We start from the raw sequence: 72,089 nt of genomic DNA on the forward strand, positions 1-72,089 counted from the left end.
TTACTATGATCTAACAGCCAATCAGAATCGCGCTCGCGCACGGCACCGTACGCGTACCGTAAGCTTACCGTAAGCTTACCGTAAGCGCACGGTAAGCGCACCGTAAGCTGCCACAGATATATATATTGATTTAAAGGCTATTTTCTCAGGATCTACTGAACAGATTTACACCAAACTTACAAAAGGCACTTCCTTGACCTGAGGACTACCTCTCTGCCAAATTTCTAGTAATTCTGTTCAGCCGTTCGGGCTGTAGCCCTGTCTAAAGGTCCTATGGAAAAATGCATGGGAAAAACGCGTTTTGGGACCCCCCTTTTATCTCAGCCTCCGCTTGACGAATCCCCCCGAGACTTTCAGGGTAGGAGCGGAGCGTAGCGCCCCACCTATTTTGAGAAATTCGCGAGGATTCGTCGACCGGCGCCAAAGTTATTCAAAATAGAATGTTGAGGTTTTCCTATGGAAAAGGGGTCCTAACTATAACTACCTACTGGCGACCGCCAGTAGGTAATTCACAGAAAAAAACATAGGTTTAAGGGGTGTTATAGTTAGCTGGCCATTTCACTCGTACAAAACCATAGAAATTCTTCCGTTATAGTTAGTTCTGCTAACTATAACTCGCACGCCCGCAATGCACTGCTGATGATGTCACATATTGCATCATTCATGACATGGTCAGTGACATCACTGATAACATCACTGATGACATCTCAAATGACATCACTGATGACATCACTGATGACATCATCCAGTGAATGTGGTTTAGTTTGAAATTTAAATATGTATTATATATATATACCAATCTGTATTGAAGATTTAGTGGATATATAACTGTCTGGAAGGAGGATTTAGTAGCTGTCTGACTGTCCGTTTAAGTGAGTAATTAAAAGTGTGTCACTTAATACATGGATTAGTAACTAAACTATGTGAATGTGTGCATCACTGTCTCTGATGTTGTATAACATGCTGCATCAGTTGGTCACTAACTACATGAGTGTGTATATGAGTTATTAATTAGTTGGGTGAGTATTTGTATGGGACACTGAGTTTGTGTGTGGTTGGATGGGGTGTGTGTAACTCTATGCATAGATGTGTGAATGGTTGATTGACTAGGTGTATAGGTTTAAGAGTGCATGTGGAAACTTCTGTTTGGGTGACTGAGTGTATTTTGTTGTGTGTTGATGAGCGAATATATGTTTTAGTTGTACATCTTCAACAAAGTAAAAAAATAAAAGGCATTGTATGTGAGAATTGGTGTATATAAATAAGTATGTGTAAGAGTCAGTGATTGTGAGAGTAACTATATGAATGAGTGTATAATTGTAATGGTGATTTTTTAACATATTAACTATGAGTTACTATGTGTTTGAATAAATGAGGTGTTGTTGGATAATTCTGTAAGTGAGTAAATGTAAGTGTGATAAAAAAAATTCATCAGTGAGTAGGATGACTGCATAACCGACTAAGATGACTGCTGATGTGTCAATGTCTATATATGTGTATAAGTGCATTTGATAGTGTTCTAATAATTAGTGACTGCATGTATAAATGATTCTGTTGTTGAATGGGTAGTTGTGTGTGTAGACTTAGGAATCAGTGAGTGGGTATGTAATAACTGGTATTGGTGTGTCAATGGTTTCAAATATGATACTCTGTATTTTACAGTGAGTGATGAAAGCTTATACAAATGTATGATGAGGTGTATCAGATTGTCACGTGGATGATGTCATCAGTGATGTCATCAGTGATGTCATTTGAGATGTCATCAGTGATGTCACTGACCATGTCATGAATGATGCAATATGTGACATCATCAGCAGTGCATTGCGGGCGCGCGAGTTATAGTTAGCAGAACTAACTATAACGGAGGAATTTCTATGGTTTTGTACGAGTGAAATGGCCAGCTAACTATAACACCCCTGAAACCTATGTTTTTTTCTGTGAATTTCTAAGGTTTTTTAAATGCTAATTTCTAACTATAACGTCTCTGAAACCTATGGTTTTTTCAGTGAATTTCAAACCTTTTTTAAATGCTAATTTCTATCTATAACGTCTCTGAAACCTATGTTTTTTTTCAGTGAATTTCAAAGGTTTTTGAAATGCTAATTTTTAAGTGTCATAGTAGTTATACCTTTTTTTTGTACTGATTTTCTACAGTTTTTTAACTGTTCATTTATAAATATTGTATTCATTAAATAACATTATATATTTTTCTGAAAATTGCAAAAAAAAAAAAAAAATTCAAACTGAAATATTGATTAATTTTTTTGTTTTAATTTTTTATTTTAATATATTTATATTATTTTCTTTAGGAAAATGTTTTTTCCTTGAGTCGCGCACTCAAAGCGTACACATCACGGTGGGTGCGCGGATTCTAGCCGCTATTTTAGAAAAGTCGTGAAGGATCCGCATATGGCTGCGTGTTTTTCAGTTACATCATATACATTTAATATTACGTGATGTGCGCGATTGGTATGTGACCAGTCCGCGACTCCTACTCCCGCGCATTCGCGACACATGCGCATTACGGTACAAGATGTTTGCGCGGTGGTGGGTCCCGTGTGATGTCATATACGTGCTGGGGCGCGCTGGGTGCGCAACTCCCGCAAAAAAAAATTATGTTCCAAAATGATATGTATGTGTCTTTAATATACATATTAGGGCAAGAGATTATCTAAGATAGTCATAAAAATACCATATTTGTACTTATAATAAACTTATATTATTTTTAAATATATTTTCGCAAAGTCGGGTGCGTGCATCGTGAGTGCAGAGAACCAGGTCAGCAGAGGTGCTGTAGAGCCAGAGAAACCAGGTCAGCAGAGCCGTTGTAGAGCCAGAGAACCAGGTCAGCAGAGCTGCTCTAGAGCCTAAGAAGCAGGTCAGCAGAGCTGCTCTAGAACCAGAGACCCAGGTCAGCAAAGCTGCTCTAGAGCCAGAGACCCAGGTCAGCAGAGCTGCTCTAGAGGCCGAGAATCAGGTCAGCAGAGTTGCTTTAGAGTCATAGAACCAGGTCAGCAGAGCTGCTCTAGAGGCAGAGAACCAGGTCAGCAGAACTGCTTTAGAGCCAGAGAACCAGGTCAGCAGAGCTGCTTTAGAGCTAGAGAACCAGGTCAGCAGAGCTGCTTTAGAGGGAGAGAACCAGGTCAGCAGAGCTGCTTTAGAGCCAGAGAACTAGGCCAGCAGAGCTGCTTTAGAGCCAGAGAACCAGGTCAGCAGAGCTGCTTTAGAGCCATAGAACCAGGTCAGCAGAGCTGCTTTAGAGCCAGAGAACCAGGTCAGCAGAGCTGGTCTAGAGCCTAAGAACCAGGTCAGCAGAGCTGCTCTAGAGCGAGAGAACCAGGTCAGTAGAGCCACTGTAGAGCCAGAGAAACCAGGTCAGTAGAGCTGCTTTAGAGAGAGAGAACCAAGTCAGCAGAGCTGCTCTAGAGCCAGAGAACCATGTCAGCAGAACTGCTTTAGAGCCATAGAACCGGGTCAGTAGAGCTGCTTTAGAGCCAGAGAACCAGGTCAGCAGAGCTGTTGTAGAGCCAGAGAACCAGATCAGCAGAGCTGCTCTGTAGCCTAAGAACTAGGTCAGCTGAGCAGCTCTAGAGCCAGAGAACCAGGTCAGCAGACCTGCTGTAGAGCCAGAGAAACCAGGTCAGCAGAGCTGCTTTAGAGGGAGAGAACAAGGTCAGCAGAACTGCTTTAGAGCCAGAGAACCAGGTCAGCAGAGCTGCTCTAGCTGACACTGACTGACTGACACTGACAGACTGACACTGACTGACTGACACTGACAGATTGACACTGACAGATTGACACTGACTGACACTGATTGACTAACACTGACACTGACTGACACTGACTGACACTGATTGACTGACACTGACTGACTGTCAATGACTGACACTGATTGACTGACACTGACTAACTGACACTGACTGACTGACACTGACCGACACTGATTGACTGACACTGACTGACTGACACTGACTGACACTGACACTGATTGACTGACACTGACTGACTGACTGACACTGACTGACACTGACTGACTGACACTGACTGACTACTCTCTACTACTCTATTACTCACTCTCTACTACTCTCTCTCTACTACTCACTCTCTACTACTCAGTCTCTACTACTCTCTGCTACTCACTCTCTACTACTGTACTACTCTACTACTCACTCTCTACTACTCTCTGCTACTCACTCTCTACTACTCTCTACTACTCACTCTACACTATTCACTCTCTACTACTCACTCGCGACTACTCTCGACTACTCACTTTCTACTACTCACTCTCTACTACTCTCTACTACTCACTACTACTCTCTTCTATTACTCTCTTCTACTCACGCTCTACTACTCACTCTCTAATAATCCCTACTACTCACTCTACTACTCTCTACCACTCACTCTCTACTACTCTACTACTCACTCTCTTCTACTCTCTACTACTCTCTCTCTACTACTCACTTTTTACTACTCATTCTACTACTCTCTACTACTCACTCTCTACTACTCACTCTCTACTACTCACTCTCTACTACTCTCTCTCTACTACTCTCTCTCTACTACTCACTCTCTACTGCTCACTCTACTACTCTCTACTACTCACTCTACTACACTCTCTACTATTCACTCTCTACTACTCACTTTCTACTACTCGCTCTCTACTACTCTCTACTACTCACTCTCTACTACTCGCTCTCTACTACTCTCTACTACTCACTCTCTACTACTCACTCTCTACTACCCTCTACTACTCACTCTCTATTACTCACTCTCTACTACTCTACTACTCTCTACTACTCTCTCTATTACTCACTCTCTACTACTCACTCAACTACTCTCTATTACTCTTTACCACTCACTCTCTACTACTCTTCTACTCACTCTCTACTACTGTCTCTCTACTACTCACTCTCTACTACTCACTCTACTACTCTCTACTACTCACTCTCTACTACTCTCTCTCTACTACTCACTCTCCACTACTCTCTACTACTCACTCTCTACTACTCACTCTCTACTTCTCACTCTCCACTACTCACTCTCTACTACTCGCTCTCAACTACTCTCTACTACTCACTCTATTACTCCCTCTCTACTACTCTACTACTCTTGACTACTCTCTCTACTTCTCACTCTTTACTACTCTCTCTACTACGCACTCTCTACTACTCTCTCCTACTCATTATCTACTACACACTCTCTACTACTTGCTCTCTGCTAATCGCTCTCTACTACTCTCTACTACTCACTCTACTACTCTCTAATACTCACTCTACTGCTCACTCTCTACTACTCACTCTCTACTACTCACTCTCTACTACTCCACTACTCTACTACTCTCTACTACCCTCTCTCTACTACTCACTCTCTACTACTCACTCTCTACTACTCTCTCTACTACTACTCTCTACTACTCCCTCTCTACTACTCACTCTACTACTCTCTACTACTCACTCTACTACTCACTCTACTACTCACTCTCTACTACTCACTCTCTACTACTCTCTACTACTCTCTCTCTGCTACTCACTCTCTACTACTCTCTACTACTCACTCTCTACTACTCTCTTCTTCTCACTCTACTACTCACTCTCTACTACTCTATACTACTCACTTTCTACTACTCACTCTCTACTACTCTCTACTACTCACTACTACTCTCTTCTATTACTCTCTGCTACTCACTCTCTACTACTCACTCTCTAATAATCCCTACTACTCACTCTACTACTCTCTACCACTCACTCTCTACTACTCTACTACTCACTCTCTTCTACTCTCTACTACTCTCTCTCTACTACTCACTTTTTACTACCCCTTCTACTACTCTCTACTACTCATTCTCTACTACTCACTCTCTACTACTCACTCTCTACTACTCACTCTCTACTGCTCACTCTACTACTCTCTACTACTCACTCTCTACTACACTTTCTACTATTCACTCTCTACTACTCACTTTCTACTACTCGCTCTCTACTACTCTCTACTACTCACTCTCTACTACTCGCTCTCTACTACTCTCTACTACTCACTCTCTACTACTCACTCTCTACTACCCTCTACTACTCACTCTCTACTACTCACTCTCTACTACTCTACTACTCTCTACTACTCTCTCTATTACTCACTCTCTACTACTCACTCTACTACTCTCTACTACTCACTCTCTACTACTCTCTCTCTACTACTCACTCTCCACTACTCTCTACTACTCACTCTCTACTACTCACTCTCTACTACTCTCTACTTCTCACTCTCCACTACTCACTCTCTACTGCTCGCTCTCAACTACTCTCTACTACTCACTCTATTACTCCCTCTCTACTACTCTACTACTCTTGACTACTCTCTCTACTTCTCACTCTTTACTACTCTCTCTACTACGCACTCTCTACTACTCTCTCCTACTCATTATCTACTACACACTCTCTACTACTTGCTCTCTGCTACTCGCTCTCTACTACTCTCTACTACTCACTCTACTACTCTCTAATACTCACTCTACTGCTCACTCTCTACTACTCACTCTCTACTACTCACTCTCTACTACTCCACTACTCTACTACTCTCTACTACTCTCTCTCTACTACTCACTCTCTACTACTCTCTACTACTCACTCTCTACTACTCTCTACTACTCACTTTCTACTACTCACTCTCTACTACTCACTCTCTACTACTCTCTCTACTACTACTCTCTACTACTCCCTCTCTACTACTCACTCTACTACTCTCTACTACTCACTCTAATACTCACTCTACTACTCACTCTACTACTCACTCTCTATTACTCTCTACTACTCTCTCTCTGCTACTCACTCTCTACTACTCTCTACTACTCACTCTCTACTACTCTCTTCTTTTCACTCTACTACTCACTCTCTACTACTCTATACTACTCACTTTCTACTACTCACTCTCTACTACTCTCTACTACTCACTACTACCCTCTTCTATTACTCTCTTCTACTCACTCTCTACTACTCACTCTCTAATAATCCCTACTACTCACTCTACTACTCTCTACCACTCACTCTCTACTACTCTACTACTCACTCTCTTCTACTCTCTACTACTCTCTCTCTACTACTCACTTTTTACTACTCATTCTACTACTCTCTACTACTCACTCTCTACTACTCACTCTCTACTACTCTCTCTCTACTACTCACTCTCTACTACTCACTCTCTACTGCTCACTCTACTACTCTCTACTACTCACTCTCTACTACACTCTCTACTATTCACTCTCTACTACTCACTTTCTACTACTCGCTCTCTACTACTCTCTACTACTCACTCTCTACTACTCGCTCTCTACTACTCTCTACTACTCACTCTCTACTACTCACTCTCTACTACCCTCTACTACTCACTCTCTACTACTCACTCTCTACTACTCTACTACTCTCTACTACTCTCTCTATTACTCACTCTCTATTACTCACTCTACTACTCTCTATTACTCTTTACCACTCACTCTCTACTACTCTACTACTCACTCTCTACTACTGTCTCTCTACTACTCACTCTCTACTACTCACTCTCTACTACTCTCTCTCTACTACTCACTCTCCACTACTCTCTACTACTCACTCTCTACTACTCACTCTCTACTACTCTCTACTTCTCACTCTCCACTACTCACTCTCTACTACTCGCTCTCAACTACTCTCTACTACTCACTCTATTACTCCCTCTCTACTACTCTACTACTCTTGACTACTCTCTCTACTTCTCACTCTTTACTACTCTCTCTACTACGCACTCTCTACTACTCTCTCCTACTCATTATCTACTACACACTCTCTACTACTTGCTCTCTGCTACTCGCTCTCTACTACTCTCTACTACTCACTCTACTGCTCACTCTCTACTACTCACTCTCTACTACTCACTCTCTACTACTCCACTACTCTACTACTCTCTACTACTCTCTCTCTACTACTCACTCTCTACTACTCTCTACTACTCACTCTCTACTACTCTCTACTACTCACTTTCTACTACTCTCTACTACTCACTCTATACTACTCACTCTCTACTACTCTCTCTACCAGACCCCCCAGGCTATAGCGGCATGGATTCGCAAATTTAGCGGCACAAATATGGAAATTTAGCGGCACAAATATGGAAATTTAGCGGCATTTTTGCGGCACTTTATTTTACTCATAATGATTCATTTTCAGCCTTAAATCATTGGAAACTCTTTTAGCAGAGTATTCCACTTTGAATAGGGAACCTGGAATATGGAACAGAGGAAGCAGCCCACAGGTGAAGGCTGTTATCCTTTGGAAATGCAATTCTCCATTTGCTTAGTATAGCAGTTATCACACCTTTTGACACATTGCGGGACCGGTGTTTTTCAATCTGCAGATTATGCAGATGGTGGATTTTGTGGCAAATTCATAACTATGCGAAATTCGCAGCGGCCGCACAGTCGCATAATTCCAGTGGCACTGACTATAAGTCCCAGAATTCAATTGTAAAAAAACCTGGAACTGGAGCATCACACATGGACCTGGGAAACCTGACAGGATTGATGGTGGCAAACTAGCTAATTTACTGTGCAAGCTATGTTTTTGTCAATAACTCTTGCTCTTTCTCATTGCCTTTGTTTCCTTCACCCTTTAATCTTTCTCACGTTTTGATGTGGTTTTCCCTTGTAGCTTACTATTGTAACCCTGACATTGTTTCCATTCGCTTTGTCTTCCACACGTGTTTATGATATGATTCAATATCCTACATCAAATAATTACGTTGCTTTCAACGTGTATATGCAATCAATTGTCTTTTATTGTACGTTTTAATATTTGCATCAAAAGCGCTTTTCTGCCCGTTTCTACTCGTGCAACAGTGATCCGCTGCAGTATTTAAGAAGTGTGTGGTAATTTATAGCCTGCTTTGAGTTTGGCATCCCCTTGAATCATGTATCCCGTAATTCAGCCCGAGAAGAGATCTGCTGCTTCTGTCTGCCGCTGCTCGTGCAAAGTTTCGTTTCGTTTCCGGAAAGACCAGAAGATACACGATTCCGAGGGGATACCCGATATGACATAACACCGGCAGACGTCAATGACCCCTTTGAAAACAGGACAGAGAAAACGTCTCCCAGTTTCACCTCGAGCTCACGACTAAAAAGTATACTTAGGCTCCGCCCTGCAAGCATCTTCCGAAGCGCGCGACTTTGCCGAGAATCACTCGGCCTTTGTTTGCATCACGAGTATGTCACCTCCTGCGACCCGCCCCCTCCTTCACCACCCCTTGCTGCTCCCTAGCACTAACCAAGGTTTCCAACAGGGGAGTAGGCCCTTTCTAAGAGCTAACATTAAAAATAGAAATACTTTTCGCAGGCACTTTTGTAAAAATTGCGGCATTTTTACAAAAGTGCCGATTTCGCGGGCACTTTTGTAAAAATCGCGGCATTTTTACAAAAGTGCCGATTTCGCGGCAAGCCGCGAAATCGCGAAATCCTGGAGGGTCTGCTCTACTACTACTCTCTACTACTCCCTCTCTACTACTCACTCTACTACTCTCTACTACTCACTCTCTACTACTCTCTACTACTCACTTTCTACTACTCTCTACTACTCACTCTCTACTACTCACTCTCTACTACTCTCTGTACTACTACTCTCTACTACTCCCTCTCTACTACTCACTCTACTACTCTCTACTACTCACTCTACTACTCACTCTACTACTCACTCTCTACTACTCTCTACTACTCTCTCTCTGCTACTCACTCTCTACTACTCTCTACTACTCACTCTCTACTACTCTCTACTACTCACTCTACTACTCACTCTCTACTACTCTATACTACTCACTCTCTACTACTCACTCTCTACTACTCTCTACTACTCACTCTCTGCTACTCTCTCTACTCTCTACTACTCTCTACTACTCCCTCTCTATTCTTTATCACTCACTCTCCACTCTCTACCTCTCTACCTCACTCTACCTCTCTCTCTACTACTCTCTACCTCTCCCTCTCTACCTCTACCTCTCTACCTCTCTACTTCTACACCTCTACCTCTACACCTCTACCTCTCTACCTCTCTCTACCTCTCTCTACACGCACACATATGCACACATATATGCATATATATGCATATACATTTATATATATATTCACTGAAAAAACCATGGGTTTCACACACGTTATAGTTAGGAATTAGCATTTAAAAAACCTTAGAAATTCAGTGAAAAAACCATAGGTTTCACACATGTTATAGTTAGCTGGACATTTTACTCGTAAAAAACCAATGAAATTGCCCCGTTATAGTTAGTTCAGCTAACTATAACTCGCGCGCCCGCAATGCACTGCTGATGACGTCACATATTACATCACTCATGACATGGTCAGTGACATCACTCATGACATCACTGATGACATCTCAAATGACATCACTGATGACATCATCCAGTGAATGTGTGTTTTTCTGAAAATTAAATATGTTTTATATATGTATATCTCAAGGTCGATGGAAGAATAAATGGGTATATAAGTGTCTAAATGGATGATTTGTTTTTGAAAAATTGATTGTTTAACTGACTGATTAAGTGTATCTTAGTGAATACATGGCTTAGTGAGTAATGTTTAAATATGTATATATCTGTATCAGTCTCTCACTTTGTGTATAAGTGGCTGCATGGGTGACTATATAGGTTATTAGTTGGTTTTTTGAGTATCAGTCTGAGTGTCTGCATGGTTCGGTGGGGGGTATTACGTAGTGCATAGGTGCATGAATGAGTGACTCACTGTTTGTGTGTGTTGAAGACAGCATGTGTGCAGGACTGCATGGGTGGATGAGTGTGTGTATGGGTGTGTTAGTGAGTGAATGACTGTCTCAATAGTGTCTTTATGAGTAACTACATATGTTTAAAACTAGTATATGTGACTATTGGTGTATATATGTGAGTATATGCAAGGGTGAGAGATTGGAAGAGTTCCTGTATGAATAAGTATGTGTTTCTATAAGTGATTGTTTAAAAGACTAAGTATGTGTAAGTTTCCGCAGAAGTAAGTATGGTGGTGTGTGTATAACTGTATATGCAAGTAAATGTATGTTTGATTCTTTATTAGCACGAGTGACTATGTGTGTGAGTAACTCTATGCATGAGTGGCATTGTGTAACAGGATGTATAGGTGTATGAGTACATATGATGAGTGAGTACATGTATGAGTGACTGTATTGGACTGTTGGTGAATGAGTGGATGTGTATGTGGATCTTAGAATTACTGAAGAGGTTGTTGTAACTGGTATTGGTATGTCCATTGTTTTGAAAATTTTAGTCTCTATTTTTGAATGTGTGTGTCAAAGGTTATATTAGGGTGAGAGGAGGTCTACCACTCTATCACAAGGATGATGTCATCAGTGATGTCATCAGTGATGTCATTTGAGATGTCATCAGTGATGTCATGAGTGATGTCACTGACCATGTCATGAGTGATGTAATATGTGACGTCATCAGCAGTGCATTGCGGGCGCGCGAGTTATAGTTAGCTGAACTAACTATAACGGGGCAATTTCATTGGTTTTTTACGAGTAAAATGTCCAGCTAACTATAACATGTGTGAAACCTATGGTTTTTTCACTGAATTTCTAAGGTTTTTTAAATGCTAATTCCTAACTATAACGTGTGTGAAACCCATGGTTTTTTCAGTGAATTTGCAAGGTTTTTTAAATGCTAATTTTTTTTTTTTTTTTTTTTTTAGTACGCGTACCGTAAGCTCACGGTAAGCGTACGGTTTACGCAACGTCCGTAATTTTCCTACGCTGCTTGCGTATAGTTACGCAATTTGCGTAGCCGCGCGTACTCCGCGTGGGACGCGTACGCGTGTACGCTACACGCGCACGTTACGCGGAAGTGCCGGGAGTGACTGTTATGCGCATGCGCGCAAGCGCGTGTCTTTTTTACGCGCATGCGCACTTTTGCCGTAAGCGTACCGTAAGCGTACCGTAAGCGTACGGTAGGTCATGTGATCATGAAACACAACTTTTGATTGGTTGAAACTACTTTCAGTTCTAGAACTCTCCTACACCACACCCATTCCCCTCATTTCTGCTTGTGATCCCTTGGGAGAAGGAGCTGGTTTGTCTTTGGGATACGATGGCAGAACAGCAGAGCTCTTCTGAGAGTGAGGCTAGCACTAGCAGCACTGTCTTGAGGCAGAGATCGAGGAAACAAAAGCCCTCTTATGTATGGGATTATTTTACTTTTCCTGAAGGCCAGCAAAAGGTAAATGCACCCTTAGTGACTTGTAAGCTGTGTAAGCGTGTACTTTCTAGAGGTAATCCTAACAGGAAGTATTCCTTTGGGAATCACACCATGAAGAGACACCTCCAGGATGTACACAGAAGGACACATGGTCATCTTTTTGGAGGTAACTCTTCAGAAAGACGAGCCAGTACATCCACAGTAGCTCAGCCTGAACCATCATCTGCAGGGCTGACTCCTTCTTCTGCAGGTCAGGTGAGCCCTTCATCTGTGGGGGGAGAATCTCCTTTTGCTGGCCCTCTGGAAATGAACCCACGATTTCGGAAGGTTGATATTCATTGCACATTTTGTAAAGATCTAATTTGCCATAGGGAGACCAGTGTTTCCCTAGTGAACAACAAAATAGATCAGCACATTTGTCGCTTTGAATAATTTTCCCATGCTTCCTTTCCTCTGTCCCTGCATGAACACAACGGTTCTTTTAAGAGCCAACCTTATCTTTCATCTTTTTTTTACATATGTTTTTAAAAACTTTTTTTTATTTTTTTTTTACCGTACGCGTACGGTGCGCGTACTTCTTTTTTTTTTTTTTTTAAAAACACTAAAAATCATTTATCACATTACATTGTCCTTGAGAGACTACAATTATTATTATTGACTTACCATACTTACTGAAAAAATATTTATTCATTTGTTTTTTTAAAAAATAGTTTTAAAAATGTTTGTAGTTTTCGAAAATTTTCTATATCTATCTGGAAAAAAAGAAAAAAGTATTAATATTTTTAAAACATTTTATAATACAGTACACATATTTACATTTTTCAGACCAGCACCATTTGTAACCTGGGTGACTGCCTACACTCCAGCAAGGGCAACCAGCCTTAGTGATGCTGAATGTATTTGCATTACTGACTGAAACCTCAAACCCCACTCGCTTGTGAATACTGTCCATGATTCCACATGGTAAGCAGCTGGGTGTGTGCTAAGAGTCTGCTTCTGCACCAAAAAATGGCTCCCCCTTTCCATCTAATGCAACTGTGAAATCACCAGAGCAATACGCAATAAATCTCTGCCTATAATTCCTCTCTGCACACAGAGTAATGTTTTCACATTAGTCCCAAAACGAAATTTCTTTGCCAATTTGAAAGCACACTTACTGCTCTTTTTTTTTTCGGGGCAAGTGAAAATCACTTTTTACAAGTGAAAATCACTTTTACAGACTGACACATTATGAAACCACTTTTTTTCATTTTTTTAAATGCACATGTCCAAACTGTTTTTTCAGACCACCACCATGTGTATTCTCGGTGACTGCCTACACTCCAGCAAGGGCAACCAGCCTTAGTGATGCTGAATGTATTTGCATTACAGACTGAAACCTGAAAACCCCACTCGCTTGTAAATACTGTGCATGACTATACATGGCAAGCACATGGGTGTGTGCTAAGACTCTGCTTCTTCCCCCAAAAATTCGCTCCCCCTTTCCATCTAATGCAACTGTGAAATCACCAGAGCAATACGCAATAAATCTCTGCCTATAATTCCTCTCTGCACACAGAGTCATGTTTTCACATTAGTCCCAAAACGAAATTTCTTTGCCAATTTGAAAGCACACTTACTGCTCTTTTTTTTTTCGGGGCAAGTGAAAATCACTTTTACAGACTGACACATTATGAAACCACCATGTGTAACTACAACAAAAACAATTTCCATTTCTATTATTCTTTTCTTAAGTTACCACATACATCCCCTCTCAAACTGTAAACTCACCTTTAAAATTAGTTAGTTGTGAAAGAAATGTGACACTCAAACAGCAGATTATCAGAGCCAGGATCTCTGTTGTGTTCACCTCTCTCCTCTCAGCAGAACCAGATAATGGCAAACTTTCCCTCTATTTTTCCACACATATACTTGTAAGTTTCAAATCTCAGTGCTTCCCCCTTTTTTTCAAATGAAATCACACATTTCTATTGGTTGAAAACCAACCCTTTTCCAAAAGTACCCTTCCCCCAACTTGACTTCTGCCTAGTACCCTTCCCCCAACTTGACTTCTGCCTGCTACCATAGCAACAGCTCATGGAACACTGCTGTGTTGAGTTAGGTCAGAAGTTCGCCAAACAATGTTTCAATTCCACAGAGCAAGAGTGCTTGACTTTTCAAACCTAACAGCAAATCCATAGTACTGTTCTTTGGTTACACATTTTTTTTTACCAATACAAAACATGCTTCTATTAATTTACACATACAGCCTAGTTTTTATTCTATAATGGTATGAAACAGCCAATCAGTTCTTTTTGTTTTGAAAAAAATATGTATGCCTCCATTTCCAAACTGTCTTTCTTTTCATATTGCCATTCTACTGAAAGACACCTCCTGAGTGCATCCAGTTCTCCTTTGAAGATGTTCACAGTGTGGATTGTAGGGCACAGCAATGTCTTCTGGAGTGAAAAGTTTGCAGAGAAAACAGGTATGGTGAGAGACCTTGCTTTGCCAAATGTAGACATTAAATGGATTGGTCAGAGAGGGTTAAAGTGGCACCAATTGATGCCATTGGTAAAATCCTTCATTCAAATCCAACACCCTGACCTCATAATAGTGCACTGTGGTGGCAATGACCTAGGCACTTTGACTGGGGTAGGTCTGGAAATGCTTATGAAGGACACCTTTGCACAACTGTTTACACTTTTCCCTAAAACTGCCTTTGTGTTTTCCAACATATGCCAAAGGCAAAAATGGAACTGGTCCAATCATTTCTGTCCACAGATTGACAAAGCAAGAAAGCACGTCAACAAATCTGTTTCTGCTTTCCTCCGTGACTATGGTATGGGTGCCATTTTCCACAACAACTTGCGTTATGACATGCAAGACATTTATAGAGGAGATGGTGTGCACTTCAATGATGAAGGGAACAGAGTCTTCCTCTTGAATCTTAGACTCTGCATCGGTACTTACTTGTAGGTACCACTTAAAAAATGACTTCATAAACACAACAGCTCTTTTTAGAGCTCCCTAATATCTAAACTCTTAAATCTGCTTTTCATTTATTTATTTTTATTTTTTTTTTACCGTACGCTTACCGTAAGCTTACCGTACGCGTACCCCGTGATTTTTTTTAAAATCAATAAATGTTTTTTTTGTACTTTTCTGTCCTTCTTTGACCCCCTTACAAATGTTTGGGGGTCTGTAACTCTCCTCATTGCCCCCTTTCCTTGTTTTCACTCTTTTTTTTCAGAGTGAAATACACAAAATGGCGGCCGCCGCTTCCTGGTTTGGACCGATTCGAATGTTTACTAAGATCTAAGAGCCAATCAGAATCGCGCTCGCGCACGCCACCGTACGCTTACCGTAAGCGTACGGTAAGCGTACCGTAAGCGGGCTCAGATATATATATTGATTTAAAGGCTATTTTCTCAGAATCTACTGAACAGATTTACACCAAACCTACAAAAGGCACTTCCTTGACCTAGGGACTACCTCTCTGCCAAATTTTGAGTAATTCTGTTCAGCCGTTCGGGCTGTAGCTCGTTCTAAAGGTCCTATGGAAAAATGCATGGGAAAAACGCGTTTTGGGACCCCCCTTTTATCTCAGCCCCCGCTTGACGGATCCCCCCGAGACTTTCAGGGTAGGAGCGGAGCGTAGCGCCCCACCTATTTTGAGAAATTCGCGAGGATTCGTCAACCGGCGCCAAAGTTATTCAAAATAGAATGTTGAGGTTTTCCTATGGAAACGTGGTCCTAACTATAACTACCTACTGGCGACCGCCAGTAGGTAATGTATGTATTACCTACTGGCGGTCGCCAGTAGGTAGTTATAGTTAGGACCCTGTTTCGATAGGAAATCCACAACATTCTATTTTGAATAACTTTGGCGCCGGTCGACGAATCCTCGCAAATTTCTCAAAATAGGTGGGGCGCTACGCTCCGCTCCTACCCTGAAAGTCTCGGGGGGATTCGTCAAGCGGGGGCTGAGATAAAAGGGGGGTCCCAAAACGCGTTTTTCCCATGCATTTTTCCATAGGACCTTTAGACAGGGCTACAGCCCGAACGGCTGAACAGAATTACTAGAAATTTGGCAGAGAGGTAGTCCTCAGGTCAAGGAAGTGCCTTTTGTAGGTTTGGTGTAAATCTGTTCAGTAGATTCTGAGAAAATAGCCTTTAAATCAATATATATATCTGAGCCAGCTTACGGTACGCTTACCGTAAGCTTACCGTACGCGTACGGTGGCGTGCGCGAGCGCGATTCTGATTGGCTGTTACATCTAAGTAAACATTCGAATCGGTCGAAACCAGGAAGCGGCGGCCGCCATTTTCTCTCTCGCACTCTGAGGGGGGGGCTGTAAACAAAGGCAAAAAACATATAAAGGGGCTGTTTAGACAGCGCCCATGCACATAGCCATGTTAGTTGAGTCCTCAAAGATCCCCCAAGGCCAAAAACGGTAAATTTTTATTTTTTGAAAATTTCGACAATTACGCTTACCGTACGCGTACGGTGCGCTTACGCTAAAAATTTTAATTAAAAAAAAAAAAACACTCTCTGTGCATGGCATATTATTGTCATCACTTACAAATTAAATTTAACAGATTACCTATCACAAGGAAGCGCATAATATGTCCTCCATGTGCGCACGGTGCGTAACGTGGGCACGCGGTGCGCGTAGCGCACTGCGTGCCCACCTTGCGTGTACGGCACTAACTGCGTAAAGTGGGCGCGCGGTGCGCAAAGCGCACCGCGTGCTCACTGTGTGCGCACGGTGCGCGAAACGCACTGTGCGCGCACGGTGCGCGAAACGCACCGTGCGCGCACGGAACGAACTGCGTTAAGTGGGCGTGCATGCCACGAATGGCGTAAAGTAACTTAGCATTTAAAAAACCGTACAAATTCACTGAAAAAACCATAGGTTTCACACATGTTATAGTTAGGAATTAGCATTTAAAAAACCTTGCAAATTCACTGAAAAAACCATAGGTTTCAGACATGTTATAGTTAGCGGAAATTTTACTGATAAAAAACCAATGAAATTCCCCCGTTATAGTTAGTGCAGGCAACTATAACTCACGCGACCGCAATCTTCTGCTGATGACATATGTGTCTTTATGAAAAAAAAATATTTGTAATATATGTATAGCTAAAAATTTATGGAAGAAGACATGGGCAAATAAGTGTCTAAATACAGTATTAGCATCAGCAGAAGATTGCGGTCGCGTGAGTTATAGTTGCCTGCACTAACTATAACAGGGGAATTTCATTGGTTTTTTATCAGTAAAATTTCTGCTAACTATAACATGTCTGAAACCTATGGTTTTTTCAGTGAATATATATATACATACATATATAAACATATATATAATCTGCATATCTATATAAATACAAATATAAATGCATGCATACATATACATATATGCATACATATGCATGTTATATACATGAAAGTTTGAAAAACACTAATACAAGCAAAGCTAAAAAGCCACCTAATTACAAACAGAATTGCTTTAACTTAAACGAGGGCGAGACCTATTGCATTTTCAATGCTTGTTTACTTTGTTCCATCAAGAAGGCATTCAGATGTATCTCACATTTGCCATAAATTCTGAATGTTAACACTCTAGTTGCTCATTAGATCACTGTAGTAAAACTACTGCTCACCAGGGAAGTCTGCTGCTGGTATTCAAAGTGCATGTTTCAGTCTGCATGTCAGAATTTGTTTATGAAATAGAAGAGGATTTGAGAAGTCAAAATGTGCCCTACTTTTTCTTTCTGCAGAACTAATCATAATTTCTATGGCAAAATGAATCCCCTCATTGTGTTACTTTGTAAATTAAATGTTTTAAGTGTTACCACTTTATTCCAATCAAGATGGCTTCAGGTGTGCCATACTTTTGTCATAAGTAAGACTGTTAGCGCTCTAGTTGTTCGTTAGAACACTCTGGGACATTCTGTCATTGGGCTATACTTGGGCTACATCTGGGTGATATTTGGGCTACATTTGGGCTCTTTTGTCTCTGGTGGCCATTTTGGGAGATTTATTTGTTATGATGTTTCCTAATTTCCTCATTTACTGCAGTCTCCTCAGTAGGAAATACTTTCAGTTTTTTACTTGGTTCCATCAAGAAGGCATTCAGATGTGTCACACATTTGCCATAAATTCTGAATGTTAGCACTCTAGTTGCTCATTAGATCACTGTAGTAAAGCTACTGCCCACCAGGGAAGTATGCTGCTGGTATTGAAAGTGCATGTTTCAGTCTGCATGTCAGAATTTTTTAATGAAATAGAAGAGGATTTGAGAAGTCACTCAAAATGCGCCCTAATTTTTCTTTCTGCAGCACTAATCATACTTTCTATGGCAAAATGAACCCCCTCATTTTGTTCCTTTTTAAATTAAATGTTTTAAAAATTACCACTTTATTCCAACCAAGATGGCTTCAGGTGTGCCATATGTTTGTCATAAGTAGGACTGTTAGCGCTCTAGTTGTTCTTTAGAACACTCTGGGAAGCTGCAGTAGAACACAAAGGAATCAATTGACAGAATCTGCCCTTGTTGGACGTACATGTTTTACTGAGAATGTCAGACTTCATTCTCACATGACTGAGAAAGATAATGTGAATTTACAGAAAATATGCTCTCAGTCAGCTTATAGATCACCTTCCAAACCTCTGTGGGAAAAGCATGAGAAAATAGTTTTCTCTCAAACATGATTCATGATATCACAGCAGAAGGCTTTTTCACGTGGTAAATCACCTTAGAACACACCACAATTCCTAAAATGAGTATGGTACCATCAACAAATGATTTATGATGTAACTAAAGTCTTAAAACCTTCTATTAACTGCAATGCTTTTTAATGAGGTGCTATCATGTATATTGGTCCCAAGATGGCTGCCAACACTTCTTGGATGAAGTGCTGACAGCCAATAAGATCTCACGATGAGATGTGTGGTTAGGCTCCGCCCAGATATATATGTGATTTTACTTTTGATTTTCTCAGGAACTACTGAACGGATTTACACCATTTAAGCAAAAGGCACATGCCTGACCTGAGGAGTACCTCTTTGCCAAATTTCAAGTAATTCTGTTCAGCCGTTCGGGCTGTACCTTCGACTAAAGGTCCTATGGGAAAATGCATGGGGAAAACGCGTTTTGGGACCCCCCTTTTTTCTCAGCCCCCCCTTGACGAATCATCCCGAGACTTTCAGGGTAGGAGCTGAGTGGAGCGCCCCATTAGTTTTGAAAATTTCACGAAGATAAGTCAACCGGCGCCAAAGTTATTCAAAATAGAATTTTCAGATTTCCTATGGGAACTCGGTCCTAACTATAACTATCTACCGCCAGTAGATAATATATATAGATATATGTGTGTGTGTGTGTTTATAGTTTGATATAAATTTAAAAGTAAAAAAGCAAAAATATATATTTTTTTAAGTTAATATCTATACATTTGTTGATTATGTATGTTTGTTTTACCTTATTTTTTTGGGGTATATTTCGTAAAAAGTGTATTTCATTTACTTTTTAGTCAAAAAATAATTTTATAATTATATATATATATATATTTTATTTATTTCACCCACACACACACACATATATATATATATAAATATCTATATAAATGTTAAATATGTATATATACATACATACATATCTAATTTGCATAACTATATTTTTAAATTCAATTAGTTTTTTTCTAAAATTTATCGAACTTACCTGTTTAGGTATAGGTAATTAATTTTTGGGCATTTTTCTTTTTCAAAGTTTCTTTTAACAATCTATATTTTGGAAATCAATTTTTTAAAGGTCATCCAAATAAGGAAATAAGCCCCCTACTGAATCATGCAAGAGGATTGGGATGCTGGATATACACAGTATCAGTTTGACCTAAAAAATGCATTATAATGTGTTAAGTGATTTTGTTGAATTCAATTGAAAAAATAATTTTTTCCCGTGGCCTTCACAGTTGCGTTCTTGTAAATTTAATTGTGCAATGTATTAAAACACTAGTTTTGTTGAAGAATGTTACTGCCCAGTTAAGGAGGCAAGTGCCTTGCTAAGAATTGCATATTTACCCAATTTGTCTTGCTTGCCAGTTACTGGCATATCACATGTGGATTTCATTGAGCCTGGTAAAACTGCACAGCAAATCACCATCCAGCCTTTATCCTCTATTTAAATGTCACAGCTTGAAGAAAAAAGGAATTTTCTCTTTTAACTCATAACTTAATAAGTGATTATATTGATCTTGGTGATTAGAAGTTCTAGATGTACTGAGGGGGTTGGTAAAGTGTTATGTGCCATACTCAGGCAAATGATCATGCCAGTCAACCACTTGCATTGTTTCAACCAACGTGGCTTTAAGGCTGTTGAGTTTCTCAACAAATTTCCTCTCACGGATTAATTTCTGTCTGTACAGAGTACCTGTGCAGAGCAAATTAATACAGCATTCTAATACCAAATAGAATCTCAGTTAGTGGCACAACCAATGCTTGTCCTCAGGGGCCTTGTACTGTATATTGGTCCTAATCCCGGGCTCCTGGTGGGGTTGCAGGAGACAGAGTTTAAGTTTGTTAGGGTTTGCCTTATAAATCGCGCTCAACTTCATGTAGAATCTTCATTGAATGAATACCGTTTATGCATATCAATATGAAAGTGTCTTTTATGTACATACCAGAAATCTTTGTTAAAATGGTTCTTTTGAAAGAAACTCACACCATTGATTGTAAAAAGAAGAAAGAGTCTTATGTGTTCTTATTTGTATTTCTGTATTAGTATTTGTGTTTTGCCAATGCTTATTTACAAGATCGAGGGTCTTTGCTAGGATGCAGCATACACAAATCACGTTGATGTTTCAGATCTCTTGTTTTTAGCAAGCACGTTTTAGAGCACACTCTGTATACAGCATGAACAAGTCACGTTGACATTTCAGTCAGTTGGTCCATGTGCTGCACGTGTTATTCCTCTCACAAGCCAAGCAACCCCACCCTCCTGAAAATCTATTTAAACCCCAAGCGAACTAAAGCGCACGCTTATGCTTGCCGTTGCTTCACTTACCTGGAGTCAGCAGCCCTTCATCGGTCGGAGTTCCCTCTTACGTCATCCTGATGTCTCCTACGCGCTGAGCAGCCTTTCCGGTCCTGCCTGATTGATCTTCCCCTCCTCGGCAAGGGAAACCTGTCCTCGTCGTTCCTTCTGTTAAAGGCGCCTCGACCTAAAACAAAAAGAAAAAGGAAAGTAAGTTTGCAGTCACAAAAAGGACGTGCAAAGAATTACCGTAAGTCCTTTATTTATTATTTTTGGGAAACAAAAGAGAAACGAATTTGAACAAATGAACAAAGGTCATATTTGAGGATTTTGACAGGCAAGCGAGGCACGTTTAAATACAAGCTGTTCTTATCTTGGATTAGACAATTCGTCTTTTGGGCAAAGATCAATCTATGGAACTTCATAAAGGACAGCAGAACATTCTTACATAATTTAAGCATTTTCATGAGGCAAAGCATAACTTCTTTTCAGTGAGTGTTAGATAGGCGCCAGATTATATAATCCTTTGGTTGAGTTATTCATGATAGAATGTTTGTGCTCAAGTGTGTTTGTTTCTTTTTACAGAAGAGTAAATCGTTCTAGTTTTAGGCATCACAAATGACAAATCTGGTGGAGACAAGACCAGAGAAAAGAGGTATCGCGATTCACTGTATAGCTTAAAGATAATTTGAGATGTTAAGTCCTAATATCCTATGCTAACGTTATGTTTCGTTGTTTATTTTGTCTGACATTAGAGATACAGTCCATAGACGTCTGGTCATGCACAGCACAAAAGAGCTGGAAACTGGAGTGTTTCTCTCTGTTTAATATTTTGTCCCAATTCCCCCTTCCCTTGGGATTTGGCTCCTGGAAATCTGTGTTTACGAATTAGGCTTTCCAGACGCAAGTTCTTAGGGGTAGCTGAGACCAATCCTCGCATCTCTCAAGTTGAACGTCCTGAATTTTCAGGTGAGTGAAGGTCTGACAGAAGCATAAGCCTTCACTACAAAAAAGGGGTTCTTCTTGAGAGATATGGATTTGGAAGACGTCAGCATTGATGGCCAAGCAATGGCGCAAGCACTTGAGGAAGATGTGGAAAGGAACAAATCTGTGACAGAAATGTTACAGAAAATGCAATTTGAGATAAATAAATTAAAACAAGAGAATTCAGCTTTTCGACAGAAGTAGTCCGTTACAAGCCTAGAGAGTCGGCATGGGGGGCTCCTTTTTCTTCAGATTCTTCAGAGTTTGGAACTAAACCAAAACATCTAATGTGTTTAAGGGTTCAGACACTAATTCAGCTCCAGTACAAGTTACTGTAGCGGTACCCAATGTCGTTCCATTGTCAGCTCCGGAACGCTTTTTTGGAGATAGTAATACGTTTCGTGTGTTTATTAGTCCATGTCAATTGCATTTTATTTGTAAACCCCATTTGTTTCCTACAGATGCAACAAAGGTGGCTTTTGTGCTCTCTTATTTGGGCGGCACAGCGGCAAATTGGTCTATACCATATATTGACAGAGACGATCCAATTTTGCATAATTGGCCCCAGTTTAAAGGAACAATGACAATGGGGCATATGTATCAAACGATTTTTTAATCGCAAACGCTGCGATTCGCAAAATAACAGCGTTTGCGATTAAAAAATCGGTAATCGGGATGTATGAGCCAAATCCCATCGCAAAATTAAGGAATTGCTAATTTAGCGATTTCTTAATTTTGCGTAAGCATTTAAGAAATCGCAAATTGCGATTTCTTAAATGATATGTAAAAAGCACCCAAGTTGTGCGAATTATCCTTAAGAAATCGCAAATTACCACCAACCTTCAGTTGGTGGTAATTTGCGATTTCCTTTCAAAATGCACTTTTTTGAATTTTACAAAGTGCCACGTGGCGCTCATACATGCCCTTAGGGCATGTATGTGCGCCATATGCACACACACGCTCATTTCAGGGGTGCATCAGGGTGTCATCATGACACCCTTGCACCTTTGAAATTATTCTCAAATTGCGATTAGCAAATTGCGATTCGCTATTTGAGAATTACTTCCCATTCATTCCTATGAGTCTCCTGGCCCATAGAAATGAATGGGCAGGTATCCCTTAATTGCGATTTCGCAATTTGCTAATCGCAATTAAGGAATTTTAAGAAATCGCTAAAAGTTTGCAATTTTTTTAATACATCCCGTTTTGCAATTCTCAAATAGCGATTCTTTAAAAATCGCTATTTGAGAATCGCAAATGGTGATGTTGATACATATGCCCCAATATTATTTGCAAAACATACTTACATTCAAGCTAGCGGCAATGAGTTGCTTAATTTAAAACAAGGAAAACAAGATTTGTTAACTTATGTCACCACGTTTAATAGACTTTTGTCCGAAACTCAGTGGCCTGAGGAAAAGCGCACATCTTTATTTTATAGAGGTTTGCGCGACGATTTAAAAGATGCCTTAGCGCACATCGTAGATCTTCCTGATGACTATTCAGAATTTGTGGATTTAGTTGTAAAACTAGATCATCACTTGGGAGAAAGAAAAGGAGATAAAATGCGATTTGAGGCTAGATTTTCAGTATTAAAACATGACAAAAAGGAACCTGATAATAAGATGGCAGAACCTGAACCTATGCAGATAGGAACCATCAAAGGACCTTTGTCAGCAGAAGAAAAAGATAGAAGAAGAAAATTAAATCTATGTTTATACTGTGCTCGTTCAGGACATTTTGCAAAAGAGTGTCCTATAAAACCTAAGGTACCAAAGAAGGCGAATTCCATCGTCATCAATCCCTTAGAGCAGGAAAACTAAGAAACTCGTCAAGAAGGGAGGTCTCTTGCGCGAGTAAAAATAAGTTGCAGACCTCCAAAATTTTAACAAATACTGTTCCAAGAATACCACAACACTTTGTGATACAGGTAGTCTTGATAATTAGTACTCATGTACGACACTCTGTCCCAGTCTTATTAGACTGTGGAGCCACGGGGAATTTTATGGACATTAAGCTGGCTCAAGAATTGCAGATAGTCACTGAATGGAAAACTCACCCTGAGTCTGTTTGTGCAGTAGATGGTTCTGAGTTATCTTCAGGAATGATAACAAAGAGAACTAGTCCTCTTGTCATGGTATGTCAAAATGGTCATACAGAAAAAATAAGTTTTGATTTAATTGATACGCCTACTTTTGGTCTTATTTTAGGGGTACCGTGGCTAACACTACATAACCCTAAAATCAACTGGGTTTCACGAACTGTAACCTTGGATTCCTCACACTGTCGAGAAGCTTGTTACCAAGAAGCACCTAATGACTCCATGATGATTTTACATTGCGCAAGTGCAGTAACGCTTACCTCTAATATTCCATCTGAATATCAAGACTTTAAGGATGTATTTGATCCTGTGAAAGCTGGTTCTTTACCACCGCATAGGACATACGATTGTCGTATAGACTTAATACCAGGAGCTATCTTGCCAAATAGTAGAGTATATGCTCTTACAGAGGAAGAAACGAAATATTTGAGAACTTATCTAGATGATTTATTGGCGTCAGGTTTTATAAGGCATTCCACGTCTCCTGTGTCCTCGCCTCTGTTTTTCATTCCAAAACCTGATGGAAGTCTCCGCGCATGCATAGATTATCGCGGTTTAAAAAAGGCAACTAGTAAAAACAAATACCCATTGCCTTTGATACCAGTCCTATTAGACCAATTGCGTCATTCAACTATTTACACAAAATTAGATTTAAGGGGGGCATATCACCTTGTCAGAGTAAAAGAAAATGATGAGTGGAAAACAGCATTCAAGACTAAATTTGGTTTGTTTGAGTACACAGTAATGCCCTTTAGTTTATGTAATGCTCCTGCAGCATTTCAATATTTTATCAATGAAGTGTTACATGAATTTCTTGATGTTTGTGTAATAGTTTATATTGATGATATACTTATCTATTCTAAAACAAAGGAAGAACATGTCCATCAAGTCAGAGCAGTATTAAACAGATTGTTAGAAAATCGTTTGTTTGCAACATTGGAGAAATGCATTTTTAATACTGATACAGTTGATTTTCTTGGATACTGTTTGTCTCCAGCAGGAATAATGATGGACTATAAGAAGGTGAGCGCAATCAAAGATTGGCCAGAACCCACAACTGTGAAAGAAGTGCAGAAAGTATTGGGTTTTGCCAACTTTTATAGGCGCTTTATTCCTCACTTTGCAGAGACAGTGGTACCCCTTACTAAATTATTACACAAGGGTCAGATATTTTCTTGGACAGACCAAGCAGCTCAAGCGTTTGAGCTGCTTAAACAAAAATTTACCTCAGCACCTCTGTTAAAACATACAGATCCAGATCTTCCCTTTTTTGTTGAGGCAGATGCTTCATAGGTGGCAGTAGGAGGGGTACTCTCTCAAAGGGATACCCAGGATGGTCAGCTACACCCTGTAGCTTTCTATTCTAAGAAATTGCTGCCTGCCGAACAGAATTATACAGTAGCTGAGAGGGAGCTCTTAGCTATTAAATTAGCATTCACAGTATGGAGACATCATTTAATGGGAACAAAATTTCTGGTTACCATCTTTAGTGATCATAAAAATCTACAGTTTTTTAGTTCTGTAAAGGCACTGACACCACGGCAAATGTGTTGGTTAAATTTCTTAAGTGCTTTTGATTTTGTTATTACTTATCGACCAGGAGCACAGCAGTTACAGTCAGATGTTTTATCTAGATATGGATATACAAATGAATCTAAAAAAGAATTGACAGGTCCTCCTATAATACCTCCACAAAAGATATTGGCACCAATCATTCAACACGACTGTTTGATAACTGTAAGGTCGGAACATTTAAAATTCAATTCAATTCAATTCAATATGACTTTATTTTGGATGTTTTTCAATCCATAAAAGTACATAACAATAGACAGTACATAATAAAAACATCACGTTAATTACAAAATCAATCACAATAACATACAACACATAAATTCCTTAAAAGAGTGCAAAGGCAGAAGAGTGCAAAAAAAGTGCATTAGTGCAATTTACTACTGATAATTCATGGTAAGTTACAGTTACTCATCTAAGCATTTTCTAAATCTCAATGTCAATTTTAAGAATTCTAGCACCTGGAGAACACTATCCGAGTGGAGCAGCTGTAAATACATAAAGGCAGGTCTAATTTGTTTAAAATTTAGTTTCTTTAAAAGAGTAACAAGGTATCTCCTCCGGGGATATTCATAAAATGTACATAAAAAGATAAAATGCAGCATATCCTGTGGAGACTTCCCGTCGCAGCCACAGGGAGCTGCAGGTTTCTTAAAAATATCTGTCGTGGGTCTAATTAAAAGATGATGAAAGATATTAAACCTAAAACGAGTCAGCAACCATTTCTCGTGGGAGGTAAAGGAGCATGTTAGATACTTTTCCATAGAGTCACAAGAATTCAACATAATATACTTTCTAACATTAGGTTTTAAAAGCTCAACTTCATCTCTTAGAGCAATACAATTCTGAGAAAAAGCTTTCTTAATTGCTGCAACATCACCCTTAACTATTTCCCTTGGTTTATCAAACAGATTCAGGCGGCCAAGCTTCAAAAATTGGGACTTCAAATATTTAAGCCAGGGTACACACATGGCATGATCAAGTGATATAAGGTCTTCCACTATTAAATGTGTTAGAGGAATTTCAGCACTTAACCATAGTTTTACCCAGCATAGCAATGGTTTTAAACCAACAATGTCGGATAGATACTGGCAACCAAGTTCTTCATGTGCAATTAAATTCGAGGTGCTACCTGGAACACATAACAAACGCTTTAAAAAATTATTTTCAACTATTTGTAGTTGATCATCATTTGTGTAGCCCCATATCTCACTACCATATACTACAGTGGCTATGGATTTAGAGTTATATAGTTTCATCATAGCCACATTTGGCTTATTCCCTAATTTTGAGGCAATATTGAAAATGGAGGCATTGACTCTGGTCATTTCCCCCTTTTTCTTGGCCAAATGTGGAGCCCAGCTGAGTTTCGTGTCAAATAAGACACCCAGATATGAAAATGTTTGGGTGATGGGAATCATGACATCATTCAATTTAAAATTGAACTTCTTTTTTGGTTGACGGCCAACATGCATTATATAGGATTTCTAATTGTTGACCATAAGGTCCCTATCAGACATAAAATTGTTAAAAGCATTCAGTAATGCCTGGAGACCTACTTCTGTTCGAGAAATTAAGACCGCATCGTCAGCATACAATAGTAAAGGAATACCCCTCGCACCAGCTCTAGGGCAATCTGATTTTACCTCTTGTAGTACAGCCTCTAGATCATTTATATAAAAATTAAAAAGGAAAGGGGCCAGAATACACCCCTGACGTACTCCTTTATTAATACTGAAACTTCCTGTAGTTTCCCCAGTCGATGAAAACCTCACATTAGCTCTTGTGTCATTATGCAGATCCGCAAGGAACTCCACAATCCCCTTATCAATACCTTTGTCCCTCATGGTCTGCCACAGCCTCCCCCTGTTGACACAGTCGAAGGCTGAAGACAGATCCATGAAGGCAAGGTGAATTGTTCCTTTATACACAATGGTATATTTATTCAATAAAAGAAACAGGTTAAGACATTGAGTTATAGTAGAACGCCCCTCACAAAATCCATATTGAGAGGTCGACAGGATCTTATTTTCATTCGTCCAACTTGTTAGGCGTTGAAGTATAACTCTCCCCATGATCTTCACCATCGAGTCAATTAAGGAAATTGGTCGATAACAAAGAGCACTTCCCCAGTCTCCCTTCTTAAAGACAGGAACTATTGTTGAGAGACCCCAAGACCCCGGGCAACCCAATAAGGCCGCGGCATTAAAAACAGCAGCCAGAATGGGAGCCCAGAAATCTGGATCAGATTTGTAAAGATCCGGCGGTATTCCGTCAGGGCCTGGCGCTTTATTGGCAGTAAGACCCATTATAGCAACCAAGACCTCATTTTTATCAAAAATAATGGCAGTACTGTCCCTATCAGAGGGGACAGTGACCATGGTTTCATCTGCGTCTGAATAATACAGACTTTTAAAATGACTCTCCCATTCCTCTTTGGTTATACAACAAACCAGTCCATCTCCCGGGTCCTCAGTCAGAAAAGGTTTCTTTACCAGGGCCCAAAATTTGGTACTGCTATTCAAAGTAGAAGGATCAAGCAGTTCCTCCCAGGCCTCTTTCCTCAAAAACTCCTTGCTGGCAACAATAGTAGCCTTATATTCCTTTCTACAGAGTTTTACACCCTCCCTATTCCTCGGGGATGCTGACAAGGCATCCCTTAGATTACGGGCAGCTAGAGTACAGTCATGACTAAACCATCTCGGGCCTATATTAGATCGGGGTTTATTAGGGACCGATAGAAACGCCGATACCTTTTCCGTAATATTTTGATAAGCTTCTAGGACCAACCTAGGTTTACCTCCCCCGTTCGTACAAACTTTGATATCCTCTGCACATCCTGCAGCAATATTCTTGTAGAGGACATTCGGAGAAACCATAGACCATTTTAACCGCCTCTTCCCATCTGTTGTACCCAAACTGCCATGGCTAACAATAGTATTACCTTTTTTAAACCAAGGACAGTTTAAACCGATTGTAAGAGGGTTATGGTCACTAAATTCACTAAAGACAATGCAAAAGGAATCCACAAAAATTTGCATCGTCCGCGAAACAAATATATGGTCTATGAAGGTACCCCTTCCATGCCCTTTGAAAGTGGGGGTATCAAAACGAAATCGTGGGTCTTTCAGTGACATAGCCAAAGAAAGGTCATGGTCATTCAAAAAGTCATTACACAATTCCCCCACCTTTGTGTGCTCCATATGGAGACAATCTGCACGATCACACACCATTTCTGGTAAACACTTGTACAATGGGTCTATACAAGGATGCAGATTAAAATCCCCCATAATCAAGAGGTTATGGCCCACATTTTCCATAAAATTAAAAACAAAACAATTTAAAAAATAAATATGATTCCTGCCTCCACTATCATAAACAGCATTATAGAAATTCACCAGCCCTACACTGACATTACCACCAGTTAGAGTTAAGCCCATTACACCTGTATGGTGTTCTCCAATTCTTCGAACTTCACAGGGTATTAATATAGATACAAAAATTACAAAACCCCCTTTGGACCTACCCCGCACAGATGGCAAGGCTGGCACAAAGAAGGCCTTATACCCTTCTAAGAAAAGGTCACAGCCCAGTTCCCAGGTCTCTTGTAAACAAATAATCGAAAATTGCTTGATGTAGGTCACCCAATTTACATCAGACATTTTAGCAGCAAGACCCGCAATGTTCCAGGAGACAACAAGACATCCTGGCTTTTTGCCTACCAGGTTGTCTAGATTAATAGGTTCACCTGAAGCCCTGATATCCTGAGCTGCAGGTGCCCCCCGTCAATCACACAGCTCAAGACCGGATAATACTACATACCTATTCTGTGTGTATATGTTCGACCCATATTGATAGTGTCCAGCACTGACGCTCCTATTAGATGCACCAATGGGTCCACCTACACCACAGAAGTTAGTAATATTATGTAAAGGTTGAGTCTCTTGCGCAGGAGTAAAAGGTTCAAGCCCCCGCCTGGTTAAACTCTGTTGCGGTCGTGATTTGCACAAATGTGCATAAAAGTAACTCAAGGGGCATACACAGATACTATTCGTGTTATATACCAGAGCAGAAGCTCTCAAAAGTACTGTTGCTACATGCTGGGGGTGTTTAAAATTTACGACTATACAGTCCCCAAGCCCAGGCTTTTTGGACGGCCCAACCCAATTTACACGTCTTACGGTCAATATCTGGTCAAAATAAGAAATCGGAAAGCCACAGTTTTTATTCAGCCAAGATACTGTCTTATTTTTCAGAGAGAAAGGAGATTCATCATAGGGAGATGCAGGGTGGGTGCCACAAGGGGGCACATTAGTCATTACTACTACAAACGGAGCACAGTCTGGTGGTAAATTAAGATGACAGTTGTGCCGCGCAGAGCTGGAACCTCTACTGCTATGGGGATTTATGGATAATTGTTGCTGCGAAACAGATTCCACAGGAATATCCAAATGAATAGATGTTACAGATCCAGGGACAGCTGCAACAGCAGAATCCCCCCTCCCCTTGTTCTGTATATCATTAGGTTCAGCAGTATCTCTCCTTTTCCCGCCCGAGTGTACAATTCCACTAGGCTGAGCAGCCTCCCGAGATAATAACAGACCACCCAGCCTTGTCACTTCCTTGGCTAATTTATCAATCTTAATGGTTAATGGTTTAATGAGCTCCTCCATTTTTACAATAAAAGAAGCTTCTAAGTTTTTTATAAGTGAGGCAATCAAATCCAAGTTTGGATTTACTCCATTGCCAATACCATTACCAATACCATTGGTAGCCGTGAATACAAAAGGGGTTGCTATAGCGGGACTGGTAATCGACTTACCAACCTTCTTTTTTGGCTGAAAATTATTAAGTTTCCCTTTCTCTCTTTGTGACCGTGATCTACATGATCTCATAAGTCTGATTTCAGGTTGGGTCTCATTCAGCACACCGGCGTCAGGACTTAACAGCACCCGAGAATCTGAATGAACCTCCACCTCTACTAAATTGGGGGCTGGAAGTTCAGTATGAATGACATCGCTCAGAATAATTTCAGAGTCTTGGGGCTGACTAATAGAAATATTTTCAGGTAGTGTATCTTCTATCACAGTGCCTTTCCCCAAAGATACACGTCTATCATTGTTAATCTGTGTTACTTTCCTGACCAAAAAATTATCTAGGGTAGCTGGACCCACCATCGCTTTATCGGTTTTTGATCTAACCATTTTATCCAATTATAAGGTTAAACTTCCACCCAGGTACCCTATATTCAACCAACGCACTCACAAACAGGTCAATAAGATTAAAATCATACGAATATATCAAATATCTTAAGTGGGCACTGCACAATAAGAGTCAATAAGAGTCCAAACACCACAGTGTAAAGTACCTGGCCCAGTCCAGTCTCTTCAGGCCTCTGAGGGCCACAGAGGGCCCGCCCTTTGCCTGGGCTTAGCCCGGCGCCGCGAAGGCAGTCTCGGACTTTTGAGCGCCTCCGGGCGTGAAAGGAACCGGAAGGTGGCCGCAAAGCAACCCGGGAGCTGTAGTCTCCCCCTGTCGCGGGCGCGATGGAACCAGGCGCCGACAGGGGAGACCCACAGCGTCAGCAGCCCAGGAGCAGCAAGAAGGCCAGAATACTTTTCGCAGGACCGCAGGTAAGTGGACCAAGCTCCGGCAGTCACCCCCCTCTGCCGCTTGAAGGAAGCGTTTGGCAGCTCCTGCCACAATGAATAAGCACTCGTGGCTGTAATGTTTAGCGACTCCGACTGCACAGTCACGGCTTCTGCCGCATGAAGAACAAAGATCAAAGGTGAAGCGGCTCCTGCCGCAGCAGTGAGGCACTCGCGGCTTTACCGCGAAAAGGAAATGCTCCGGCCGCAGCTGCTGAGCACTCGCGGCTTCTGCCACGGGAGGTTCAAAGATGGAGCGGCTCTGGCTGCAGCAGTGAGGCACTTGCGGCTTTACCGCGAAAAGGAAATGATTTTGCAGCTCCGGCCACAGCTGCTGAGCACTCGCAGCTTCTGCCACTAGTAGAACAAAGGTGAAGCGGTTCCGGCCGCAGCAGTGAAGCACTCGCGGCTTTACCGCCACTGAAAATGGTCTTGCGGCTCCTGCTTTGCTTACAGTAATCAGACGCCTAGTAGTCTTCCACTAAAATTAAATGCACAGATCTGGTTAAAAAATCCTCACAACTCAATACAGGATGGTTTGTTTTATCATAAATCATTATTGTTTGTGCCAACCAAGGATTTACAAGAAAAGGTAATGACATGGCATCATGATTCAATCTTAGCCGGTCATCCAGGTTATCAAAAGACTCTGGATAATTGTAAAAAACATTTTTGGTGGTCTTCAATGATCAATGACATTAAAGAATATGTAAGCACTTGTAAAGAAATAAATCTTTACACAAAATACCAATGGGTTTATTACAACCCTTATCCACTCCCCCATGTCCCTGGCATACAGTCAGTTTGGACTTTATAACCAATTTACCAGAATCAAATGGTTACACAACTATATTAGTGGTGGTGGATTATTTATCAAAAATGGCGCACATTATACCATTGATTAAACTCCCTACCGCTGCAGAATTGAGAAATATTTTTATGAAAGAAATAGTGAGGTTACATGGCTTGCCAACCAAGCTAATTTTGGACAGAGGAAGTAAATTCACCTCAAAATTTTGGACAAATCTATGTAAAAGTCTAAAAATGGAAATAGCTCTTTCCACAGCCTATCACCCTGAGACTGATGGTCAAACGGAAAGAGTGAATCAAACTTTATTACAAACCTTACGATGTTTAATGGCCGAATTTACTACTGAATGGGATAAAGTGTTAGCAATTGCTGAATTTATTTATAACAACAATGTACATTCAGCAACACAATGTACTCCGTTTTATTTTTTAAATGGGTACCATCCCAGAGTAATGCCTATAACAATAATTCCTTCGTCAACTCCAGGAGTCACAGAACGACTCTCTACTCTATTAAGTATTCAAGAAAAAGCAACAAAACATCTAGATAAATATAAAGAGGTGATGAAGAAACAAGCAGATAAACATAGAGTAGACGCTCAGGAATATCAATTAGGAAATAAAGTATGGCTCTCAACTAAGAATTTGAACCTAATGGGACCTAGAAAGTTGTTACCAAAATACATAGGACCATTTTCTGTAAACAAAATTATTAACCCAGTGACAGTGCAGTTAGACCTGCCTTCTGAATATGCAATACACCCTACTTTTCATGTTTCCTTGTTAAAACCCTATAATCCAGAAACCAGGTCGGAACCCCCACCTCCACCAATTCCCATAAATGGTCATTTAGAGTATGAAGTACAAAAGATATTAGATGCAAAAAGAATGCAAGGCAAGCTTTATTATCTAATAGCTTGGAAAGGATTTGATGCTACAGAAAACTCGTGGGAGCCAGCGTCATTTGTTCACGCCCCAAGATTAATGAGACAGTTTAATTTGCGATTCCCAAAAAAACCTTGCCCGGCGGGGCGGCCTTTGAGGGGAGCGACTGTTAGGGTTTGCCTTACAAATCGCGCTCAACTTCATGTGGAATCTTCATGAATGAATACCGTTTATGCATATCAATATGAAAGTGTCTTTTATGTACATTCCAGAAATCTTTGTTAAAATGGTTCTTTTAAAAGAAACTCACACCATTGATTGTAAAAAGTCTTATGTGTTCTTATTTGTATTTCTGTATTAGTATTTGTGTTTTGCCGATGCTTATTTACAAGATCGAGGGTCTTTGCTAGGATGCAGCATGCACAAATCACGTTGATGTTTCAGATCTCTTGTTTTTAGCAAGCACGTTTTAGAGCACACTCTGTATACAGCATGAACAAGTCACGTTGACATTTCAGTCAGTTGGTCCATGTGCTGCACGTGTTATTCCTCTCACAAGTCAAGCAACCCCACCATCCTGAAAATCTATTTAAACCCCAAGTGAACTAAAGCGCACGCTTATGCTCGTCGTTGCTTCACTTACCTGGAGTCAGCAGCCCTTCATCGGTCGGAGTTCCCTCTTCCGTCATCCTGATGTCTCCTATGTGCTGAGCAGCCTTTCCGGTCCTGCCTGATTGATCTTCCCCTCCTCGGCAAGGGAAACCTGTCCTCGTCGTTCCTTCTGTTAAAGGCGCCTCGACCTAAAACAAAAAGAAAAAGGAAAGTAAGTTTGCAGTCACAAAAAGGACGTGCAAAGAATTACCGTAAGTCCTTTATTTATTATTTTTGGGAAACAAAAGAGAAACGAATTTGAACAAATGAACAAAGGTCAAATTTGAGGATTTTGATAGTCAAGCGAGGCACGTTTAAATACAAGCTGTTCTTATCTTGGATTAGACAATTCGTCTTTTGGGCAAAGATCAATCTATGGAACTACATAAGGACAGCAGAACATTCTTACATAATTTAAGCATTTTCATGAGGCAAAGCATAACTTCTTTTCAGTGAGTGTTACATAGGCGCCAGATTATATAATCCTTTGGTTGAGTTATTCATGATAGAATGTTTGTGCTCAAGTGTGTTTGTTTCTTTTTACAGAAGAGTAAATCGTTCTAGTTTTAGCCATCACAAATGACAAATCTGGTGGAGACAAGACCAGAGAAAAGAGGTATCGCGATTCACTGTATAGCTTAAAGATAATTTGAGATGTTAAGTCCTAATATCCTATGCTAACGTTACATTTTGTTGTTTATTTTGTCTGACATTAGAGATACAGTCCATAGACGTCTGGTCATCCACAGGAGAAAAGAGCTGGAAACTGGAGTGTTTCTCTCTGTTTATTATTTTGTCCCAATTCCCCCTACCCGTGGGATTTTGCTCCTGGAAAGCTGTGTTTACAAATTAGGCTTTCCAGACGCAAGTTCTTAGGGGTAGCTGAGACCAATCCTCGCATCTCTCAAGTTGAACGTCCTGAATTTTCAGGTGAGTGAAGGTCTGACAAGTTACAGCAACATACAGTCTTTCTCAGATGTATGCTTCACTACAATCGAGGCATTCAATATATTTTGTTTTTGGGATAAAATATGTTACATAAAATACTGCAATGCTTAAACATCGAGTATGAAATATTGTCACATAGAAATTATTTGTGCAAGAATATCAGAATCAAAAATATTGATTTTGATGGAATTAATACAGTTGTTAGTATTATTGAAATAATTACTATACTTTACATAAATTTCAAATTTAAGAATATTAAAGATAATTTTTTTACATATGTTTTCTTACTTTATCTGTTATAAAATGTTTATTTTTTATTTTTATCTCTATTAGTGTTTTTAAAATGTAATTATTTTTTTTAATTACATTTTTTTATTTTTGTAAAGTTAAAATACGCAATGGTTGTGTGGTTCATAACCATTTAGGGTGGTTATTAAATAAATTATAATTCATCAGCAAGCAATTATTATCTATTATTTTCTAAATATAAATAATTAATTGTTGCTTCTATAATTACATGTTATTTCTGATTAAAGATTATGTAGCAGCATGTGTTTTTTAGGTGTAGAGATAGTGAAGGAATTTAATGAATTAGAATTAATTATTAGGTTTTGGTTAGTATTACTTATTTATTTTAGAAATATGTATGTCAATTGTATAATACAATTTCGCACAATGGGGATCATTAGGATGAAGGTCGGAAAATCACCCCGACTGCCATGATAGCGGGAAAAGACCACCCATAAGGACCGCGGCATAACCGACGGTCCAATTAGTATGCTCCGCAGTCCAAATCTGACCTTGGCGGTACAATCCTGGACTTTAACATTGCTGCGGTTGATGCTGCCAGCAGCACCGCCGCAATGTCAAAAGGAGCATGTCCTGATTTCCCTGCACTGTGTGGCAGGCACTGCACAGTACAGGGACATAGTAGCCCCCCAGTGCACCCACACACCCCCAACACATTGGGGGCCCTCAATAGGCCCCCGGAAACTGTCTCCGCCATCCTTTCAATGGAGGTTCCAATGCTGTGGAAAGGATGGCTTCCACTGGCATCATAATAGTGCCGGCAGAGCCTGCCCCTGCACATGCACCATTTTAGCGGTCCAGCTCTGCCCACCAGGCAAGCGTGAGGACTGCTAATGGTGGAAAAGTGGCCTGTGGAATTTATCACCGCCACGGTCATCACTGCAATGCTAATGTGACCATCCGTTTTCTGGGTTTCGCTCGCAGACGGATGGCCGTCGCTGGCTTGGCGGTTTCTACCGCCGGCCCTGAGGCGACCATCTTCCCGCCTTCCTAATAGACCCCTATCTTTTAGCTTAGTGTTTTGTGTTGTGCAGTGGCATACGATGTTTATTAAAATATTTCGAATGTAATTATTATTATTAGTTGATTTTTAATGTTAGCTTGAAAATGTATTGATTTTATTCTGTAATACGTACTCCAAGTGTTCCCCAAGGATCGTCCCTTAGCCCGACACTCTTCAACATCTACATGGCACCTCTCACCAACTTCACCCGATCGCACCACCTCAGCATCGTCTCATAAGCTGACGACACCCAGCTGATCATCTCCCTCACCAAGGCCCTCACCACCGCCAAATCAACCATCACGAATGAATGAAGGCCACCGCCAAATGGATGATGAACAGACACCTTAAACTGAACTCGGACAAGACGGAGATCTACCCCCTCTGCCTGGGACGACTCATAGTGGCCGTCCTCACTGGGAGCTGCACTGACGCCCTTTAACCACGCACACAACCTGGGAGTCATCCTGTACTTCACATTGTCAATGACCCAGCAAGTGTATGTCGTCTCCTCCTCTGGCTTCTACACCATCCGCATGCTCCGCAAGATCTACAGATGGATCCCCACCGGTACCAAAAGGACAGTCACCCATGCCTTCGTCAGCAGCATACTGGACTACGGCAATGCTCTCTACGCAGGAACCTCAGCCAAACTCCAGAAATGACAACAAAGCATAAAGAACGCCTCTGCACGCCTCATCCTCAACATCACCCGCAACAGCCACGTCACAGCTCAACTGAAAGACCTGCACTTGCTCCCTGTCAACAAGAGGATCACCTTCAGTCTCCTCACCCACCCTCACAAAGCTCTCCACAACACTGGACCAGTGTACCTCAATGAACGACTCACCTTCTACACCCTGAATCGCCAGCTTCGCTATGCTGACCTTGCCCTCGCCACAGTCCCTCGCATCTGTCGAGTGACCGTCGGCGGCAGATCGTTCTCCCACCTCGCCGCAAAAACCTGGAACACCTTCCACACACGCCTACGACAGACCCAGGACCTGCTGGCCTTCAGGAGACTCCTTAAGACCTGGCTGTTTGTGCAGTAGCAGCAACCCCGCCCCCACAGCATCTTGAGACCTTCACGTGTAAGTTTTGCGCTCTACAAATGTACTGATTGATTGATTGTAATCCAATATGTTATTCCTGTTGTGTAACGCATTTTTATGTTTAAACCCTGTGAATTAATGTAATTTTAATCATTAAATACAATGTTAATCCCTAATAATTAATGAAATGTTAAATATTTATGCTTATTCTGTACTTGTAATAATGTTTATTTGATATAATTGGTGGGACTTTTGACATTTGTAGGAACATTTTTGAAATTAAGTTAATTTTATATAACTCATGTTCTATAGTTAATAAATAATAATAATAATTTAACTGGCAATCATCAAAAGAGCACAGAATATTATCTTAATTTATATATTGGGGTTTGGCTGATTTTTTATTCTATCCTTTAATGGTATGTATGTTCATAATTATAAATAGTGTGTTATATTATTACTTGTTATTAACATATTCACATATTACAATTTTAATAACGTATATATTATATTATTTGAATACGTTAAGATTTTTTGGTGTGCTTTGTATAAGTAAAGTGTATACATTTTTTAAACTAATAATAAATGTCTTTATAGTTATTTGATTTTTTACAATTTTTGGTTATTGTATATTTTTATTGTGGTCTTCTTTTTCATGTAAATAACATTCGTTCTGATTATGATTGCATTTGGAAGACTGTCCTACCGCCATTGTTGCAAGAATGTGACGGACCAACAGGTAGTCATTAGTCCCACCCTAAAAAATGTATGATCAGACTGCCTTTCGGTCATTCCTAAACATGTCTATTTTATAAAGGCTTGTGCTGAAGCATGGAAAAGTACCGCATCACAAGCTTCAATCCAAGGAGGCATGTTTTTAAACATCCCTGTACCACATGGCAGGCACGGCATGCAAGTATGTTTAGGTGGTGCACCATGGAAGGATTTCACCATTGCGGAGGGCCATTGGTGGCACAGCCCCCGATACGTACACCCAAAAAAATGTTCCACCAGCCTTTTTAAGTCAGAATAAGCTACGTAAAGTGGTTGGCAGAATGTTGCATCATAATCCATTGTGGTGGAATGCAATTGTACTGACCACTGTGGTACTTGAGGCAATTGGAAGATGTTGCTCGGTTGGTCCCTCAGCAATTCTTTCGGACCTACTGCATCCTAATGTTGCTCTCTACCCGTGTGTAGAGATCTCAGTACTACAGATCCTGATGGTCCTACAGATATTATAATCATGCTCAATTTTTTTAGAGTTATAACAAATATATATAATATTGATTCTTGAAATATTTAAAAAGAAATTTTATTAGTTTTTGAGATAAATGCTTATGATTTTTTTTGTTATTCTAAACCTTTTGTTTGATATAATGTCTTTTTAAAATTAATTTTTTGTGTGTATTTAGTATTATTTTAAAACTGTTATATTTTGTTTAAGTAAGTTAGTCTGTTTCTAATATTCTACTTACTGGAGTAGTAATTAATAATAGTTACCCCTATGCAATACAACTCTTTCCCTATTGTTGCGATTACTAGAGTATCAGTAGTAAATTTTACCCCTTTATCAAATAACACTTTCTCTACTTGTCTGCTTATTGAAATGGAAATACTTAATTTTACCCCTCCACAAATCCAACTTTGTCACTAATGTAGGATTTTCTTTTGTGGGTAGTGTACATTTTACACGTTTAAATTTTAACATTTTGCCTATTTTTTTATACATTTTACTGGGAATATTTTATCTTTCAATTGACAGATTTTATATTATAATCTACATTTTTAAAATTTTTATTATTACGTTTATGGTTACATAGAATTTGCAAATCTTAAATTCTTCATTTATTTAATATGTATTATTTTTTTCTTAAAGTGTTTTTGCGTATTTAATATACATTTTAATACCAAACATAATTCTCAAAACATGTTTCTGTATATTAGTTCTAACATTGAATTTACATCCTGAATTAAATTATTAGTTTATTTGTTTTTTGGGGATTCAAAAAAAATAAAAAAATAAAAGAGATATATATATATATGTATATGTATTCAATTCGTTTGCCCGCAAAGGCTTCCTCGCGCACTCCCAGAGGGAAAGACAACTTCAAACACGATCGTATGTTATGATTCCTTTTACTTTCAGCATGCCAGATACAAGTAAAACCTCTACGCGTTTCAGTCTCAACAGAGACCTTGATCACGAGTCTAGCATTTGTTCAAGGTTGTCATAGTGTTTTAAATATGCAAACAATTAATTAGTGACATCACTTCCTGAGACAGTGCCGCTCAGCATTCTGGTACTGGTAGTCCGTGACAAATTTTCATTTTAAATTATAGCGTGTTCAGTTTCATCAATGAAGCAAATTAAGAGTATTATAATCATAAAATAAGCCTGCATTCAATATATACACCTGGAATGATCCTATGATATACTGTCATGTTAAACGGCATTTCCAATAATCGTTCTATTGACAGTGGTGCACAGCCTAATCAAAGTCGATCTTTCTGACATATGACCATCTTGATATAATTCACTCTCATCACCCAATCGTGAATAATTATAACCTGAATGTTATACTACCACGGACCATGATGTAAAACTCAGATAATTCTGTAAGTAGTCACAGAGTTAGACATGATTATATCATGAGTCAAGCCCTCCAGTGGGCCTTGATCACTGATGTGTGATAGATGGATAGACACTGTCTCACATGTAAGTCGTGAATTAATTTAAACTAAAAAACAAACATTGAATCTAAAAAGTCTGAGAGGCCAATGTCAAAGTCCTTGTCAGATATGACCATCTTATTGACAATTTCCGACTAGTGTGTAGCAAGTTAAAGGTGGTAATGAAGTTCCTCATCCTGATTCAATCCGAAGGGGGTCAGAGTTCTAAAGTTCAAAATATGTTTGGATTCTTTTTGTCTCAGAGTTTTCTCTCGGTCTCCTCCTCTGGGATGTATTCCAACGGCTTCCACTGCATAAAATTTCAGATCTTTCCATTTTCCTTCGTGCTCCTTCTCCATGTGTTTTGCAACGGCGTTGCTTCTGTCAGTGTTGATGGTGGCACGAACATGTTCCAAGATGCGTTTTTTCAATTCGCACTTGGTGCTTCCAACATACTTTAGTGAGCAGGGACATTCGATGATGTATATGACGAATTGACTTTTGCAGTTGATTAGTTGTTGGATCTTCCATGTGCGTTTATTGGCCATCACTACTTCCTTGGTGTTCTGAGCAATGGTGCATACCTTACAACTCGTACATTTGAAGAAGCCCTTAGGTTTCAATCAGGTTTCCTTTTTGTTTTGATGTTTAAAATGACTGTGGATCAACTGATCCCTTAGATTTTTAGTTCGTCTGTACGTGATGTTGGGGTGGTCACCTACAATCGATGAAGTTGTTGGATCCATGTGTAAGATATGCCAATTTTTGCGTAATATTTTCATTAGCTGTTGGTTTTCTGTTGAGTGAGTGGTTATAAATCTGATTAGATTTTCTTCATTTGTTTTGATTTCTTTATCTTTTAGCAATTCTGTTCTGTTGATGGCTGTTGTTCGTTGCAAGGATGTTAGGATGGTTTTGGAGCTGTATTTTCTTTTTTTAAAACGTGTTATTGCCTGGTTGCGATGTTTGAACCACTCTTCTTCCCTGGAGCATATTCTTTTAATCCTAAGAAATTCACCGTAGGGGATGTTTTGTATTAGACTCTTTTGGTGGAAGGATTCTGAATGTAGTACTGCATTTGTTGCGGTATCTTTGCGGTGTAAAGTTGTGTGTACTGTGTTGTCCAAAATGTAAATTTTAGTGTCCAGAAACACCACTTGTTCTTCACTGATATTGTACGTGAATTTCAAATTGAAGTTGGAGTTGTTCAAAACTTCAAAGTATTCTGCGAACTCACTGTTTGTTCCTTCCCAGATAATCAGTAGGTCGTCTATATATCTAAACCAGGCTATGGTTTTGTTTACATAGACATCATTCTCATTACTCCAAGCCCATGTTTTTTCCCATACTCCCATAGTGAGACAGGCATATGATGGACTAAATGAAAAACCCATCGCCGTGCCTTTTACTTGGCGATAGATTTCCTCACCGAACATGAAGATGTTTTGTTCAAGGCATAGCTGTATCATTTGTGATAACATCTCATTGTGATCAGAGAATTGTATGTTTCTTTCGGCCAGAAAATGGTTACATGCTTTTAGCCCAATCTCATTTTGAATATTTGAGTACAATGATATTACATCCATCGTTACTAATTTGTAAGAGGCTTGCCATGGAGTATTTTGTAGATGTCTCAACAGATCTCCTGTGTCTTGTAAATAAGACGAAAGACCTTTAACATATGGTAGTAGGAATACATCTAGAAAGTTGGCCATAGGTTCGAGTAAGGCTCCTTTCGCAGAGATTATAGGTCTTCCCGGTGGTTTGGTTGGGTGTTTGTGGATCTTGGGAAGAAAGTATATAGTAGCCATTTTGGGGTGGTCCATTTTTAAGTATTTAACTTCTTCCTCATCCAACAGATTTTGATTTCTCCAAAGATCCAATTTCAAATCCAGTTCCTCCTTCCATTTTTTGGTGGGGTTGGTTTTCAATTTCTCATAATATTCTTTGTTTTCAAGTTGTGAATATGCTTCTTTGATGTATGCTTCTTTCTGCAGGATGATGACATTTCCTCCTTTGTCTGCCATTTTTATTTCGATCGAGTCATCATTTTTTAGGTCAAGTAATGCATTGCGTTCTTCATATGAAAGATTGTCCTGTTTTTTTGAGTGGTTGATTTTGTAGAGATCTTTAATGACACACTCATGGAATAAGTCAATTTTGTTGCCTTGTGGTAATTGAGGATAAAATTTAGACTTGGGTTTTTTTTGACTGCAACCCGCACCCAGTTGGTTGCAGTAAACTCGTACTTCACTTGCCTCATGTTCAGGGTCTTTGTCTAGTTCCATCAGGGTGACAAAGTGTTGTGCGTCTTGTGCCAGTAATTCCATTTGCGGTATTGGAGTGCTCTTTTGATGTTTTGCTAGATTGGGGTTTTCAGCAAACAGTTTGGCTAATTTGATCTTGCGAACATATTTGTATAGATCTATTCTGGTTTCAGCCAGATCAATTCCAGTGGCGGGACAGAAGTTCAGGCCACGTTGGAGAAGTTTCGTTTCCATTGCAGTTAGAGACTTTTTTGAGAGGTTGATTACTTGTAATTCCTGATTTTCATTCGCGACAACTTCTTCTGCGTTTGTTAGTTCCATTTTTGTCGCATGCTCCTCGTCATCGTTCCCACACGAGTTGTACTGGAATTTGCGGTTCCGCTTTCCTCTTCTTGTGCGTTTCTGCGGGCGCCTCCACGTTCTCGGCCCCTTCCCCGTCTGTTGGTTACTGGTGTCCCCATGCTTTTTTCCCAGTTCTTTTGCTGTAATGCCAACCTCATTTCTCCTAAAAAAGAGCACTTAGATTTTATATTACTCGGCTCCCCTTCTAAGTCACTTGCATCCGTTGAGGCCAGTGAGGAAAGGCTGCTGCTAGCATTTGTAGCCGTCTCCCATCTGTCTTGTTCTTTTAGGCGATCATATTTTCTTGCATATGTAAAGATACGCCCTTCTAAATAATCCTCTTTGTCCCTTTGGAACTTAGACTGTTTTCTCGCTCTGACAGTTTCCTCATGTTTCTCTATGTACTGACTTAGTTCTTCTTTAAATTTGGCCAAATCTGCATTCATTTCCACTGTTGACAACTCCTTTTCCAATTCCTTTAGCTGATTGGTGGTTTTTTCCAGCGCAATTTGGATGTGCTTCACTAGGATTTCCATTAGTCCCAGTGAAGAGTTTAGGATGTATTCGCCCCATTCCTTGAGTAGTTCGTTGCTAGTGTCTGAATGATTGGGCATTAATCCAATGCGCAGTCCCCGTGGCACTCTTTTCACCTCCAGATATTTCTTTAGGGAAGCCACTTCCCACCACTTGTTAATTTCTTTTTTGGACAACTTTTCCCATGTGCGCAATTTGTTTTTAATATCAGTTTTCTGCGATCCACTAGAAGCTCCAGTTCCCGCAGTCGTTGTTTGTTCTTGGTCAAAAAATGTGTCTATTAGGGCATTTCTGTTGGCCTCCCTTTTATCCATATTGTACTGGCGATTTACTCTTTGTGCTGATGGTTTGTGCGTTTAAACGATCTTTCTCATTTTGTTATCCCTTCTGTCTCCGGCATATATCAAACCAATTGTCAATTGTAAGATAAACAGTATCCCGAGTATTTTACTCGTATGTTTATAAAAAGGTTAAATATGCACATCCGAGACCAACCGGCTGTTGTTCCAAATTGGATACACTGTATCACAAGATTCAATAAATGCGTTGCTTGCTTACCGAGTGAAGAAAAACAGGATTCCACGTTCCCCTCCGAGTTCGCGTCTCCCGTTCCTATTCCTCTCAGCACTTGCGTTGCATGTAGTCGATATCTCTTCGTGCCGGCGTTCACCCGATTCCAATGAAATTATTTCAGCACAACCCACTTCAGGAGTCATGGGCGCTCTACGGTGGTGCGTTCGAGAAACGGCAGGGTTAAGCCGTTACTTATTCAATTCGTTTGCCCGCGAAGGCTTCCTCGCGCACTCCCAGAGGGAAAGACAACTTCAAACACGATCGTATGTTATGATTCCTTTTACTTTCAGCATGCCAGATACAAGTAAAACCTCTACGCGTTTCAGTCTCAACAGAGACCTTGATCACGAGTCTAGCATTTGTTCAAGGTTGTCATAGTGTTTTAAATATGCAAACAATTAATTAGTGACATCACTTCCTGAGACAGTGCCGCTCAGCATTCTGGTACTGGTAGTCCGTGACAAATTTTCATTTTAAATTATAGCGTGTTCAGTTTCATCAATGAAGCAAATTAAGAGTATTATAATCATAAAATAAGCCTGCATTCAATATATACACCTGGAATGATCCTATGATATACTGTCATGTTAAACGGCATTTCCAATAATCGTTCTATTGACAGTGGTGCACAGCCTAATCAAAGTCGATCTTTCTGACATATGACCATCTTGATATAATTCACTCTCATCACCCAATCGTGAATAATTATAACCTGAATGTTATACTACCACGGACCATGATGTAAAACTCAGATAATTCTGTAAGTAGTCACAGAGTTAGACATGATTATATCATGAGTCAAGCCCATATGTATATGTATATGTAAGGCCTGCAGGAACAGCTACTTTTGTAACAAAGTTAATTGTAATGGGATACACAAAGAGATTACTCAATTCCTGACTTGCAGCTCTACTTTAGTTATTTATGGGATTGAATGTCCTTGCAAGCTATGGTATATTGGCAGCACAACACTTATGGCCAAAAAATGTGTATTGGAACACTATCGTGCCATTACACACACTGATGAGAAATATGCAGTAGCCCGCCATTTCAGTGAGAGACATTTTTCCAACCCTGGACTTTTGAGATTCTTCATCCCTGAACAGATTCTCAACAACCCCAGGGGTGGTGACCGAGTTTTAAAACTGAGGCAAAGGGAGTCCAAATACATCGTGGATATTCAGACGAAACACCCTGGGGGATTAAATCAAGATGAGGAGATGGCAGTACATCTAAGGGATTGAGCTGCAATTTGGGTATTTAATACAACACCCTTCCTTGGTAGTAGTTCGAGAGTTTTTTTCGATAGTTTTTTCGATAGTTTTTTTCGATAGTTTTACTGTTAATGTTTTGTGTAATGATACACAGTTGCTTCTACCACACATATATATTATGTCTGCTGTTTTCCTCTCCTCTTCTTCCTTCCATGTATTAGGTGCACATGGATCAAGAATTGTTGCATTATTTTAAAATATTTGATAACTCAATATGCTTGATACTGAGTTTGGTTTTTGTTTCTTTTATTTACAGGAGGAAAGGAAGGGGCCCAGACACCAGCGAGCACTTTCACGGGCAACCTACCCTTTCCCCCGCTTTTTCACTTAACATGGATGATATTCTAGTACAGTAGGTGACGATGAAAGGATCACATTAGCACATGTGGACTTGTCTCTTGCGAGAAATACTATCTTGGGATGGGTACTGAGAACTTGCTAGTGGGCACTTGCAATTATGTGTTTTGTGACGTTGTGTAGATGTTCTGTATTTCAGCATACTTCTTTACCGCTTTTAGCACATTGGTAAGAGAAATAGTTACGTATGACCACTTGGTGATTCGTTAACACAGTGAAACAGATTTATCATATATTGAAGCGGAAAGCGACACTTGCCAGTATGTGTTTTGTGATGTGGTTTAGATGTTCTGTATTCCAGCATACTTTTTTACCACTTTTAGTACATTTGTAAGAGAAGTAGTTTCAAATGACCACTTGGGGAGCCGTTAACACAGTGAAACAGATTTATAATACAATGTAGCGGAAAGTTGGACAATAACATTATGATTGTCGCTGTTGTGATTGTTGTAATAATTTGACATGTTAACTTTGATAATCACCTACAGAAAGAAAAAACTATATTCCCATTTTATGATTATACGCTTTGTCAGTGTACTACACACAGATACATTCAGGGTGCATTTACCGTTTATTTAGTTCTTGTTCTGTTATTAATTCCTTTACATGTTACCATTCCAAAATGTCCGCTCCAGTTGGTCTAATGGTACGGGAGACTTACGATGTTGTCCCTCTTCATTGTTCACCTTTGTAAAACTTTATCAATCCTTTTGTGTAATGCACCTATCTTACGTGATCAAGGCTTTGCAACGAGCTGAAACGCGTTGTGAGAATTAAACATCCCTGTGGACATCATCGGATTTGGAGTTTTCTGATTACTGAGAGCGCATGTTATTTAAATCGCTGTGGGGACATTTGTGTGCCGGCGTGCTCCGCCGGCGTATGCGCCACCTCTCTTGGGTCCAGCTTTCCAGAAGGAGCGAAGTTTGGTACATATATATATATATATATATATATACACACATTTATACATTTATATATTCACTGAAAAAACCATGGGTTTCACACACGTTATAGTTAGGACTTAGCATTTAAAAAACCTTAGAAATTCAGTGAAAAAACCATAGGTTTCACACACGTTATAGTTAGGAATTAGGATTTAAAAAACCTTAGAAATTCAGTGAAAAAAACCATAGGTTTCACACATGTTATAGTTAGCTGGACATTTTACTCGTAAAAAACCATTGAAATTGCCACGTTATAGTTAGTTCAGCTAACTATAACTCGCGCGCCCGCAATGCACTGCTGATGACGTCACATATTACATCACTCATGACATGGTCAGTGACATCACTCATGACATCACTGATGACATCTCAAATGACATCACTGATGACATCATCCAGTGAATGTGTGTTTTTCTGAAAATTAAATATGTTTTATTTATGTATATGTCAAGGTCGATGGAAGAATAAATGGGTATATAAGTGTCTAAATGGATGATTTGTTTTTGCAAAATTGATTGTGTAGCTGACTGATTAAGTGTATCATAGTGAATACATGGCTTAGTGAGTAATGTTTAAATATGGAAATATCTGTATCAGTCTCTCACTTTGTGTATATGTGGCTGCATGGGTTGGTGAGTAGCTACATGGGTGTCTATATGGGTTATTAGTTGGTTTTTTGAGTATCAGTCTGAGTGTCTTCATGGTTCGGTGGCGGGTATTACGTAGTGCATAGGTGCATGAATGAGTGGCTCACTCTTTGTATATGTTGAAGACAGCATGTGTGCAGGACTGTATGGGTGGGTGAGTGTGTGTATGGGTGTGTTAGTGAGTGAATGACTGTCTCAATAGTGTCTTTATGAGTAACTACATATGTTTTAAACTAGTATATGTGACTATTGGTGTAAATAAGTGAGTATATGTGAGAGTGAGACATTGGAAGAGTTCCTGTATGAATAAGTATGTGTTTCTATAAGTAATTGTTTAAAAGACTAAGTATGTGTAAGTTTCCGTAGAAGTAAGTGTGGTGGTGTGTGAATAACTGTATATGCAAGTAAATTTATGTTTTATTCTTTATTAGCATGGGTGACTATGTGTGTGAGTAGCTCTATGGATAAGTGGCATTGTGTAACAGGATGTATAGGTGTATGAGTACATATGATAAGTGAGTACATGTATGAGTGACTGTATTGAACTGTTGGTGAATGAATGGATGTGTATGTGGATCTTAGAATTACTGAAGAGGTTGTTGTGACTGTTATTGGTATGTCCATTCTTTTGTAAATTTTAGTCTCTATTTTTGTATGTGTGTATCAAAGGTTATATTAGGGTGAGAGGAGGTCTACCACTCTATCACAAGGATGATGTCATCAGTGATGTCATTTGAGATGTCATCAGTGATGTCATGAGTGATGTCACTGACCATGTCATGAGTGATATAATATGTGACGTCATCAGCAGTGCATTGCGGGCGCGCGAGTTATAGTAAGCTGAACTAACTATAACGTGGCAATTTCAATGGTTTTTTACGAGTAAAATGTCAAGCTAACTATAACATGTGTGAAACCTATGGTTTTTTTCACTGAATTTCTAAGGTTTTTTAAATCCTAATTCCTAACTTTAACGTGTGTGAAACCTATGGTTTTTTCACTGAATTTCTAAGGTTTTTTAAATGCTAAGTCCTAACTATAACGTGTGTGAAACCCATGGTTTTTTCAGTGAATTTGCAAGGTTTTTTAAATGCTAATTTTTTTTTTTTCTTCTATTTTTTCTAACATATTTTTATTTTAATTTTCTTACCTTTTATAAAGACTATGATTACATTTTTAAAATTCTTTAATATGTTTTTTTTAATATATTTTTTAAAATAAACATGTAAAATTTATTTGCAGTACTTTTTTTCTATTTTTTTTATTATTTTTTTAGTACGCGTACCGTAAGCTCACGGTAAGCGTACGGTTTACGCTACGTCCGTAATTTATCCACGCTGCTTGCGTATAGTTACGCAATTTGCGTAGCCGCGCGTACTCCGCGTGGGACGCGTACGCGTGTGCGCTACACGCGCACGTTACGCGGAAGTGTCGGGTAGTGTCTGTTATGCGCATGCGCGCAAGCGCGTGTCTTTTTTACGCGCATGCGCACTTTTGCCGTAAGCGTACCGTAAGCCTACCGTAAGCGTACGGTAGGTCATGTGATCATGAAACACAACTTTTGATTGGTTGAAACTACTTTCAGTTCTAGAACTCTCCTACACCACACCCATTCCCCTCATTTCTGCTTGTGATCCCTTAGGAGAAGGAGCTGGTTTGTCTTTGGGATACGATGGCAGAACAGCAGAGCTCTTCTGAGAGTGAGGCTAGCACTAGCAGCACTGTCTTGAGGCAGAGATCGAGGAAACAAAAGCCCTCTTATGTATGGGATTATTTTACTTTTCCTGAAGGCCAGCAAAAGGTGAATGCACCCTTAGTAACTTGCAGGCTGTGTCAGCGTGTACTTTCTAGAGGTAATCCTGACAGGAAGTATTCCTTTGGGAATCACACCATGAAGAGACACCTCAAGGATGTACACAAAAGGACACATGGTCATCTTTTTGGAGGTAACTCTTCAGAAAGACAAGCAAGTACATCCACAGCAGCTCAGCCTGGACCATCATCTGCAGAGCTGACTCCTTCTTCTGCAGGTCAGGTGAGCCCTTCATCTGTGGGGGGAGCATCTCCTTTTTCTGGTCCTCTGGAAATTAACCCTCGGTTTGCGAGGGTTGAAGTACGGTGCGCCCATTGTCACGATCTAATTACTTATAGGGAGACCAGTGTTTCCCTAGTGAACAGTAAAATAGATCAGCACACTTGTCGTACCGTCTAATATTCCCAATCTTTCTTTCCTCTGTCCCTGCATGAACACAACGGCTCTTTTAAGAGCCAACCTTACCTTTCATCTATTTTTTATATATTTTTTAAAAAACTTTTTTATTTTTTTTACCGTACGCGTACGGTGCGCGTACTTTTTTTTTATTTTTAAAAAAAAACACTAAAAATCAATTATCACATTACAAGGTCCTTGAGAGACTACAATTATTATTATTGACTTACCATACTCACTCAAAAAAATATTTATTCATTTGTTTTTTTAAAAAATAGCTTTAAAAATGGTTCTAGTTTTCGAAAATTTTCTATATGAATCTGAAAAAAAAGAAAAAAGTATTAATATTTTTAAAACATTTTATAATACAGTACACATATTTACATTTTTTTCCCAAAAATATTTTTGCCTTATTTTTGCTGTTTTCAGAATATATTGCATTTCACTATAAATTGTGAAAGCAATTGCATTCATCATTTTACAGCGGGCAAAAAAAAATAACAATCACAAAGATTGTAATAAAAAAGCCCAGAATCTCTTTTTACTTAAACTTAACATTATAGAAATGCATAATATTCTAAAAAAATATCATCTAATACCAATAGTTATTTCTTTAAAATACCGTCTGATATGTTTGTTTCAGAAGTATAATCACAATATTATATCTCAAATAACTCCACAATACATCTGATTCCATTTCCTTTAGGCCAAATAGTAATTTTAAAATTTTTTGGGGAATAAATTTCCAACAGTAATCAAATAAAATTCTAAAGTTTAATTTGTCCAGATCTCACCGATTCTCTGTTACATTTTGGTTCACGAAAATTTTTGGAATCATTTATTAAGTCCACAATAGAATTGGTTACTTTTCCGCATGGCCAAATAGTAATTTTTTAAATCATTTTTGAAAAAAATTCCAATGGCAGTCCAATAACACTCCAAAATTTAAATTGTGCAGATGTTACCGATTATCTCTAAATTATTGGTTTTTCAAAGTTTCATTAAAAATTAAAAAAGTCCACATTACAATTGGTTATCTTTCCATTAGGCCAAATGATAATTTAAAAAATCTTTTTTCTACAAAATTGCAATGGTAATCCAGTAAAATGGTAAAATTATTTTGTCCAGATCTTGCCAAATCTGTCTAAAATTTAGGTTTCAGGAAGATTAGATAGGAATTTGCTAAATCAAAAGGCAAACGTTGTTTGAAAATCAATTGGGAATCATTACACAGTGTCCAACCTTTTTCACATTTAAGATAAACTGTGTAATGTCCAGAAGTAACAGTAGGTCCATCATGGAAAATTATTGCAACAGTTACAAAAGTTTTTCCTGAAATTGATAATTGCTGTCCTGTAAACTTCTTTATTAAAGTATCCAATTTTGAACCATCAGCTCTACATCGTTGCATCATTAAAATTACATACTCTCCGTATTCCTTTAAAATTAATGTTGAAAACATGTCAGATTTACACTCACCACATTTCATGCTATGATTAGCATCTTTAACTAATTTTGCAAAAGTAACTGTTTTACTTTCTGGCAATGTCAAATAAATAAACCTTTCATTATCAACATTAGAACCACATATATTATAACAATTATCACAACTATGTTCCCATTTATAAGAGAGACCAAAAAAAATGTCAATGGGAACTCCTTCTTCTTCCACTACCTGAAGAAAATACATCAAAAATTCCTGTACGTCTTGCTGTACATTTTGAGAAAACTGTGTTCGTCCTGAACATACATCTAAAAGTTTTCTAATTTCAGTAGCACTTTCTATTTGAGTTTTATCTTTACTCAGCTTTTGAAAAAGGAGACTCAGCTCTGAACAGAATCTTTTTCCCTGATTTACTATTATCTGCTCTTGCAAACTTTCCAGATAAAATGCAACATTCAGCACTACATTTGCGTAGCAGTTGACACCAGAGCTATTTTCAAAATGACATCCTACAACCTGTTCTTCATTTTCCTTTTTCTTTTTGCTTGCAATTACATCACTCCTCTTTTTTTTCCTCTTCTCTACATCTTCATTACAGATATTGTCATTTTTTCTTTTACGAGAAACTACACGTTTCTCTAACACAGGATACTGACCTAAATGAGGAGCATAGCTTCTTCTTAATCTATTATACTCCTTTACACAGTTTGTATCAGCACTAACTTTTGAGTCATCAAACTCTATCATGAATAAACCTGATAATGTTTTCACTCGTGACAAAGCAACATATGCCATACCTTCTTTGAACACAGTTGAACCAATGTTCACAAATGCACAATCTACAGTCAATCCTTGAGACTTGTGAATAGTTACAGCATATGCTAGAGAAAACGGAAACTGCTTCCTACGTACATATAAGTCTTTCACAAGCATGAAACGAACTGTACAACGACAAATATCTTTAACTTCTTCTATCTGATCAAATTTTATTTTTAAACATTCAATTCCTTCTTTTTTCTGATAATTAATAAAACCCACAACTCTTCCCATAGCTCCATTAACTAAACCTTTTTCAACATCCAAATTTCTTCTTAAAAATACTCTACAGTTCATGCAAACATATAGATTTTTTTCTAATCCAGCTGTTTTGGAGATGTTCTTCTCTAGTGAGTCCAATTTATTTTTCATTTTGCCTGTTACTGTGACAGTAATTCTTCCATCCTCAATTTTGTCCACTGCTTCCAATTTCCTGATCTATTCCTTTTCCAATTTCAAATGCTCCTCATTGAATATTGAGCATTCACGTAGAGTTGGCATTAAGCAGATGACACTTTTGTTTTCTGCAATGTTCTTGTATATCTTCTCTGCAACTATTTCTTCCTTTGGAAATCAATTATGTAGCAGCCGACTCTGTAATGCTTTTTTGCCAACTTCTGTGAGTAGTCCAATTCTGATATCCTTCAGAATACTTCCATATTCTTCATCGCTTGCTTGCCTCATATTAGTAGTAAGTTCCTTGTACTCAAAGAAGGACCAAATATTTGTATTTCCGATGCTTCCCAATGACTTCTTTGTGTCTTCATGTGTGACAGTATTAAATACTGGTTGTCCTTTAACTGGAGTAAGTTGCAAAAGATCTCCAAAAACTATGACGTGTTTTCCACCAAATAACATGTCATAGTCTGTCTTCAAAATTTGCTGCATTCTTAAATGCACAAAGGCAAGCATTAAGTTTGATACCATGCTCACCTCATCAATAATGAGAACTTGCATCTTCTTCAATACTCTTGAAACTTCCAAGGATGCTTCTCCAGTTAGCTTGTTGAATTGTATTTTGTTCTCATGCTCCACTGGTAACATTAGCAAACGATGTAAAGTGATTCCTTTTATGTTATATGCTGCTAACCCAGTTGGAGCAGTAACCACACAAGACAAAGTAGAATCCGTTTTTTGCTTTAGGTAGCTTCTGATGACTTTTATTAGGAAACTTTTTCCAGTTCCAGCTTGTCCGCTTACATACATCCTGATTGGATGAAATGATGTGCATGAGCACTCTTTTTTTTCATGTAGAAATCCGTGATCAATTTTGTTTTTGATCTCTTCATAAATTTGTTGCTGCTCTTGATTCAGTTGTCTTTCCACATTTTCTAAGTCTATAAATTCTTCTTGAGCTTGATTCATAGCCGTTTCCACTTCATTCATGGCTATTGATGCTTCATTTTCAACGATTGGTTGTCCTAGGGGATCTTGACTGAGTGTTCCTGAACTTTGGCTGTCCTGAGAACTGTCTCTAGCTATTTCTGCTGCAATTGTAGTTTCCTGTTCAATTTCTTCATTTAACATTTGCAGAGAAGTTGAGAATGTACTGCATTGTATGCTGTCTTTGCAAGCATTAAAAGAATCTTCATAGCTTTGAAATTCTCCCAGTAGTTCATCCTCTGTACGCCATGGTTTAAACAACTGTAAAAGAGCCAAGTAGTAAAATTCCTTCTTGTCAGTAGTGTCACAACTCAGCTTCCGGTGATTTATCAAACTTCCTTTTGTTTGCTTCACCAAACATCCTTCTTCACCAACGACTTTATATTTTCCATTGTTGATGTCTTCTGCAGCTTTCCGTGAATAAATGTAGTTCTGCAACACTTCATAGAGACACATGTTCTCCAGATAATGACTTCTCTTGGGATAATAAGTGTCCAACATGTTTGATTTCAAAATATCTGTACTTTCTGGGTCATTCTCGGCCAAATATTCAATTTCTCCTACAGATTTCAGTACCCGATTTCTCATTGCTGCAAGGCCTAAACTTGCCCAAATTATTCTTCTTGACTTCGAGTAGAGACTTGCAGAAGATAACCTATCTGAACATTCGTAGGATCCAATTTCTCGATGCGATAACATCTTCAAACTGAAACTGTACAGCTTCTTACTGACAGTCTTCTCGTGAGAAATCTCTTCCCACATTTCCTTCAATTCTGTTTTTTCTGATTTCGTAATGTAAGACGTTACATATCGAGCAACAGCAATGGAATTGTCAGCAACATACTGTATATCCATGTTAGCGTTCCACATGGATAAAATGACTGGGTTGTAGTCATTTATATTTTTTGATTCTTCTTTTCTTTTAAGGTTGTAGGTATTCTTAGGTGATTTTCTTGTGATAGTATGTCTCACAGCTGACATAAAACTGTTTACTCTTCCATTTGAAAGAACAGGTCTAGGAAATCCAAATCGACATTTAGTGTAGTATTTTTCTTTGCTCTTGTATTTCCGTCGACAGTATTTTCCACACCGATGACTTTGGAAACGTAAAACTTGCTCCTTTAACTTGTTCTCTTCTGTGCTTTTTGGTATAGCACATGTTGCATATTCTTCAATGTAAGATAACACTGCTTCATCAGTATCTGTTCCAAACTTTGGGGCATCCTTGATCCACAACAGCATATGAATATGAGGAGCACCTCTTGCCTGGTACTCTTTTCTCCAAAAGAAATCCACTACTTCTCCAAGAGGTGGATTTTTTTTATTGCAGATGAAGGACATCATAGCCTCAAATCTATGATTGAAATATCTGCAAACATTAACCGGATCCAATGAGCACAGTTCTCCTGCTGTCTTGTATTCGATGTTTTTAATGTTTGAATTGGCCTCTCGTAGAAAATCCAGTAAATCATCCCAAGCGTACTCGGCACAGCTTAGGGTAAGGAACCATGTTGGTGTTCCTAAATTCCGTAACATGCATTTTAGTTCACCATGGCGTCGGTACCAATATTCATTTGTCCCACGCTGACAAGCCATCAGATTGATCAGTTGTGTTTCCAAATGATCATCTCGGTGCTGCACTTTCTCCATAAAATCCTTAGCAGACACATTTTGTAAATGTACTCCACTTTTTAAAATGTGATTTACTGCATAAGACAGTGCAGACAAGTCGCTTTCAAATAAAAGATGGAACAAATAAGGAATACTTTGTCGAAATCTGGGATCTTCAGCATATAGTCTTGTAGTCCGATACTCAGAAGCTGGAATCTGTTCTGGACGTTCATCGTATCGTCCTCCTTTTCCTTTAGGAAACAGCTGGGGAAAACATCGAGCTTCCAAGCTCTCCTCCCATACACTCACGGGAGTTCCTTTTGCTTTCTTCATCTGAAAGAGATCAATATTGTCTCCCATAACTTCTTTTGAATGAAGAGGATGTATGCTAAAATGTTCATAAATTTCTTCTTCCTTTGACTTGTCCACTTTTTCAATTTGTCCAGTTGGTGTTTCTGTGTCTTCTTGTAAATCTTCTTCTTCTTCTTCTTCTTCTTCTATATAAATTGATTCATACCATTTGTTATTCCTTTTCAAATACAAATTTGCTTTTTGTACTTTTCGTACATCTACCAGCTCCTGCCAAATCTTCTTATTCTTTGTAGGTACACCATTAACCAGAATAATTAATGGTTCAGTTTCCAAAGTATCCGCATCAATAGTTTCCATATTTTTTTTCAAATCCAAGGGCAAATACACCACTCTACCTTTTAAACCTCTCAGTAAATCTGAAGGAGGTAATTTACCAGTTTTGGGCTCCATACGTACTATGGTCTGGAACGGATGAACACATTGAATGAGTATAGACTCATATGTATTTAATTCAGAAAGTTCAGCAGGAATAGCATCCAATTCTAAATTATTATGTACAGCTCTGGTCGGCATTCTATTTTCCTCTAACTTGTTGTAACAGTATTTACAAATACGCTGATCTTTACCCAATTCAAAACAATTTTCTAGAAATATATATGTGGCAAAATCCTTCCACTTATAATTATCTTCATTTTCACTCTTTCTGTAGAGATCAACATTCCTAGTTTGTTTTCTATAATGAGTTCTGCGGCAACAAATACAAGTAAAATTTGGTCTTTCATTAGAGACTATTGCAAATTTTGTTATGTGATCATTAAATGTGTTACTTACAGAGGGTTCTACATTCTCTTCCACTTCTTCCTCATTTACTGTGTCCTTCTCTGCACTGTTTTGTTCAGGACCAAAGTAACAAAACTGAATTTCATCAACAACCTTCTCTACATCTGATACCGTTCCTCGGAACAGAGCCCTATTCAATTCATTTAACTTTATTACTGGACTTTTGGCAAAATACAACCGTCTCACAAACTTTCTCATTTCAGTATGATGAACAGCCAGCATCCTAAAATGATGGAAAACACTATTGCACACTTTTCTAGATAGACAAGCCAGAGAATGACCCTGCAAACCAGTATTCTCTCTCACTCTGCATGGATCCAGACTTTGAAGCACCTTAATCTTCTGTTTTATACTTTTTTTACTATATTCTCTTAGAAACTCTCGAAATTTGTCAATAGATTCCTGACGCACAGTGCAAATACTACTACAATTCCAAGTGTACACTGGGGCTTTAGGACATCTCCCCATTGCCTCATCTGCCATCACTTGTACCTCATCTCTTGGAACCATTATCTCCTTCTCCATTATGCAACCATTTTTTACTTCGTATGAACGACCTCTGGTGTCAACTGCATGCAGCAAACTATTACTTTGAAAATAGCTCTCTTCATTAAAAAAAGGTTCACTACTTGAACTATGCATCCACTTTCCTAAAAACACTTTACAAAAGTTTGTTCTGTTCACTACTCTTTTCCTTTTGCTATGTGATTTCAGTACATTAACCATTTTGTCTAATGTACGCATCCTATTCAAAATTAATATGAATAGTTTCCTTTTTAATTCTAATGCCTTTGCTGCAATGGCTTCAATTTCTTTTTTTCTCTTATAAAACTTTGCCTTTTGCTTATATTTCTTCACATCCTTTATCAAATTGGACATAACTCTTCTCTGAAACATTTTTCTACGTATCTCTTTAAACGCTGTTTTTCTGTTTAAGTTTAACTTTTTAGTTGCAGAAGGTATATTTGCATTAACTAAATTCTCAATTTTTTCTTGTCCTTTTTGTTTGAAATCATTCTTTCCTGTACAGACATTTTGTACATTTTTCCTTTTTTTGAATATATTCCTTAGAAAATCTTTTTTTTGCTTACCAGAAGATTTTTTCTTCCTCCCAACATCAGCATCTTCTACTAACTTTGATCCTCTAGTTGTCTTCAAATATAGTTTTTTTTTTAGCGTTTTTTGAACTCTGGATTTTGTAGGCATCTTAAATTTTGTTCACTGCTCTTCAGCAATACCTGAAAAAAACTAAAAAAAAAATTCCTTTATTTTATTTAAATATATTACTACATTTCTTTTCACAATACTCACAAAACGAAATTTCTTTGCCAATTTGAATGCACACTTACTGCTCTTTTTTTTGGGCAAGTGAAAATCACTTTTACAAACTGACACATTATGAAACCACTTTTCAGATTTTTTAAAAAGCCCATGTCCAGACTGCTACACTCCAGCAAGGGCAACCAGCCTTAGTGATGCTGAATGTTTTTGCATTACAGACTGAAACCTGAAAACCCCACTCGCTTGTAAATACTGTGCATGATTATACATGGCAAGCAGATGGGTGTGTGCTAAGAGTCTGCTTCTTCCCCCAAAAAATCGCTCCCCCTTTCCATCTAATGCAACTGTGAAATCACCAGAAAAAAACGCAATAAATCTCTGCCTATAATTCCTCTTTGCACACAGAGTCATGTTTTCACATTAGTCCCAAAACGAAATTTCTTTGCCAATTTGAATGCACACTTACTGCTCTTTTTTTTTGGGCAAGTTAAAATCACTTTTACAGACTGACACATTATGAATCCACTTTTTTGATTTTCTTAAATGCACATGTCCAAACTTCTTTTTCAGACCACCACCATGTGTAACCTGGGTGGCTGCCTACACTCCAGCAAGGGCAACCAGCCTTAGTGATGCTGAATGTATTTGCATTACAGACTGAAACCTGAAAACCCCACTCGCTTGTAAATACTGTGCATGATTATACATGGCAAGCACATGGGTGTGTGCTAAGAGTCTGCTTCTTCCCCCAAAAAATCGCTCCCCCTTTCCATCTAATGCAACTGTGAAATCACCAGAGCAAAACGCAATAAATCTCTGCCTATAATTCCTCTTTGCACACAGAGTCATGTTTTCACATTAGTCACAAAACGAAATTTCTTTGCCAATTTGAAAGCACACTTACTGCTCTTTTTTTTTTGGCAAGTGAAAATCACTTTTACAGACTGACACATTATGAAACCACTTTTTTGATTTTCTTAAATGCACATGTCCAAACTGCTTTTTCAGACCACCACCATGTGTAACCTGGGTGGCTGCCTACATTCCAGCAAGGGCAACCAGCCTTAGTGATGCTGAATGTATTTGCATTTCTGAGTCCAACCTCAAACCCTTAAACTATTCTTTTTTTTTCCAGTACACCTTAATTTATTGTGAAAACATAGTCCATATTATTTTACATGTTCCTCACATTTAAATTTCTCCCAAAACAGAAAATAATAAACACAACTTCAACAAAAAGAATTTCCATTTCTATTATTCATTTCTTAAGTTACCACATACATCCCCTCTCAAACTCATAACTCACCTTTAAAATTAGTTAGTTGTGAAAGAAATGTGGCACTCAAACAGCAGATTATCAGAGCCAGGATCTCTGTTGTGTTCACCTCTCTCCTCTCAGCAGAACCAGATAATGGCAAACTTTCCCTCTATTTTTCCACACATATACATGTAAGTTTCAAATCTCAGTGCTTCCCCCTTTTTTTCAAATGTAATCACACATTTCTATTGGTTGAAAACCAACCCTTTTCCAAAAGTACCCTGCCCCCAACTTGACTTCTGCCTAGTACCCTTCCCCCAACTTGACTTCTGCCATAGCAACAGCTCATGGAACACTGCTGTGTGGAGTTAGGTCAGAAGTTCGCCACACAATGTTTCAATTCCACAGAGCAAGAGTGCTTGACTTTTCAAACCTAACAGCAAATCCATAGTACTGTTCTTTGGTAACACATTTTTCTGTACCAATACAAAACATGCTTCTATTAATTTACACATACAGCCTAGTTTTTATTCTAGAATGGTATGAAACAGCCAATCAGTTCTTTTTGTTTTGAAAAAAATATGTATGCCTCCATTTCCAAACTGTCTTTCTTTTCATATTGCCATTCTACTGAAAGACACCTCCTGAGTGCATCCAGTTCTCCTTTGAAGATGTTCACAGTGTGGATTGTAGGGCACAGCTATGTCTTCTGGAGTGAAAAGTTTGCAGAGAAAACAGATATGGTGAGAGACCTTGCTTTGCCAAATGTAGACATTAAATGGATTGGTCAGAGAGGGTTAAAGTGGCACCAGTTGATGCCATTGGTGAAATCCTTCATGCAAATCCAACACCCTGACCTCATAATAGTGCACTGTGGTGGCAATGACCTAGGCACTTTGACTGGGGTAGGTCTGGAAATGCTTATGAAGGACACCTTTGCACAACTGTTTTCACTTTTCCCTAAAACTGCCTTTGTGTTTTCCAACATATGCCAAAGGCAAAAATGGAACTGGTCCAATCATTTCTGTCCGCAGATTGACAAAGCAAGAAAGCACGTCAACAAATCTGTTTCTGCTTTCCTCCGTGACTATGGTATGGGTGCCATTTACCACAACAACTTGCGTTATGACATGCAAGACATTTATAGAGGAGATGGTGTGCACTTCAATGATGAAGGGAACAGAGTCTTCCTTTTGAACCTTAGACTCTGCATCGGTACTTACTTGTAAGTACCACTTAAAAAAATGACTTCATAAACACAACAGCTCTTTTTAGAGCTCCCTAATATCTAAACTCTTAATTCTGCATTTCATTTATTTTTTTTTTTTTTTTTTTACCGTACGCTTACCGTACGCGTACCCCGTGATTTTTTAAAAAATCAATAAATGTTTTTTTTGTACTTTACAGTCCTTCTTTGACCCCCTCACAAATGTAAGGAGATCTGTTACTCTCCTCTTTGCCCCCTTTTCTTGTTTTCACTCTTTTTTTCAGAGTGAAATACACAAAATGGCGGCCGCCGCTTCCTGGTTTCGGCCGATTCGAATGTTTACTAAGATCTAAGAGCCAATCAGAATCGCGCTCGCGCACGCCACCGTACGCTTACCGTAAGCGTACGGTAAGCGTACCGTAAGCGGGCTCAGATATATATATTGATTTAAAGGCTATTTTCTCAGAATCTACTGAACAGATTTACACCAAACCTACAAAAGGCACTTCCTTGACCTAGGGACTACCTCTCTGCCAAATTTCGAGTAATTCTATTCAGCCGTTCGGGCTGTAGCTCGTTCTAAAGGTCCTATGGAAAAATGCATGGGGAAAACGCGTTTTGGGACCCCCCTTTTATCTCAGCCCCCGCTTGACGAATCCCCCCGAGACTTTCAGGGTAGGAGCGGAGCGTAGCGCCCCACCTATTTTGAGAAATTCGCGAGGATTCGTCAACCGGCGCCAAAGTTATTCAAAATAGAATGTTGCGGATTTCCTATGAAAAAGGGGTCCTAACTATAACTACCTACTGGCGACCGCCAGTAGGTAATATACGTAAATATATATATGTGATCAAGGCCTCTGGAAGGCCGAAACGCGTCATGGCAGCTTTTGGGTTTTGATCTAAATAAAAACCACTAGCACTTACTTTTGGGTCCGTGTTCGTCTCTTGCGCATATACGTTGTGCATTTGGTGAGGCGATTCCTTGTGGCAAATATATATATATATATATTCACTTAAAAAACCATAGGTTTCACACATGTTATAGTTAGCTGGACATTTCCCTCGTAAAAAACCAATGAAATTCCCCAGTTATAGTTAGTGCAGGCAACTATAACTCACGCGACCGCAATCCTCTGCTGATGACGTCTGATATTACATCACTGATTAAATATGTGTCTTTCTGAAAAATAAATATTTGTAATATATGTATAGCTAAAGATTAATGGAAGAAGACATGGGTAAATAGGTGTCTAAATACAGTGACGTAATATCTGACGTCATCAGCAGAGGATTGCAGTCGCGTGAGTTATAGTTGCCTGCACTAACTATAACGGGGGAATTTCATTGGTTTTTTACGAGGGAAATGTCTAGCTAACTATAACATGTGTGAAACCTATGGTTTTTTAAGTGAATTTGCAAGGTTTTTTAAATGCTAATTCCTAACTATAACGTGTGTGAAACCTATGGTTTTTTAAGTGAATTTGTACGTTTTTTTAAATGCTAAGTTATGTATTTATTAATCTTTTTTTTCAGGTTCTTCACCGTGCGCGCACCATGCGCGCACCGTGCACGCACTGTGGGCACTCGGTGCGCTTCGCGCACCGAGCACCCACGATGCATTGTGCATGCCGTGCGCGCACAGTGCGCGCACCCCGCCCTTTTTCGAAAAAAAAATAAAAAGTTTTTTTCATCCTTGGGGGTCCTTCAGTGACCCCCTGACAAAGGCTAGGAGGTCAGGAACTGTCCACCCTGCCCCCTTTTCACATTCTCCACCTTTGTTTTTCACTGCCTCAGACTGCAAGAGACAAAATGGCGGCGGACACTTCCTGATTTCGACCTACTGGAATGTTTACTGTCATGTAACCACCAATCAGAATTACGCTCGCGCACGGTGCGCGCCCATAGATATATATGTACTTTTAACTGAAATTTTCTCAGGAACTATTGAACAGATTGACTCCAGATATTCAAAAGGCACATCCCTGACCTGAGGACTTTCTCTGTGCCAAATTTCAAATAATTCTGTTCTGCCGTTCGGGCTGTACCTTGGACTAAAGGTCCCTATGGAAAAATGCATGGGGAAAACATGTTTTGGGACCCCCCTTTTTTCTCGGCCCCCGCTTGACTAATGACCCCGAGACTGTCAGGGTAGGAGCGGAGCGGAGCGCCCCACCTATTTTGAAAAATTCGGGAGGATTCGTCAACCGGCGCCAAAGTTATTCAAAATAGAATTTTCAGATTTCCTATGGAAACACGGTCCTAACTATAACTATCTACTGGCGACCGCCAGTAGATAATATATATGCTTAAATATATATATTTATAGATATGTGTGTTTGACTTTCATAAAATAATGATATTTAATAGATATTTATATAAACCATTATATAATTTGCAGGGTTGTTACATTTGTGTTCCTATTTGACTTATTTAATGCTTACTGTTGAGATTTTTATATAATTAAAAATATATATTTGCTCAAATGCTATTAGTAACAACGAAAATATTTCTTCACTGATTCTGTGATTTTCAGCGCTACTATATATCATGAACAGTTTTTACCTATATACATTTCTCTGTCGAAATTTTAAGGGGAGGATATATTGGTTGGTGGTATTTTTTCTGTAAAATGTAGCTGACCAAACAGCCCGCTAGGGAGCAAAAAGTAGTCGATATGGGAACCTGTGCCTTGGAGGTATAAGGTCAAACGGTAGTCTTTGCCTCTCTGGTGTGTCTTTCTAAAGTGATCTGTCATTTCATTAACAACTGTAATGTCAGATGTCAGGAATCTGTTCCTCTGGTTACTGCAGGCCTTCTGAATGGCTGACGGGCTATCAATGCCATTCTGAAAACCAATTTGGACTCACTTCCAAACTAATTTATTGAAATGGGTCTGTCTGTACAGAATCCAACCGTACAATATGATGCGGGCTGTAGGTCTTCGCTCGATGTTCGCAGCCCTGACAGGCCGCATCGTAATTGGACCCTGGGTTAGTCATGCTCTGTGTGGGACAGGTAGCCTCTACCAATGCCACATCAAGGAGGTGCATCTGCAGAACAGAAAGTAGTATCCCCAAAGGGCAGGTTAGACCATGTTTTGAGGATTCTGTGGGAGGGATGGGAAAGGTTGGTATTACAAGGGAAGAAGGTATCTGAATTCAGTTACCTGTGGAGAACAACTAACTATTCAAAATTCCTTTTCCAAGTCCCCTGGCAGGGTGTATTATAACTAAACTAGAACACAGTGAAGTGTATCCCTACCACAGTCTCAAACTCTAGTGGTATCACGAAAGCTATAGACTAGAGACATAGTAAAGCTGCTTATCTGCGGTGTTTAATCCCTGGTTCATAAATTGACAGTTAACATACGAAAGCGGTTCAACACCAGCATAGTTGCTGTATAGCTAAAGGGGAAAAATAAGTCTAAAACACATGCCACTGTCCACCTCATCCAAAACAAAAGAACTAATGTACATAACTCAGCTTGGGGAACAACCTTTACAACGCAACTTTTACAACGCACTACCGTTACAACGAAACTGTTACAACGCGAGTGCATTGACAACGCAGGACATTACAACGCAAGTCTTTACATCGACTTGCACTAGATGGCGTGCTAACATTAAAAATAGTGTAGTTTACTATCCCAACACCTTCCCTACTGTTACGTGGACTGGAGTTGGAATAGTAAATTACACTTTTTTAATGTTAGCACGCCATCTAGTGCAAGTCGATGTAAAGACTTGCGTTGTAATGTCCTGCGTTGTCAATGCACTCTCATTGTAAAACTTTAGTTGTAACAGCATGCGTTGTAACAGCATGCATTGTAACATCATACATCCCTCAGCTTGGAAGCCTAGGAAAAGAATTTACACTTATGTCACAGTTGAACAGATGGATAATTTAATATCACAGTGCTTACGAAGCAGGTTTTCTACAACCAAAGATGAAAACATGATGGTGCCAGCACCATGTCTTCTGCTTTTGAGTCAGTGGGCATAGTCACACTGGAGACAGCTTCACATAATCAGAGTTGGTGCATGTACTTCGACCTGAGCTTGGACATGTACGACAGTCAAGTCACATCTAGGGGTAACAAGTAGCTCACCTGGTGAATCAGATGTTCAGAAATGGAATCTCCACTTCCAAAACAACAGAATTAGGTTTCTGGGTGCACTCCAGGCATGGAACACCAGTGCGCGACTCCAGGGGCAGCAAAGCACTGTGTCAGCAGGGTACAGAAACTACTGTGCTTGCCCACAATCCAAGGAACGAGAGCTTGTATGACAATCCCGTTTCAAGTGAAGAGTGGTTGACAGTGACATTTGACTCAGTTTTGATTCTAGCATGGCAGAAGACTATAATATATAAGCTGTTGTTCACCGTCTGTGGACTTTAAACAGTTTCTTCTTGAAATTCCCCTGGCATTGTGGCTGCACTGCTCTCATTATGTGTCAATGACCGTCCGCAGCAGCGTACCTGGGGGGGATCCTTCCTGTGACAGGCACACTCAAATCCATGCCTAACTGCTAATCAAATCTGCAAGACCTTTATGGCAATGCAACGTGTTGAGGCAGAAGAGAGGTAAACACTATTCCTAAAGTCCACTTTCATGTTGTGTGTGAGGGTGATGGGTACTAACAAGCCGAGCGGCTCCAGCTGCGGTCTACAACTGTCCTCAGAGCCCCTAGGCGCTCCACATGCTCTTTGGACACAATAGCTGGTGCCCCTAAGCAAAGGCCAACATTTTTTATGTGCTCCCAAACGCTTTAAAGAATTAGCCACATTGTTAAGTGTGGCATGTCTAAATTTTTCATAAGGCTGCATTATAAAAAAGTTTCAAAAACAGATGTTGTGATTTCGATGCTGGGTTGTGTCCACACCGCTCTCATGCAACTTGCACTTGTTGTGCTTCTGGCCTGGCTCTTGGCTTACAATCCGTACGCCTTGCCCCTTCCTTTAAGAATCAGGCTCTTTCTATGGTATATCAAAAATAAATTGGCATGGCTTGCTCAATCAATCCAAAGGTTTCTTTTACATGGTAGTGTCGTAGAGTATCCTTATGCTCATAAGCGAGGAGTGTTAGACAACTGCAAACACACACAATATTCAATAATTGATTCACACGACTCAAGGAGATCTATACGAATGTATAAAAAACATGTACCTTTATATATATTTTGGCAAAAAATAAATAAGATCAGTTAAGGACGGTTAGCAAGATAAACATTTATACATTTAAGATGTCGCCAATGCAGTTTTCAGAGGCTGCAAAGTTGTCCTATGGGAGGAGAAACAGATATGCCATTTAATGTCTTTGATGCAACTTACAACAGAACCCACTTTCTGTTAAGTTTAATTTGTGCAAGTTCAATGGCAGCAACATCATTTTACTTCCAGTGGCAGTAGGCCGCAAAAAAGAAATTCATCAAATTAAAATTTGATTCTCAATGTAAGTCAATGGGGATTGCTCTTGTCAAATGAGGGTGAAAGTTTTCACTGGTAGGCAAAGCCAGGATTTACAATGATCAGGGATTTTGGGACACCTTTGGTCCTCTTCTCCACAGTCCAGAGGTGACAAGTGCAGAGTTGTCCTAAAGCGTGGGGTTGTTTGTCACTGTGAATGCCCACGGTAGAGGGGGCTGGCATACAGAGGCTAAAGGCTGCGTCGGGAACCCCACAGCATAGAAACCCAATTGGGCCTGAAGTTGGTATGTTAACAAACTTAACAGAAAAAAGTTTGTGTTACCAAAATATCTTCTAATCAATATTGCAATGTTCAAATATCCTGGTATGTAATAACATGTTATAAATAATCAAAATTAAGTCCATAATTTTTTTTTTCTTCTGAAAGCCTCCGACATACAGTCCGGTTCCCATCACCTGAGTCATAACCCATCTGCCTGAGTCTGCCTGAATCAAATCCGCCTAACCGATTAAAATGCTCACGGTCAGAAGGGGAACTGTTTGGTTATTCTGAATCGGTCACGGATGGCAATCGAAGATACTGACTTGGTCTGAGACGATCCGTACAGTTCTGCATATACAGTTTACGACTGACCCATTACGATTTGTTGTTCTGACAGCCATTCTTACTTGGTCTGTCCAACACGTAAAAAGGCTGTTTGAAACTGACTTTTGTGTCTCCTATAAGTCCACTTTTCATAGTGGAAGGTTTTCCGCAGATAGTTATTTCCCCCATAGGAGTTTGTGTTATTGGTTCGAACACAGGCTCCCATAGAAGTGAACGGGAGTCCTTCCAAATTTTTTTTTAAGCATTGTATTCTGTCATGTTTAACCGCCGACCAGTAGTCGGTCAAATCCTTAATATGAGGCGGTGTTGGGCGCAAAATTTCAAACTGACATCGTAATGAGCTCAGTGCTGTTATGTGAAATATGTCTGTTAAAAATAATGTACAATTAGATTGAGATTTAAAATTTTAAAAATAGTCTTAATTTTCTTATTTATTGGAACTTTATCCAAATATATCTTTTATTTTGTTGCAAATTTATATGTTTTTTACAATTTGAATTGTACGATTATTGGTTTTTCTAATTTTTTTATGATTTTTTTTTTCCAACATTGGGGTCGATTCCAATCCTGGAAAAAGGCTGTACGAATCGTTGTACGGAGCGTTTTCTCCGTACGACTCGTACCCAGTAAACTTTCCATACAACCTAGGAAGTACGATTCGTACAGAAAGCCAATTTCCGTACATTTCGTACAAAAGACCGTACGGGTCAAAAAAACCTACGATTCTGATCCAGAACAGCTTGTACGCGACGTCCGGACGTATTCAGGCAGCGGTTTCCGGCCCAGCAAGTACGATTCGTCCCTACGTAACTCCGTACGGCTCTTTTTTTACGGGAGCCAAACACTGCCGGAAAAGCAGAGTCCTACGCGTACCGCTACGCAACGGAGCCCCGGTAAGCGACGTACACGCCATGAACCCCATTGTACGTGTCATCCCGGTCCTCCTAGCCTACGACCTGGTGCACCGGACCCGACGCACACGCTGCAGAAGGTGAGAACAACACCCAGGGGCCAGGGTGGGGGTGAGGGGCAGGAAACATACCCCATACCCAAAGCCAAACCTATAATATGGAGCCCATACATTACCACCAGGGTCTGGTCACTTGGGGGGGCGTGGCCAGCAACGTGTATGATGCGTTGCACACGTACCCCTACGGCACCAGTACAATAGTGATATGGACCGTACACACGCAATGAATGCGTGGGTATGGTGCGTTTCACACGTACCCCTACGGCACCAGTACACTAGTGATACGGACCGTACACACGCAATGAATGCGTGGGTACAGTGCGTTTCACACGTACCCCTACGGCACCAGTACAATAGTGATACAGACCGTACACACACAATGAAAGCATGGGTACGGTGCGTTTCACACGGCTGTAGGGTCTGTGTGCATTGGACATCATTTTTTCCCAGGCATACATGTCTGCGTCGTCTCAATGGCTGTGTTTATTTGTTGTCACGTGTACCCCTTCATCGCAATGTGTTTCATATGTACATTTGACATTCCATGTGCCTTTGCGTGTGCCTTGCAGTCAACTGTCTGGATGAGATGACATCCTTCTTCTGCTGCTATGTGGAAGGGTGTCACTCCGGTGATATCACTGGCTGATCACTCAGACTTGCCCCCAGCTCATTTCAGGGCATGTCATGTAGACTTGACAATCAACAGGTGTATCTGGCTTTTCGTAGGAGTGCCAGCAAGCTGGCATATGTGTACTGGATGTATTGCACACACCAGACTCCATAGTTACCTGATGTTTAGTAGCAGTTTAGCATGTGCTATGTTCATTGACATTGATGTTGGCAGACTCTCAATCTTCATTATTCCTACCAATGTCTTGCAGGGCACAGCCTGTCCCAAGAACAATGCCAGACTTGGCTGCCATGAGGGAACGTGCCTGCATCCGACGTTACAGATTCACTCAACAGTTGATTGAGGACTTGACCGACAAGCTGGCACCACAACTCCAACCACGACACAGGTATCCTACTGCGCTGACCCCCAAGATGAAGGTGATGGCAGCCCTACATTTTTTTGCCACATATACGTTTCAATTGACCATAGCTGATGTTGGTGGGATGTCACAGACAATGTTCAGCCGTGTCCTGCGTGATGTTTTGGCAGCCATGTTGGAGCACCTTGATGAATTCACCAAATTTCCTACTCCTGAGGAGTTGACAGATGTGAAGGGTGATTTCTATGCCCTGAGAGGGATGCCCCATGTGATTGGGTCCATTGATGGGACACATGTGGCTTTGGTACCACCACAGGCACAGGAGCAAGCCTATCGCAACCGTAAACATTACCACTCAATAAATGCCCTTGTGGTGTGTCTTGCTAACATGCTGATTTCCCATGTCTGTGCATGTTTTCCAGGATCAGCACACGATGCCTACATCATGAGGCGTAGCAGGGTGCCACAAATGATGCTGCGGCTGCTCAATGAACGAGCATGTCTTGTTGGTGGGTATACTCTGTTGGTCCTGTGTGTTGCGGTATCTTGGCTCTTACGGCATCTCCTGACCCACTTATTTACATGATGTTTCCATGTAGGGGACTCTGGATATCCCAACATGCCATGGCTAATGACACCTCTCCGCAACCCAAGAACAGCTGCAGATCACAGGTACAACAATGCACACGGGCAGACCAGGCCAGTGATTGAGAGGACGTTTGGCCTCCTGAAGAGCCGATTCCGGTGCCTTGACAAGACAGGCGGGTCCCTCCCATATGCACCGGAGAAGGTCTGCAAAATCTTCATTGTGTGCTGCATGCTGCACAACATGGCCGTTGAGAATGTAGTGCCACTCATCCTTGATCCTGATGAGCAGCAACACCCACCCGTGGAGGATCCAGGGCTTGGTCATGAGGCAAGTGATGAGGAGGAGGAGGATGATATCCGGAGTCAGCTCATACGCAACTTCTTCTCATAATGGTGAGTCACTGGGTATGAGTGTGCAAGCTTGTAGCATTGAGTGGCATGTGTTGCAATGTGTGTGTCCAGCTGACTGAATGCAAAGTGAATTTGATGTGTGTACTGATGTGTCACTCGAGTGATGATGTCATGCAACACAGTTTTGCGGAGAGACTTTCTTTGAAATTTGCATGTGTCCAACATTGTTGATGTTTCGTAACTGACCATGTGTGCGGCGAGATTTGTTTTAGGTGACTTCTTGTGTGTCTGTCATTCCCAGGTTTTTGCGCCTGTTGTCTGCTCGTGTCATCTTTGTCCTCCTGCTATTCCTCATGAGGATTGCAACGTGTGCTGAATCAGCGTTCCATGCACGGACATGTGGAAATGTCAGTTTGGGTAAGGATTGCAGCAAGGCTTTTTGGTGGTGGTACGGGTTGGGAATGTGTGGGGACTGCTTCTGTGCATGTTGTGGTACCATTCATACATGTCTTCTCACCATGGAGCATATAACATGTAGCATCACTCCCATGACATGATAGTCACCCTTCTTGACCGTCATCTGCAGTGGAGTGTGGAGTCTGATGAAGGCATCAATGTGCGTAAACCTTGCCTCTGAAACATTGCTGATGCTACGGGTGGACATAGTGTGGGACATCACAACAACAGGCTCTATGGTGATTTTCAGCCTCTCCGTGTGCAGCAGGATGTGTTTGGCTCATCCCCTTAACTTGTGTGCCAGTTCATTGGGATTCACAACATCCGTGTTGTGAAGGGGGGGTCCAGCGTATGTCCCACATGTTCTGTCAACTGACCTGTAAGTCTATTCGTATGGATGCATTTCCCTTTGTGTGAGTTTGTGCAATAAAGGTGTTCAGCACAATCCAAATTGCCTCATCTCTGTCAATGCAGATCTCTTGCCAGTTTGCATGCGTCATCTATGGCATCATTGTCAAAGATTGAGCATATGAGTGTATGTGTACTTCGGCAACATGCATGCATTTCTTCATGGTTAATAATCTCTATTGTGCATGAAGTACCTGGTTGTGTATGTATTTGTGCAGGTTGCTCCCCACAACGGGGCGTCAACGCCTGCTGACGGTGTGTCTCCTGTGCGCAGCTCCGCATTTTGTTGCCTGATCCTGTGGCCGTCATTTTTGTTGATTCTTCATACATTTTCTCGGAGTGACCCATGAGTAACCTGACACTCCTTCCTTTACATACACCTGTTGCACTGTGCCTTTCTGACCTCCTTGTCTTTGTGTGCTACTTTTTGCCTAGTTTCTCACCCCTTCCGCCTGCTGCTGCCTCATCTGCGGCACCACCCCACCGAGTGCCCTGATTCTGCAACCCACACGCCTCGAAAATGCTCCTCCCTTCCCCCCTCCACCCATTCTTAATGCAGCCAGCAGCTTGTCTGTGCCACTGTTGCTCCAACGCCGTGCCAAAAGCAGGACCGTCTGCGCCTGCAACGTGCACAGTGCACGACCCTCTGGTCCTTGCATGACCCACGTCACACAACAGGCTCATGCTGCAGCCATCCCCCCAAGCAATGTCCACCAGACAAGCAACCACCTGCTATCAGGCAACCCCTAAGCACATGTCAGGATTGCCGTCTTCACCCCGATGCAGACAACGGGACCCTAACGCGCTTGCGCGAGGAGGTCAGGCTGTCAGTAAATGCCTGATTTCCGCCGGGAAATGCGCTTTGCATTTGTCCGTTGTGCGTACCACGGGGTAAGGGGCAGTCCCGTGAACGGGTAGAGTGCATTGGGGGTTCCCTCGTCGATGGAATCGGAAGTTCATGGACCTGTGGAATTACCTGGTGTCACTCGCGTGTAGGTCGGGGCTGTTCATTTTCTTGGTGGGAGCTTATGGAAAATACTGACAGCCCTTCATACACGATTCTAGAATATTCCTGATATCCACCTTCGGTGGAAGAAACTTCTCTAAGGAAGAGACTCAATTTCATTTGTTCTTCACACCGCTTATCTCTATTTGGAAACATCGCTGAAAGAGGACACTGCGACTGCCAGAGGGGATACGGTACCAGCGAGTATTCGCTGCCATTACTTTTCTTATCTTTTGGTTTGTGGACTTCAGTATCCTGTTGTGTTATACGTTTAAATCAAGACAGACTTCTCTGAAGGAAGAGCAGTCTGACATTCGTTATTGCTTACATCTGGATTCCTATACATTGAGACTCCATTGACCCCGCCCAGTAAGCACTGAAATCAGTTTGTCTCATTTCATCCTAGTAGACTTTGCATGGTATGTGACATGTTCTTCTATCCCTTTACAGTGCAAACCCATGTTACGGTGGAGCTCGTCCTGTCTTAGTGAAAGAAGGGTGGCTTTTAGGTATCTTTCTATAACACACTTTATCTAGAGTACTTATCCTTTCCTAGTGTATAGAGATACATTGTTTGTTTTTCTTTCCAGTTCCGTTTCTGCAAGGATCCCTGGTTGGTGCCATAAGCTGAGAGATCCCTACTTTCCTTGTTTTGTTTCCCTTCTTCCCCAGACCTCATATTGCTGTCTAGAGTCTGATGGGCGCAATACGGGGTTGGAGAAGTAGTGGACCTAATCATCGGTTCCCGGGCGCTTCTGCAGAAACCTACAGGTGAGCACCTGTCCGATCCTGACAGCGCACACATGACACCTTGGCATGCTGAGTGTGCAACTCCAACTGCCTACACAGCGCTGCCCGCCTACCAGACCCTGTCAGGACAACTAGGTCATGTGCCTCCTACTCCACACCCGCTCCGTCCACCAGCACGCCATTGGACTCTGTTACCTCCTCAACACAACAGCCCCACACATCACCTTCATGACAGTAACCTAGATAAAAGCATCCTCAGCACACAACCTCTTCATTCCCATCTCTGACGGATACAAGATTCCCGCAGGGACGGCAACAACAATCCCGGCGGATGACTTGCAATTTATTCACAAGTACACCCTCAGAGTCACAAATCCGGTTTTGCACCAACCCCCTGGAAACCCTCAGAGTAACTCTCATCTACTGATCTCCAGGCCTACATCCACAAATCCCCAAAGCCATCAACACGTACGTCTGCACGCACGCCCTCACCTCCACAGGCTACATGTGGCTGGGGGCCAGTAACTTCTTGCTGGAGGAGAACCACACCACCATCCATCATTGGTCCATCAACATTTGCTTCCACGTCTCCGACAAGCAACACACTGCCCCACACCCCGCTACCGATCCCCCAAAGATGCTTGATGTAAGTCACCACAGACTAACTGTGTGGGACTCTCGAACCAACACCCCCGCCACACCCTGCAACCTCACACACTGGATCAGCAACTGATCCAACAATCTTGCCACATTGACGGACTTTCCTATGAAGCACAACAGTTAAGCCACCTGGGACAAGGCAGACCTACTGGACTCATACAGATCTAGCCGGACTCTTGTGCAAACCTTGCAACACAAAGAACCATCAGTTACCTTACAGCCCTGGAAAAGGCCACAAACAGACATCACCATATCATCAGCAAGGACAAGTGGAGATCCTTTAGATAGGGCCGAGGCACCACAACACACGACATAAATGAGCTCATCAGCATTGTGAGAGAACTGACAGCAGCTCTCCATCCAAAAGACACCCCACCCTTGCAAGGCAGATCAAATCCCTCGCAACTTTCTACCACTGCAAGCTCATGGACATACACGACAGCCTCGGCACACAGAGGCAGACAGCACTATTATCCGCGGGACAAACCCCCCTCAGGTTCTGGACTCCCGTCAGCAGCAAATACACCACCTGGCTCATGTGCACCATCCACTCTGGCTCTCCATCAGGCCCCTTCCCACACAACATCTCAACCACATCATTCCCCATCCTTGAAGCCCACGTCCAGCATGTCATGAATGTCTCCTTTGAGTTTGCAACATTCCATGGGAACTGGAGGCATGCAGAGACCCAGGCCCTTCTTA

Source organism: Triturus cristatus, chromosome 1_1 (assembly GCF_964204655.1).
Source record: "Triturus cristatus chromosome 1_1, aTriCri1.1, whole genome shotgun sequence".
NCBI lineage: Eukaryota > Metazoa > Chordata > Amphibia > Caudata > Salamandridae > Triturus > Triturus cristatus.